The sequence below is a fragment of the Aquarana catesbeiana genome, linkage group LG11, assembly GCF_042186555.1.
Source record: "Aquarana catesbeiana isolate 2022-GZ linkage group LG11, ASM4218655v1, whole genome shotgun sequence".
NCBI classification, from domain to species: Eukaryota; Metazoa; Chordata; class Amphibia; order Anura; family Ranidae; genus Aquarana; species Aquarana catesbeiana.
Window position 1 is genome coordinate 44,481,015 of NC_133334.1, and position 72,089 is coordinate 44,553,103.

A 72,089-nucleotide genomic window follows, 5' to 3' on the forward strand; every position below is an offset into this window, starting at 1 on the left:
CACCTACCAGCAGGACAACGACCCTAAACATACAGCCAGAGCTACAATGGAATGGTTTAGATCAAAGCATAATCATGTGTTAGAGTGGCCCAATCAAAGTCCAGACCTAAATCCAATTGAGAATCTGTGGCAAGACCTGAAAATTGCTGTTCACAGACGCTCTCCATCTAATCTGAAAGAGCTTGAGCTATTTTGCTAAGAAGAATGGGCAAAACTGTCACTCTCTAGATGTGCAAAGCTGGTAGAGACATCCCCAAAAAGACTTGCAGCTGTAATTGCAGTGAAAGGCGGTTCTACAAAGTATTGACTGGGGCTGAATACAAATGCACACCACACTTATCACATATTTATTTGTAAAAATTTTTGAAAACTACCGTATTTATCATTTTCCTTCCACTTCACAATAATGTGCCAATTTGTGTGGGTCTATCACATAAAATCCCAATAAAATACATTTACGTTTTTGGTTGTAACATGACAAAATGTGAATAATTTCAAGGGGTATGAATACTTTTTCAAGGCACTGTATGTAAACCTCAAAGCCTCAGTTTGCTCTACTTGCAGTTGCTGGTAGTAGCTATTACATTTGCTGTTACATTTGTTTGCTTTCAGAACAGGCTTCTTGCTTGATACGGATTTTGGGGCACTCATGCATTTTTTGAGGTGTTTGGCGAGCAAACGTTCTTCTGAAAGGAAGACAGCAGGGAATTCTAAGGGAAGAGGCTGCCGTGAGCTGGATTGGGGGTGCTTTGCATGTTGTGGAGCTGGGTGGTGCTAGAGGTTACTTGTTTTGCTTCCTGGAATTGGGTCCCTGATGTTTTGCTGATACATGTGGGGGTAATTAGGTAATTAATTAATCTCAAATTAGATTTTTTGCGTCTCTGGACATCTTTTCCTGATGTGGTTTTGGTGTGCTCTAATATTGTGGCTAGGACTTCGTGGCAGATGGTGCGATCTGTTGAGAACCTTAACAGGGCTCGAGTCAATGTCAATAGAGAGGTGGCTCGTGTTGTAGTTAGGAATGGGGGGTTGGCAGTTAGACGTGGGTAGTTTGAGCAGGACACATAGCATCATTTGCAAGGGGACAGGGTCCACTTGAATGCTGTGGAGATTGACACATGGTGTCTGGGTTATGCAGATGGTGTCCAGAGTGCCCTGCGGGTGTGAAGGGGTGCACAAACCTAAGAATTCATGTTTGTACTGAGGTGGCAGGGTTCAATGTCCTTGAAGATGGGCAGTAGGTTAAAATGTAAATTGGTAGGGGACCTGTCTTAGGTATGGCTCCCCTTATTTTTGTATGTTCATGGCATTACCTGCATATACTGGTGCTATTGTATCCGAGTCCACTTGGTGCAGCTGGAGTCCTTACCTTACAGGTTGACGCAGGTTGACGCAGGTACTCAGAAATGCCTAAACCCTGGGGCTCCATTCATAGTATATTCTGTTATTTAGATTTGTTAATAAAGAGCTACGTAAACTGTTAGCGCTATATAAATCCTGTATAATAATAATAATAATAATAATAAAGGGATGCTGTGGCCATTGAACTCCAAATTGCTTTGGTGTGATTATTCAGATATGTGCAGGGCTGGACTTACCATTGGGCTTGACTGGGCTCAAGCCCATGGGCCCCGGCCAATAGGGGGCCCCGACCGCTTCGAAAGCCGCCAAGAGCACCCGAAAGCCGCTGAGAGCCGCCGAGAGCTCCCGAAAGCCACCGAGATACACAGGACATCCGGCTCTGTATCTCGGCGGTGCCATTTTTAAACTGAAAGGCTGCAATGACAAGTCTGCAAATGACACTGGGGTAAGGCTACACTGACACTGACAAGGCTACACTGACAAGGCTGCAATGACAAGGCTGCAATGACACTGACAAGGCTACAGATGGACACTGATAAGGTTGCATTGATGAGCATTTAAATATACATTTTTTCCCTTAAACTTCCCTCCTAAAAGTTTTTTTCCTTAAAATTCCCTCCTAAACTTGGGGTGCGTGGTATACGCCGGCGCGTGTTATATGCCGATAAATACGGTAATTATCATTTTATCCATTTTTATTGCTTTTATTAATCGTGGACCCAGGATGAATACCAGTACAGTATCCCCCACTTATACGCTTATATATTATCTACTTTTGTGAGTAGCCATTTGGCTGTTTTGTCTTGTCCAATTAAACAGAAGTTCTTTAATACTGCACTGAGTCTGGCGCACCTTGTCCTTTTTCTATTTCTGTTTTATAGAGCTGTGCATATGTATAGAAGGTAGGGCCCGAAAGTGACTTAAGCCCAGGGGCCCCCACCACCCTAAGTCCTGCCCTGGATATGTGTGTGGTGTAATACCCTAGTAAAAAAAAACTGTTTTATATGCAACACCAGTAACCAAAATTACACTGCTGGTTCACCATAGCACACTGTATAATGGCCCAGCTAGGGCACACTGAGCATGCGTACAGGAATGACATTGCCACAATATTTCCTGAGATAAGGTAAGTGACAAGACAACAGCAATAACAATAGTGAAGCCTAACTACCTAATAGGGATGGGCCGAACGAACCCCTGTTCGGTTCGCACCAGAACTTTTGAACACTACGAAAATTCGGACCCGAATAACGAACCCCATTAAAGTCAATGGACCCAAACATCAAAAAGTGCCCATTTTGAAGGCTTGTATGCAAGTAATTGGGCATACAGTGGTTATAGGGATCCGGGTCCTGCCCTGAGGGAAATGCATCAATAAAAAAAAAGTTTGTTTAAAACATCATTTTTAAATGAGCAGTGATTTTTTTGATTTTTAGTGAAAGTATAAAATGAAAAATTCCTTCTAATATAATGCCTGAGGGATCACCTTAGTCTACCTGTAAAGTAGCAGATCTGTACCATGTCTAGAATCTGCTGCAGCAATAATTGCATTTATAAAGCCAAAAAAAATGAAATTTTCCCTGCAAGCTGCCTTTATTTTGCTCAGCAACAGCTGGGGAGCCAGTGTGTATGATGAAGCCACAATGTAGTACACTGGGAACAAGATTAGAGATTTTTTGGGATACATTCTGGTGTCACTTTGACTTTGGATAGAAGTAACGGGTGCGTAAAAATTGGTCTTTGGGTGTTGGCGGCGCCTTCCTACCGTAACCCTATAGAGGTAATCTTGATGAAAGCAAGAATTGGCCTTGCTGTAAAAAATTGCAATAATATGCACCTGTCAAACAGGTTCAGAAAAATTGGTCTTTGGGTGTCCGTGGCGCCTTCCCACCGTAACCGTATAGAGGTACTCTTAAAGAAATCAAGAATTGGCATTGCTGTAAAAAATTGCATCATCATTACCATTGGACACAACTTGGCAATAAGCTGCGGCTAGTGACAGTGACCCAGGAAACCACAGAGGAACCATGTTCCTCTTGGCTTCCAATTGGGCCTTCCATACCTCCATTACCTGGGCCCAAGTCCTAATCTTTGGGCGCTTTTGGACAGCTTGGGGAACTTTCAGGAGAGGCTGGACTGTGCGTAGTCACTGTACTGGGGCTTCCTGCTTCTAGACCAGGAGAGGCCAGACGCTGGAGCAAGAGAAGAGGCAGGTAACATTCAACAGGGACTTCCAACACAAGTGGAAAATCCACAGGATCAAACATTTCCCTATCTCCTGCTAGTTTGGCGGAACAGTCGCCACTTAGCACACAGGGCCTCAGCAGGTTGCAGTGGCGATGTCTCTTGACAGGATTAGGTCCCTCTGAGGTTACCTCATATACTGGAGTCAGAAGAAAGGGTTGGTGGAGGGAATCACCTTTCTTCTGGAGTAAGTGGGATGGGAACCCCAGCCCCCAAACTACAAGGGCTCACTATCACAGACTCCTGACATTTTGCGTCTTGTGCATCTCAGAAAACATATAGTACCAGAGATTTTATTACTTGTTTTCACCAATGCAGTTGTCTATCTCCTGGCGTGCCTGTCTGCAGTGCTGGATTTAGACCTTGAGGGGCCCTGGGCACGTCAAACATAGAAATTAAATTATATGACAAATAAATAAGTGAACTGAAAAGAATGATAAACTGTATTTGTTCTAAAAAATATATAATTTAGGTTCCGAAGAAGACACTTGTCTGATTTTTTTCTTTCAATTTTGTTGATTGTAAGTGTAGCGCTGACAACTTGTGTTTCTAGTCATATGTGTGTTATACAGTACATAAGTTGTGTTAGTGCCATCTTGTGGACAATTGAGAAAGTACAATATGTTTACGTTTCATGATTAAGTGAAGTGACATGGAAGTGATTTATTGTTTACTTCGGAACTTTAGCTCTGACCCACCCACAATGCTCCTGGACAAGGTGAGAACTGAACTGCATTGTGGGAGGATATAAAAGGTTAAGGAGCGGCCATTTTAGGTCTCTTGTTCCTGGGACACGTGGCCTGCCAGCAGAGCTCTGTGGGTGTGGGTGTCCCACAGGGTTGCGGCCTACTTTGCGGAGGAGCGGAGCAGCTGCAAGGATCCTGCCATCGCATCACAGTGTGCTAGGACAGCAGAAGTGATCGTTCCGGAAACCCGTGGGGAGATAACCGAGGACTCCTGGTCGTTAGTGAACGGAACAGTGTGACGGCAAGGTGGTGGCTCCATACTGACTGAGAACTGCTGAAATGGAGGCATCCACCAGCCCGGATCCCGTGTGGTGAGAGGGTTAACACCCAGAAGTTTATTTCAATACTACACACATACATTTAGAACTGTACAGAGTGTTGCTGGGACTGATAGTCACACGAAACAAGTTAAGTTGGAGGACTTCACATCTGAATAGACTTTAGTATTCAGGAACGGATGCGAGATGTTTGCTTTCTTCATATAAGAACATTTAGTCAATCTGCCGGATTACAATTGTTTTAGTGTGTTACATTACACTGCGCAACACCCAGGAGGAACCCCCTTTTGCGGATTACAATTATAAAAGCTAGCGAAGACTGAAGATGTCAGGACTACCTTTTCATTGCAGGGCCCTGCACTTAGGATAGTGACTTTAAGGTCTAGAGCAGGGGGAGCTCCCGGGTATAGATTTATACAATTATATATATATATATATATATATATATCTGTGTCTCTTATTGATTGTCATAACCAATTTTTATACTATTACACTACGTTGGTTTGATAGTATAGTTGCTGTAATAACTCTTTATATAAATATATTATTTACCCAAAGAAAAAAGCTATTTTTGGTTATTATTGAAATTTGTGTGCAGTGTTATCATTTCTCCTGCAGATGGAGCTACCAGCACCCAGGTAGAGGTAACTATAACCATAAGTGTATATTGTGGGTTAAAGTTGATATTCATATTGTTACAACACTGCATTACAGTTGTGTCAAGGGGATTGAACAATTTAAGAAGGGTGAAGAGCAAAGAGGGCAGGCCCGCTTTAAATCAGCAGCTCCACCGAGAGTTATTGCTACATAAGAATACACATTACACAGGTAATTGGAACTGGGAAGTCATAAGTCATGCTTATGCATCACACTACAGTATTTACAAAAAGTGTTTCTTCCTGCAAAAAACATCTGCAAAATCTTTAGCTAACTCATCAAACTCTATCATCTTGAGGACACTGCTCTAGACAGCCAGTAGGCACAAAGCACTTAGTCTTTCATGGGTCATCGTAGTTCTCAGATAATTCTTTATCAGTGCCAATTTGCTGAATGACCTTTTTTCCTGAACAACTAGTGACCATCATGTTCAAATATATTCTAAGAGCTACATTAATACCTAGAAAGGTATCAGCAAGCCCCCCGTCATGTAATAAAACTGCCTGTTTAGATGGAGTGAGAATGAGACATGAGCTTGGGAAAGGCTGCAAACTGAACAATTTCCTCAATGAGTGAGTTTGTGTCACCGGTGCAAAATTAAATTAACTAATAAATGAGTGTGTTTCTTTAAATTTGTGTGCTGAGTCTGCTGCAATCATAAATTCCCTGCCAATGGTATGGGATGTGCAATACGTTAATTTTGGGGGATGACTGCGCCAACCTTTAACCAGATACCACCCAAAAAAGGCCTATAACAGTGAATATTAATTTACATCCTGTAGTATGAATTCAGTTATAATAAAAAAATAGAAATTTAAGCCATGATAAGAACTGAGAGAGAGAGAGAGAGGGAGAGGGAGAGGGTAAAGAAAGTCCCTGTGCTCTTCAAAAATGGGTGATTAAACCCTCCTGAACAAATCACGATGCCGTGTTTAAACTTCCACCAATCCTTGACGCATGAAGCTTCCTGAAGACGCATGATTGGATGCGTAATGCATAGAGACTTCTGGATAATGCCGACGTCACGTCCTGTCCCGGAAACCGCACGAGTACAATGCACGCCGGAACGGCAAGCACAGGCCCTAAATAGATCGTTGGAAGGACTCAGTGCTGGTCTATAGGCACCATACTTGTGAGTGCAATATTTAATATATATTTTTAACTGAATAAATTACTTACAAGAATGTTGCGCAATGATGTCCCTTTGTTTCCTATGAGTTTTTAAGATACCCACTAAGTGGAAATATCATGGAATGATTACTGAGATACCGGTTGGAAAACCCAGACACACTCTGATACATTCTGATGAGGAGTGGCTGATCCATGCTTCTTTAATTTTGATTTCTGGTGAGTGCCCATTTTGGAAGGTGGTGGTGCATCACGGATTGGTGGGCATTTAAACATGGCATCGTGATTTGTTCAGGAGGGTTTAATCACCCATTTTTGAAAAAGAGCACGGGGACGTTCTTTACTCTCTCTCTCTCTTTATATATATATATATCTAGATATATATAGATATATATATCTAGATATATATATCTATATATATCTAGATATATATATATCTATATATATAGATATATATATACAGTCGTATGCAAAAGTTTAAGAACCCCTGACAATTTCCATGATTGTCATTTATAAATATTTGTGTGTTTGGATTAGCAATTTCATTTTGATCTATCAAATAACTGAAGGACACAATAATATTTCAGTAATGAAATGAGGTTTATTGGATTAACAGAAAATGCACAATATGCATCAAAACGAAATTAGACAGGTGCATAAATTTGGGCACCCCAACAGAAAAATCACATCAATATTTAGTAGAGCCTCCTTTAGCAGAAATAACAGTCTCTAGACGCTTCCTATAGCCTGTAATGAGTGTCTGGATTCTGGATGAATGTATTTTGGACCATTCCTCCTTACAAAACATCTCCAGTTCAGTTAGGTTTGATGGTTGCCGAGCATGGACAGCCGCTTCAAATCACCCCACAGATGTTCAATGATATTCAGGTCTGGTGACTGGGATGGCCATTCCAGAACATTGTACTTGTTCCTCTGCATAAAGGCCCGAGTAGATTTTGAGCAGCCCCGGCGTAACTTCAACTTTGTGACTGATTCCTCAGCATTATTCTCAAGAATCTGCTGATATTGAGTGGAATCCATGGGACCCTCAACTTTAACCAGATTCCAAGTGCTGACACTGGCCACACAGCCCCACAGCATGATGGAACCTCCACCAAATTTTACTGTGGGTAGCAAGTGTTTTTCTTAGAATGTTGTGTTCTTTTGCCGCCATGCATAACGCCCCTTGTTATGACCAAATACCTCAATCTTTGTTTCATCAGTCCACAGCACCTTATTCCAAAGTGAAGCTGGCTTGTCCAAATGTGCATTTGCATACCTCAAGCGACTCCGTTTGTGGCGTGTGTGCAGAAAAGGCTTCTTTCGCATCACTCTCCCATACAGCTTCTCCCTGTGCAAAGTGCACTGAATTGTTGAAGGATGCACAGTGACACCATCTGCAGCAAGTTGGTGTTGTAGGTCTTTGGAGGTGGTCTGTGGGCTGTTTTTGAGCCGTTCTCACCATCCTTCGCCTTTGCCTCTCCAATATTTTATGTGGCCTGCCACTTCTGGCCTTAACAAGAACTGTGCCTGTGGTCTTCCATTTCCTCACTATGTTCCTCACAGTGGACACTGACAGCTTATATCTCTGCGATAACTTTTTGTAGCCTTCCCCTAAACCATAATGTAGAACAATCTTTGTTTTCAGGTCATTTAAGAGTTGTTTTGAGGCCCCCATGTTGCCACTCTTCAGAGGCAAGTCAAAGAGAACAACAACTTGCAATTGGCCACCTTAAATACCTTTTCTCATGATTGGATGCACCTGTCTATGAAGTTCAAGGCTTAATGAGCTCACCAAACCAATTGTGTGTTCCATAGGTGTGTGCAGGGGGTGTGCCAGGTGTGCCTGGGCACACCCTAATCACTATGTGCAGTACCGATTCACCCATTCTGCCCAAACTTCCCCCATGTTGGTCCCCTCTGCTGTGTAATGCTTCTGGCTTTACTCCTCTCCTCGTCCCCCAGCTGCTGCGGGGGATGTTTCAGGTTGGAGAGTGGGGGAAAGGACTAGCAAATACCAGCTCTTTCCTTTTCTAAATGAACACAGTGAACATACTCATACTGTGTTCATTCATAACTGAAGCATAGTAAATTGTTTACTATTCTTCAGTTTGTGAATGAACAGGAAGCCGCTCAGCACAGAGCACTTCTCGTTCATTCACTGCCCCGTGCAGCTAAGGCTGCAGAGAAAGCCATGTGTGTTTGAGCTTTGGGGTGCACACCCTAATGCAATAGGCTGCGCACACCTATGGTGTGTTCCAATTAATCAGTGCTAAGTAGTTACAGGTATTCAATTCAACAAAATGACAGGGGTGCCCAAATTTATGCACCTGTCTAATTTTGTTTTGATGCATATTGCGCATTTTCTGTTAATCCAATAAACCTCATTTCACTACTGAAATATTACTGTGTCCTTCAGTTATTTGATGGATCAAAATGAAATTGCTGATCCAAACACCCAAATATTTATAAATGACAATAATGAAAATTGGCAGGGGTTCCTAAACTTTTGCATATGACTGTATATATATATATATATATATATATATATATATACACATATATTTTCTTTATATACTTTTTGGATGCTGTAGACAGTTGTAGACATTGACAAACACGGGGTAGTATTATTATTTTTATTTCAGGTACTTATATAGCGCCCTCAATTTACGGAGCTCTTTACATATATATTATATATTTTACATCAGTCCCTACCCTCAAGGAGCTTACAATCTAAGGTCCCTAACTCACATTCATACATACTAGGGACAATTTAGACAGGCTCCAATTAACCTACCAACATGTTTTTGGAGTGTGGGAGGAAACCGGAGCACCAGTAAGATTATAAGGGAAATATCCCAGCAAGGAAACCCGCTGGATATATGAATTGAGGTCTTATACTTCACATGGTTTAAATGTGGAGTGGGGCCTCAATTGTTTTAATAATAATAGTTGAGGATTCCCCCCAAAAAATACCTTAAGGTTCCCCCCCATAAAGTACATTAAGGTTCTCTTCATGATTATAGATTTGAAAACAGTAATGTTTTAACATTTTCTATTTTTACTATATTTTTATTGAGTAATAAAGTAGTTGTATTTGTATGTATATTTATTTAGTTAAATATGGTGTTGGTACCTTGGTAAACATTTGGTGCTCTGTGTGGTATTCTGATGTAAGACCACTAGAGGGAGCCCAGATGTAGGTCTTAATTAGGAAACTAAGAAACTAAATAATAAATCTTTAGAGTTTTTAAACTATTTTGTTTTTTAACCACTTGATCTTTGGAAGGTTTTACCCCCTTCAAGGCCGGGCTATTTTTTGCTATACGTCACTGCATTACGTTAACTCAAAATTGTGTGGTCATGCAACGCTGTACACAAATGAAATCTATATAATTTTTTTCCCACAAATAGAGCTTTCTTTTGGGGGTATTTGATCATTACTGGTTTTTTTTTTTTTTTTTTTTGCGCTATAAACAAAAAAAGACCAAAATTTTTGAAAAAAAAGCCCCAATATTTTTAACTTTCTGCTATAAAACATATCCAGTTAAAAAATGTAAAAAATCCAAATTCTTCATAAATTTAGGCCAATGTGTATTCTACATATTTTTAGTAAAACAAAAACCCAATAAGCGAATATTGATTGGTTTGCGCAAAATTTATAGCGTCTACAAACTATGATATATATACTGGAATTTTTATTTATTTATTTTTGTATACTAGTAATGGCAGCCGTCATTGCCTTTTAGCGGGACTGCAATAGTATGGCGGACAATCTGACACTGTATCTCTATATCAACCCAAAAAGGTTATAAGGTATAGAGAACAGGTTTGTACTTTAGCTATAATGTCAGCGTGTTTTAGGTACTATAAAAAAAAAGAAAAAGTTTTATGTTTGGCATAAGTGTCAGTGTTAAAAAAAGAAAGAAAAATGCAAACTTTTTTCTGGGCCCTACTACAAGTAAAAACAACAAATAATGCACACATATAGGTATGTGGTATTCCCATGCCTGCCAGGGGTAGATTAATTTATTTTGCGTTTTTCTTCGGTGGTGGGTCATGATAATGGCAAGCAAAACTACAGCTAAAGTTTAAAAAAATATGTTTTTACTATTCTGTGTTAGTTTTTCTTTAATCATGAAAAAGAGAATCAGGAGACTTTAATTAACATTTGAAGGCACAACTTGTCCTGAATAAAACAAGCAATTCACTTGGGGACACTAAGGGGTCTATTTATACAAAATAGAGGACTCAGGTATCTATAAGGGAGGTGGGGGGTGATACTGCTATCTAAACATTTTTTACCCTAGAACGGAGCTCAGCTTACAGTGCCAGTCTCAGAGTGGCAAGATGTAGGCCGATGTCATCCCCCCACTGGCCAATGAAGAGACCTGAAGACCAGTGCGCAGAAGAAGATGCTGAGGCCATGGCAGGCCCGTTGGACAGGTAGGTATGGAGACTTTAGTTCCGCTTTAATGCAGGGGAAAAAATGTTTACGCTTTATAACCACTTTAAAAATGAGTCTTTTGTATGAAATCAGAATTTTCCGGTGTAAAAAAAGGAACTTTGTATATTTTCACCCTTTATTGTCACAAAATATGTGTTCATGTAAAAATATTTTTATATTATTTTGGGACCTTCTAACACTTCATTGGGGCACTCAACACTCTGCGGCTATTTTTATTCCTCTCTGCAAGCTACCTAATTAACTGCACAGATCTGGTCTTACAGCTCCATCTGCTGGCTGCAAAGATATTAACATGCAGACTGGAAAATTGCTGAGTAACTGCAGCCCAATGCTTTTCATAGTAAAGGCCCTGTTCACACCTAAGCATTGTTTTGGTTTAAAGCTCCGAAGTGCTCAACATTTAAAATCCTATAAAGAAAAAGGGAAAGGTCTGGTGTCCCCAGTAACACACTTCCATCCCTGTAACATATAATAAAACAAAGGATTCGCCCCGGGACTTTAAATGAAGTGGGTACCGTTTCCGCCAGTAAACATAACAGTAGTAAATACAGTATAAGGTTTATTCAAGTAAAATTGTTTACGTGCATAGATAACATCAACAGTTGTAAATCAAAAAAAGATATATGAACAAGAAATATTGGTACATGGATGTAATAGCAGTCATAGTACACGGGCATCATACTACCCGAATAGTTTCGCGAGATCCAGCTCGCTCTTCAGGGGTGGATGTGTGTAACAATGTACCTGGCATGAAAAAAAGTATATATTTGGCAAAATGGCACAGTATTGGTTATAAAGGCACAGGGTAGGAGGGGTTAGGGGTCCCCATACTTACCACTGAGCTTGACCATGGCTACAGGTGTGCGGCTCCAAGACAGCGGCAGCAGGTGCCTCACCAGGGAGCTGAGGGGGCGAAGTCAGATGGCACCCCACCAGGGGCCAAACAGAGAGCAGGCATGGCATGGGTGTAGTGATGTAACCCTAGAGACCTCGTTAGTCCATAAAGAGTGTAGGCTGTAAACATAAGTATGTTTGTCAGGCATCTAAAGTAGTTAAAATCCTATGTACTTAATGGTGGCTATTCACATATGAGCCCTGAGGTGCCAGCAGTTTAACACCTGACATTCCAAAAGCTACATGAGTTATTTTTAAGGGGGCTTGGGCATTTTTGGCCCAAAAGCTTGAATGGAAATGCCTTAAATCAAGTATTTTTCAGCCTGTAAGAACTGGTCTCCTTACCCTACGGATTCAATTGGCTAAAACAAAAATGTCTGAAGCTTGAATACACATATAAAATGCCTAAAATATGCTTCTAGAATGCTCATATACATTAACAAAAAAAAAAAAAAAAAGACTGAATGAGGTCTACACAAGTGTGAATGCGGCCTAAAAGCTTGTAGTTCAAAAGAAGCTCATGTACTTTTTTGAGCTACAAGCATCAAGCAACACTATACTCAGGTGTGAACAAGCACAACTGAAAACCATGGAATTTTGGATGGTGGGCATTTGGGAGCTTCAAGCTACAAAGTGCTCAGGTGTGACAGCAACCTCTTTTACACAGGGCATTTTCATACAGATTACAGATTCTTAACTCGCTTAGAACATTATGACAATATGTGAATAAACCTGTATGACATGACTATGGCTGGGGACAGTGACTAAAGCGTTAGGGAGAGGTTCCGCTCGAGGAGGGATGCGGGGATACCATGCCTGGCTATCTGGGAAATCTAGAGAGTTGGGTTTACAAAAGGTACCTGCACTGCTGTTCTGCCTATCACCCCCTTTATCAGATGCTGCTGTAGTAACGTAAAGAGGTTGTAAAGGTTCAGGGTTTAAAAAAAAAAAAAGTCATACTTACCTCTGCTGTGCAGTTGGTTTTGCACAGAGTGGCCCTGATCCTCCTCTTCTGGGGTCCCTCAGCGCCGCTCCTGGCTCCTCCTCTTATCAAATGCCCCGCCGGAAAAGCGCTCTCCTTCGGGACACCCATGCGACACCCATGCGCGCACCCATTTTCTGCTTCTACGTCTATTGACACAGAAAGCAGGACTCAGCCCCGCCCCCCAGCGCCCACGTCATTGAACTTGATTGACAGCAGCGGGAGCCAATGGCTGTGCTGCTATCAATCGATCCATCGGGGGGGGGGGTGGACTGCTGAGTGACAGATAGTTTTTCACCTTAATGCATAGAATGCATTGAGGTGAAAAACCTTGAGCGTTTACAACCCCTTTAAGTCTTGAGAATGTCCTCTCAAGTGAAGAGACTGTGATAAAGTACCGCCAACTTTGATAAGAGCTATTGTACTTGGGTTGCCTGTGATATTAAGGCTGCATTGCCATAGTGTCTGGAACTGCGTAGTGAGCACCTTGTTATTTGTTACTTCTGTTTAGCCAAATAAAAATTGTCCCACTGTCAGGGCTGGGGTCAGCCCTTCCTTCTCTGAGCTGGCCGCTACGCTGTCGTCTAATTGCCAGCTCCTATCTCTTCACAGTTACTCAGCTGTTGATGATATCCTGCTCATCAGACCTGCCTACTTAAGCCGTCCAGTCGAAAGGAGCTCTGCCTTCACCTTGGTCAACATCACAGAAACTATCTCCTGCGATCCTGTTCAAGACTTGCTTTGCTGACATCCCTTCTGGCTCCAGATCCTGCTTGCTGTTCCACTACATCCCTGACTTCTGGCTTAGTTGACTATCTGTTCCGGTTACTGAACTTTGGCTATGTCTTGACTACATTTGTTCTTTTTACTTTTATTATTAAACAAGTGTTATTTAACTGTACTTCTGTCTCGGCCTGATTTCATGGTTTCTGACACCAACCTTCATTGGTTCCAGTGTAATTATCTTGGGTACCAATCAACTGACCCCACCCACACACGGGACAAGGACTTTTTTTCACCTAGTGACACAAACAACACAGGGACTTTTTGTAATTGAAATGACACCATTGATCCAGGAACATTTCTGCCTTAAACAGATGCAAGGGCATTTGTTTCTTTGCTACTACTGCTAGCAGTATTTTGTGGGTACAAGCACGGTGGCATATATGTGCAGTTTGTACAGTGAATAGGCACAGGTTCTGTTTAATTATCCCCCCTCCATTAGTCACTCCTACTATTGCGCATATTCTTGCCATACCAACCCTTCTCCTGTGGGATGCTAAGCATGCTGCTGAACTTATTTCTAGATTCTATCACAGGGTAACCCAAGTCTTTCACAATTCTAGTCATTATCCCATTTTGCCACTGTTTTCAGTTTTTAACTGTAAAGCCAGGCAGATTGCCATCATAGGCATTATTAACCTTTAGATATTGTTTATACTGTTTAACTACTGATTGAAATGGGGTGTGGGTATTTGTGGCTGTGTTATTGAAAAAGCACCTCTCAGACCGACCCCGTGCTTGGAGAAGGTGTGGCCTCAACGCTGCCAACGCTGCTGAGGCCATACATTCTCTAATCACTGGGTCAGACTGAGCTGCGTTATTTGAATAAAACTCCTACACTCCTGGAAAGGTGAACGTAAAACCTGCTCCTGTCATCTGAGCACTGGCGGGGAGACTCTTGAACTTTGGCTTTGAGAGGCTCTGCAAGCCTTTCCACTATTTGTGGCTGTGGTTAAAAGTGGGCATGGTCAATAGGGTGTGTGGATTTTATTTTGAAAATCTGTTCATCTTACCTTAACTCAGGGCACCCTTAGACACCCCACCTTGCATGAAAAGTTGTTTTTTTTTATATTGCCCTTATTGCTTTTTACCAATGTTCATCTCCTTCTCCTGAATATTGATCAATAAATGATATGCCTGTTGTTTGGCCTACAGCAACAGACTAGAAACCTCTAATGCACTCTATGCTAGCAGAACACATGGATGTCTATGTGTCTGTTAAACAAAAAGACACAAGGAGTTGGCACACTCTGGCCCTCTATAGGAATTATTAGCCGCAGGCCTGAGACCTGGGGCACATGGCTGGAAACCTGGGGCTTGTTGCCCAGGTTCCAGGCTCTAGAAACACACGTGGCATCTTATGCCGTGTACACACGGGTGGACTTTTCGCTATCAAAGGTCCGACGGTCTTTCCGACGGACTTTTGACGGACTTCCGACGGACTTTCGAACGAACAGACTTGCCTACACACAATCACACCAAAGTCTGATGGATTCGTACGTGATGACGTACACCGAACTAAAATAAGGAAGTTAATAGCCAGTAGCCAATAGCTGCCCTAGCGTCAGTTTTCCTAGCATACCGACGAGCGGATTTTTCGACTAGACTCAAGTCCAATGGAAAGATTTGAAACATGTTCCAAATCTAAAGTCCGTCAGATTTGCGACCGAAAAAGTCCGCTGCAGGTCCGATGAAGCCCACACATGGTTGGATTGTCTGATGGATTCGTTCCGTCAGACCAGTCTGGTCGAAAAGTCCACCCGTGTGTACGCGGCATAACACATGTCTGCACAAGTAAATAGCCATGTTCCTTCACATTGACATTATACACACCTAGAAGGCTGAGAGTTGTGTACAATGTAATTCTGGCCATAGAATACTTTTTTGGGGGGGTGGGCAGATGGGGATTCTGTTTTTTTTTTTTATAAACCTTCTGGCTGATCAAAAAAAAAAAAGAAAAGAATCCCCCATCTGCCCCCATGACAGTAGACATCCAATGTTGATTTGGCAGTGGCACACACACCTGCTCAAATATAGGCTGCATAGGGAGAAAAGATATAAAAAGCAAAGGCAAATCCCGCTGTTGCTGCTTATTTCTGGGCAATTACTTATTGATTGGGATAGGCTTTTTTATTTTCCTGTTCAATTGTTCCCACCAAGATCAGGTGTGCCACAGATATAAAGTCACATCTGATTTGACAAAAAAAAAAAAAAAAAAACGAGATTGGGGGACTTTCAAATAATGTATTTGGGTAGCTTAAAGCAGAGTTCCGCCCACTTTTTTTTTTTTGGCATCACCTCTGCATGTACAAATAATATACAGTAAATCATGTTTATAATTAAATCGCGGTTCGAGTACATCTTTTTTACAATTTACTTACCTTCGCTTTCGGCATCCTGAGAGCTTTCATCTTGATTGTGTGCATGTGAAGCCCACTAGGACTGGATACCCAGCATGCACCTCCCGCTCTCGCGCATGCGCATTCTACACATGGCGTAGCGCAGGCAGTGTGTCTGGTTGCCATCACAACGGGCAGCGATGGAGGAAGTGCCCGCCCCGTTGTTATTATGCGGCAATGCTCACTGACTCCTGGGAACGATGACACACATCTCCCAGGAACACAAGCAATTATGTACATGGCCTGTGGCCCGGGAAAAGGCAGATTACAAGGAACACCCTTAGCAACAAGCCAGATACAGTAAGATAAAAAAAAAAAAGCCAAATGTTGTTATCCTAGCAGAAAGGTAATGATTGATTCATATAAAGATCAAATTATGGGTGGAACTCCGCTTTAAGAAAGTAAAAAAATGTAGAAAACATATTTTTGTTGCAAATACATTTATTGAAAACAAATGGTAATGTAGCAACACAATATGGTAATATTGAAGGTCAAATAGGGGTCTAAGGATTTACAGCACATAAGAGCCTGCAGGCAAAGTAGTGCATATTTTATCTGTTATGGAAATCTTTGTTTATCTTTCAGACAAGAATCAAAGGGTAGATTTCACATGGATATAGTAAAGTCTTATATGAAGGCAGTGTTTCAATTCACTTAAAAGTGTAATTAATCAAAGACTATGCAAAACTCTCCTTACATGTTATATAATAGAGTGCTCATACTCACACAACCACTAAAGCATTCAAATTGTGTAGAGTGAAATATACCTGGTTGATCCTGCCTTCATCTGTCCCTCCTATCTTCTCTGTGTCGCCGCTGCAGGCTAAGATTGTGTAGACCAGCTGGTGTCCTCTACTGAGTATGCCCAATTTAATGTCTCTTCTAAGTTCTTCATCGCCAACTTTTTCTTATCTGTACAGCACGCATGAGCATAGAGTCACACATGTGAGCGTATGCACAGTGGTAAATGGCACTACCCTCCCTCCTCCTCCATGTCTTCCTATTGCTAAACACTATGGGGGCAGGATATAGTATGCTGATTGATTACATTCACTAATAAATTCACAAGTAAGCATAGTTTAATATAAATCTGTATTAAATATATCTAATGTAATTGCCAATACTTGCAAAGTAAAAAAAAAATCTTGGATACAGATGCAATCTGAACAAAATGAAAGATAGTGTCAATCATCTTTGACTCTGTCTACACCCTATTAATGCACAAAAAATACACATTTAATGTTCAATAAAGACTTATTGGGAGCTATAAAACAGTTATTCAATATTTAAAATCTATTTGTAATTGCTCTTCTGAAACAGTGTTTTATTAGTCATGTGACTGGCACAGCACCAGTCAGGGCTGGCAAGACACAGACTCACATTGTAGAGAGCGCACATCAGCAGAGTAATAGAAGTCCCTCCCAAAGATCTGTTCCTGCAGATACCAAAGAACAGGGAAATATCATGTGACCACACAACAGCTCTGCAGAAATAAGGTACTTGGATAATTAAAAAAAAAAAATACAGTGGTGTGATATATATGACTGATGTGAATGAATTATGGCAATTAACATTTCTCTGTTTAATATTGTATCACATGTACACAAATGATTTCTTAGCAGCCAAAACAGCATGGTCATGAGCTAAAATATGTAATTGTAAAAGTACCTGCTGTGTCCACCAGACTGATCAGTGTACTGGCCCGCTTTCTGTACCATGTGATCGCTGTGACCAATCACAGCAGATCACATGACAATTGTAAAAAATGCTTGCCTTAGATTCATGCCATTCATTGCATACAATTGTTGCTAGCTGTGACTGGGCACAACGATCAGATGGTACAGACAGAGCCAATAACAGCCCAACTGTACCATGTGATTAGTTGTAGCCATTCATAGCTAATCACGATACACACTGAATTTATTTCATTCAGTAAAAATGCTTGCTTACAGCAGTGAAATTGACTGCTATAAGCAAAGTATGTATAGAGAAAAAAAATCCTGATCACCGCTGTAGAGTAGTACAGTGTTAGTATTGTAAGACAGTATTGCACTGGTTACAGTATGTAAACAAAACAAAAAAAAAACAAAAAAACACACACATATATATATATATATATATATATATATATATATATATATATATTTACACTGGTGACAATATTTAAAAAAAAAAATTATTTCATTTTCCCAGAATAATGTGACAAAAAATTACAACTTCAAAAAACGCACCATGACTCTTACTAAATACCCTGGACTGTCTACTTCACAAAAAGGGGTCATTTGGGGGATATTTGAACTGTTCTGGCATTTTTGGGCCTCAAGAAATTAGATAGGACATCAGTACATCAGGACTGATCAATTTTCAGATATACTGTACAGTTATATACCATAGTTTGTCGACTCTACTGTATAATTTTCCTACAGACCTAACAATGCACACTGATTTGGGTTATTTTCACTGAAGAAATGTAGCAGAATAATTTTTTTTGTTATATTTTATAACAGAAACAAAGAAATGTGTGTTTTCCAAATTTTGGGCTTTTTGTTGTTTATTTAGCAAAAAATTAAAAAACACAGTGGTGATTAAATAACACCAAAGCAAAGCTATATTTGTGTGAAAAAATATATAAAACTGTCATATGGGTACAGCGTTGCATGACCACACTATTAGAATTCAAAATGTGACAATGCTGAAAGCTGAAAATTGGCCTGGGCAGGAAGGGGGTAAAATTGGTATTGAAGTGGTTATGCATTATTTTTTTTTAACGTAAAACTGGATACCATAAAATTGATTTCATGTGAAGTCTCTGAGGAATTGGTGCTGAGTGCGGAAGGCTACTAAGGTGACACCAAAATGTTGGTTTACAAGCATTGTGTATACACAGATTAATCTTGTGTTTTGTTTTTTTAATTTAGTATGTTGCTGTTAACAATGAAAGGGTTACCTGGGTGTGATTTGGGACCAACCTCAGGTAACCTATAAAAAGTGTATATTTTTATACTGGATAATATCTAAGCCTACCTAAAGACATTAGAAATCATCACCCATACTGGTTGATCAAGTAACAATCAATGTCTATTGGCATTATACAACCTCTGTAGACACACCTGACTGTCTTATCTTTGGGGGAAAACTGCTGGTTTTCCAGGACATACCTTTTTGTCCCCCTAAATCAGCCTGTTTCAATCAGGGTGCCTGGACAACCTGGTGTGCCCTAAGGTTTCTTCAGGGGTGCCTTGGCAAAATGCTTAAAAATTAACCAAAAATTGTATACAAGCCAGTGTATGGGTGAAGTCTGCCTTTTAGTTACAGAAAGCCACAGGTTTTTAAAAAAATGTTTTTATGAGGTTTCACTGCTGTTTATTGTTGATCAGTCCAGCCTTTAGGTCATGTTAGATCTTGTTAAATGCTGTTATGTCCATGCTCTGCACATAGTCTTCAAACTTGGTGATCTCCTTCTCCAGGATATTGGTACCTACTTTGTTATCTTCCACCACGCACTGTATCTGCAGCTTCTTGATGCCGTAACCCCCAGGAACCAGCTTGGAGGAGCCCCACAGCAGACCGTCCATCTGAACAGAGCGAACGCATTCCTCCAACTTGGCCTGTCTCGTCATCCCATGGTTTCACGTCCAGCAAGATGGAGGACTTGGCGATGAGTCCCGGCTTCTTGGATTTCTTCTCTGCATACTGCTTTAGTCTCTCTTCTCTGATTCTCTCAGCTTCTGCATCGTCCTCCTCATCATCGCTGCCGAACAAGTCAATATCATCATCGTCCTCTTTCTTGAGTTCAGGAGCGGATCTGGGAGGAAGAGTTCTGCTAGGTTGCGGGGCTGGAAACTTGCACACAGGTGGAGGTTTTAGTTCCACTTTTTCTGAGGTAGCATTTTTCTCCAGCACACCGATCCGACTTTCCAGCTTGGAGATGGCAAGCTGCAGATCCTTCACCACTTTATGTAAATGCTGGTTCTCGTGTTCTAGAGTGGTGACCCGGGCCTGGAGGTCACGGCTGTCTCCATTGTTGTTGGGGCCTGCGGCTGTGCTCTGTGCCTGGATGTGAGCGTTGGTTCCGGCCTTGCTCAGGTCTTCATAATACTGTCTCTCTGCATCGTCATACTTGAATTTGATAGACCAGATCTTCTCTGTGCTCAAGCAAGAAGCTGCCATTTTACCCGGAGACGCGGCTGTGTTAGAAGAGAGAGCGGGAGCCATAGGTTTTAATTGTGCACCATTACAACCTTCTAGCAGCCGGCGTCCTAACCACCAATGGCATCATCAGTTGATAAGGAGAATTTTAGTCTCCTGAATAGCATCCTTGTTTGATCCTCCCCTGCCCCTCTCCCTCAGTGGGTCACATTAGCTGAGCGATGGAGAAAAATGGAGGGAGAAGAGAAACATTGGAATACTAGTCAGTACCAGTTTGCAAAAGTGTATTTGCTTTGGAAGAATAAATCACCTCCAACATCGGGTGTCCTACATGTACTGATGTTGCTGCATTATGTAAAACTATTAGAATCGTTTTAACATTTTAGAATGGGGTCTCAAGGCTGTCTGAGGGGGCTTTGACTGAAAAAAGGCTGAGAAACACTGCTCCAGGCTATGCAGTATTGAAGAGGTGTGTAAGTAAAAAGAGTTGCCCTGTATTTCCATATATGGCTTGTGTATTAGGCACTACAACAATAGACAGCTATTGAATTATTCTTTAATCTAGGTGTAACCATGCCCCTGTAGGGGTTGCTGAATGTAGTGGTACTGCCTCTAACCCTCAGTGACTCAGAGACATAGAACAGTCCAAAGCTTTGTTTTTGTTTTATTGAGGGGATGAACTTGGATGGGAAATTGGGAATTATGGGATGCCCAGAAATATTCAGTGCAAACTGGACTTCTATATACACTCCTGTATATACACTCCAGTCTTCTCTCCAGCACAAACTCTTGCTTCAGACCTCTTATCCTTCCCTCCTCCAGCACTTCACTTGCTGCACACCGTTACTCCACCAACATTTCACTTGCTGCATACTGTTACTCCTCCAGACTAGCTAGCACCGCATAGTTGGGCCTGACAATTAACTCAGCTAGGCCTCAGTGCACTGCTTTTTGGGGGCAGGGACCACAGGCCCCTGTGGTGTAGAAATTGTTCCGTGCTAGCTGTCCTCAGTTCAGCTACCAATCCCAGATAGCTCTTTTCAGGTCCTGCTAGCCAGCCTGGCTGCAATGACCTCTCTCCACTGTTTTCCACAGTCCTCTCTTCTGGTTCTGCACCAATCTCAAACTGCAATCTCTCAGTTCTCTCAGGCGTGCCTCCCCAGTCCTCCCAACTGTGGTCCACTCACCAGCCCTCCTGGCTGCGACCAGTTGTCCTCTTAGCAGTGTTCTCTCCTGCTGTCCTCTCTCTGCTCTCTCATGTGCCTCTCTTTCCAGGATCTCTTCACGCCTCGTGGAGGCACCCCCCCCCCCCAGACTGGCCCCACAGCCACCACACTCTCTCTTTCCAGCTTTTCCACCCAACAACTCCTCCCCAGGTGGGGTGACCCCAGGTATTTAAGATAGCCTGCCCCCTGCCAATCCAAGTTGGGGATTGGTCAAGGCTCCGCAAGATACCCCAGGCAGCTCCACCTCTCCTCCCCTCCTCTCCTTCTAGCACTTTCTAGAAGGAAGAGGGAGATGACAGTGATGCTACCTGTCAGTCACCCAGCCCTGCCCTAGACTACTCCCAGCCCAGAATGAAAACAAACAGGCCTAGCCACCAGCTAGGCCTGCCAAAATGTTCCTACTCTGCTAGAAAATCCTCACTCTAGCACCTACTTAACTAGAGGGTGCTACATAGGTCACTAAACTCACTAGAAGTATTTTTTTTTAAATATATATACAGCTAGTAAATATGTATATATTATTATATATAATAGTCATATTAGCATTCATGTAATCTCTTGTACAGCAGCAGTTAAAGTACTCTGAGCAGGGTTTATACAGTACTGCCTTTCTCACAGAAGAGGAGAATTCACGAGCAATCTTATAAGTCTGATGTTGCTCCTTTATTGTCCAATCAGCAAGGAATAGGAGGAAAGACAACCAAAGAAGCAGACCTTCAGCAGTCATTTTTTCCTAATAGTCATTCATCAGAAGTGAGTTTGCCATTGTTAATATTGGGTTATCAGGTTTATCAGGTTCTTGAGATGTGCACAAGGAGAAGCTTTACCAATAAGGTAAGGCACATGTGGGCCATATCAGATTATGATTTTTTTTTTTGCTTGAAGTCCTTCTGTAAAACAATAATGAATTAAGTACCCCAACACAATGAATTAAAGAATATCAGGACTGTAGGTCTCCACAGGTCATTGAACTACAAGGAACACCACAATTCTGACTAAAGCTTTGGAAATGTAAAACGGTCAATGATCAATGATGCTGCATGAGCACATGAGCAAAGTGTACACAAGCATTAGTTACCTGTGGCTGGTGAGTCAACAGAACGTTTAAACTAGTGGAAATCCACACTTCCTTTTATGCAACTATGCTCACATGACACAAGGCACAAAGATGCTTTGATCATTTAAATGCATCATTCCCCTCCCGGAAGCCCATATCTTTCCTTTGCTATCCTGCCACTCCCTTCAGCTGCCAGAAATGAAAAAAAAATACACAAAACTTCGGGTATAGAGGAGCATGTGACAGCATTGCTTGGTGATTAGTCTTGTACTCACATGGGGACAGGGAGAGAGTCCTTAGCCTTGTGTAAGTTTTGACTAGAAAGAGTTGGAGCTCCATTGTTGGGGAGAGTGGATTTAAAGTGTATCTCTATGCAAAACCTTTTATTTTAGCTGGGGCTGATAACTTCGCACCCAAGATGGAGGCACCCAGCATCAGTTTTAGGGCTTTTTAATATCTACGCAAGAGAGACTTTTACAGGAAAAGAAAATGACTAAAATACCACAAATGCACATATACTGTTATGGGTAGTTTGCTGTTGAAATGAATGGTCTGGATACAGGGTTTCTATAACCACTTCTGGCCCGCCAGCAGTACATTTTCTGTGTGTGTGTGTGGGGGGGGGGGGGGGGGGGTGGCCGCACGGCCAAGCTGGATCCTGTATCTGTACGTCATCCAGCCTGTTTCTGGGTTAGAGGCAAGGTGCATAACCCTGGGGCGCGCTACGTGCTGCTCCAGTGACCGCTGTATCCACAGTTACGAGGTATCATGCGATCGCTATGATTGCTCATAGCGATCACATGATACGAATGTAAACAAACTATCATGAATGGATTTCTATTCATGAACAGCTTGTTTACAGTTGTGACCTGTGATTGACCCACAGCAATCACATAGTACCTGCCTGCCTGTACCATGTGATTAGCTGTAGCCTATCACAGATCACATCCATAAGCAAGCTATTAATAAATGTTAACCCATTCATGACAGCTAATACTATTGCTTATACCGTGATCATCACTGGATAAGCAATAACAGTGTAAAAAGAAATCCCTGATTGCCCCCCCCAGAGTAGTGCAGTGTCACTATGGTGACACTGAATGACTCTGATGACAGGATGTACAAAAAAAAAGTACATACTGTCACCAACCAGTATCCCTGACCACCGCCACAAAGTGTCACATGATGATGCTGTACTGTACTGGTGACAGTATGTAAAAGAAAAAAAATGCAAAAAAATTATTTAATTTCTTACTTTTTCCAAAAAATTGTGATAAAAAATTACAACTTCAAAAAACTCGTCGTGCCTGTTACTAAATAATTCAGATCGTCTACTTTCCGAAAACGGGTCATTTGGGGATATTTTTACTGTTCTGGCATTTTAAGGGCCTCAAGAAAGAAAAAGGGCTGTCTGTACATCAGCACTGATCAATTTTCAAATATATGTAAAGACACTTTGTCCCCGTAGGGCTTGCTGAGTGTTGACCTCTTGTGCCCCGTACATACGGTCGGATTTTCCGACGGAAAATGTGTGATAGGACCTTGTTGTCGGAAATTCCGACCGTGTGTGGGCTCCATCACACATTTTCCATCCGATTTTCCACCACACAAAGTTTGAGAGCAGGCTATAAAATTTTCCGACAACAAAATCCGTTGTCGAAATTTCCGATTGTGTGTACACAAATCCGACGCACAAAGTGCCACGCATGCTCAGAATAAATAAAGAGAATGAAGCTATTGGCTACTGCCCCGTTTATAGTCCCGACGTACGTGTTTTACGTCACCGCGTTCAGAATGATCGGATTTTCCGACAACTTTGTGTGACCGTGTGTATGCAAGACAAGTTTGAACCAACAACCGTCTGAAAAAATCCTAGGATTTTGTTGTCAGAATGTCCGATCAATGTGCGACCGTGTGTACGGGGCATTAGGCCTCTCTCTGGTTACCAGCAGCTGGATGCTAAGTGTTTCCACTTGTCCCACCCTTACTCCCGCTTGCTCGTTACTCAATGACCAGTCCAGGGTATTTGCGTTTTTGTATTTTATTTTGGAACTTGGATGGGAGAAGGGATTAGTGGGATACTCCAACTGGAACTATTCACAATGGATAAGGACAACTCTCACTTGGCCTCACCAGATTATTTGTGGAAGCAGTCACACCGCGTTAACCATACAGCCACCTGTATGGAGGAATTAAGTCTTCTTGCTCTCACTAGCAGCAGATTTGATGCACTACATTATCTTCAGGATACTCTCTAGCATCCCCTTTACTGACACCCATACACTGACTCTTCTAGCTGAAGGGATGGCCCTCACTTGACAGGCCCCAAAGACAAAGATCTGTACTCACAGTAGACAGAATCAGATCCTTGCTGGTGTCTCACTTCCAGTCAGCTCTGCAGGACCTCTGGGTTCAGCTTCTCTCTCTCTCTCTAGGCCCCTGGGTCGACCACCCAGGGCTGCACAACAGCATGAAGGAGAGGGCAGCCGCTCCTCTGCCTCCTGGACTCCGTTCCCTGACTCAACTAACTCAGAGCACATGTGCCCTGGGCTTTTATACAGTATCCCAGCATGCAATGCAGCACTTTTCCTCTGCCAATTGCCAGGACTGTATCGAAGCCTGTGCACTCACTTGTCAGGTCCCCTCCCACTGTCCAATATGCCTCCCTATCGGACCAGTGAGGGACAGTCACACAAGCCGAACTGCACCTGAGCACAATGAGCAGACCTAACTAATAGATCCTGCACCCTGCTAGGCAGAGAGCACTCCAAGTTTTATCTGACCATCTTCCTGGTAAGCAGAAAGATCAAAACTATACTCTCTCTTCTAGCACCTACCTAGGAGGGTGCTACATAGATGCTAGAACTTTCACACTAACCAATTAATATACACTTATTGGGATTTTTTTACTAAAGACATGTAGCAAAATACGTTTTGCATAAATTTATGAAGAAATTTTATTTTATATTTATTTTTCATTTATATAGCAAAAAATAAAAAACCCAGTGGCGATCAAATGGCACCAAAAGAAAGCTGTTTGTGTGAAAATAATTCTATAAATTTAATTTGCGTACATTGTTGCATGACTGAGAGATTACAAGTTAAAGTAGCGCAGTGCTGAGTAGGAAAAAATGGCCTGACCATGAAGGGGGTAAAACCTTCCGGAGGGCAGGTGGTTAAGCATTAGTCTGTTAACACAACACTAATTGATGTTAACACAGTATGAAATTGATGGCCACATGGCAGTGTTCCTGAGGTCATGAAGTCTCTTAGGAAATGGTGCCCGGGTGCATTGAATGGAAGGCTACTGTCTTAATATCAGGTCTCATTTCATTATCAGTCTGATAAGTATTTAAAAGCAAGCAGTGTTTATGCGATGTCTCACAAAGCTGTAAAGTCATCATTGTTTCTGAAGCTTGGCATCCACCATGTAGCAGGCCTGGAATGTCGCCTGGCCTTTATCAATTTGATAGCGGATTATAAAACTACTATTGTACTAGAATTAAGTTGTTGGACAATAATCAGGAGCTCATGATTGTACGAGAAGTACTGCGGCTCCTGACACTGACTCGTGTTACTCACTCATCTTATCAATAATAAACACGCTAAGTGCCATAAACCCATAAAACTGTAACTGGTAGTGAAAGGTCAGAAGCAGGTGAGTCGCAGTAATTAGACTTGATACTGATAGACTTTAAAAAAAAATTCTATTATCTTTCAAAATAAAGACTTCTGAGTCCTTTAGCACTAAGGCCATTGACTGAGATATTAAATTGGCCAAAGCTAATTGTGACGCTTTTATAAGATTGATTGAGCCATGACCAGAAGAGGGCCACCATGATTCAGGAGGGTCTTCCAGGAGAGCCACCATGGTAAAAGGTTCAGTCTGCCATGTAAATATGAGTAATGTTGCATTTAAACATTCAAATCATCGTTGTTCTTTGCGTCATGTTAGCATAGTTGCATAAAAGGAAGGGTGGATTTCCACTGGTCTAACTGTTCTGTACATGACTCATCAACCACTGGTAACTAACGCTTGTGTACACTTTGCTCACGCAACATTGGGTCATTGACCCTATTACCTGTCCAAGTCTTTAGTCAGCATTGTGGTGTTCCCTGTAGTTCCCTGACCTCTGAGGAAGTATAGTCTTGATATTATTTTACTTGTCATATAGCAGTGTGGGATGAATTATTGTTTTAAAGGAGAAGTCCAAGCAAAAAATCTAAATCTGAGGATCTCAATTATATGCCCCATTTATACACTATATACCATACCTATTACAGCAGCTACAAGTATCTGTTAATTGCACCATTCAACACCCTTCACTTAGTATAAGTGTTGCACGCTGTGGTGAAGATGGCTGAAAAAGTGTAAAAACTTTTTGAAGGACTCTCATATATACAGTATATACAGCCTAACTAAAGAATGTTTTAAATATCAATAAATAAGTTCCACTTTAACTGTAATGCCCCGTACACACGGTCGGACATTGATCGGACATTCCGACAACAAAATCCTAGGATTTTTTCCGACGTATGTTGGCTCAAACTTGTCTTGCATACACACGGTCACACAAAGTTGTCGGAAAATCCGATCGTTCTAAATGCGGTGACGTAAAACACGTACGTGTGGACTATAAACGGGGCAGTGGCCAATAGCTTTCATCCCTTTATTTATTCTGAGCATGCATGGCACTTTGTCCGTCGGATTTGTGTACACACGATCGGAATTTCCGACAACGGATTTTGTTGTCGGAAAATTTTATATCCTGCTCTCAAACTTTGTGGGTCGGAAAATCCGATGGAAAATGTGTGATGGAGCCCACACACGGTCGGAATTTCCGACAACAAGGTCCTATCACACATTTTCTGTTGGAAAATCCGACCGTGTGTACAGGGCATAAGTGTTGCACGCTGTGGTAAAGATGGCTGAAAAAGTGTAAAAACTTTTTGAAGGACCCTCGTATATACAGTATATACAGCCTAACTAAAGAATGTTTTAAATATCAATAAATAAGTTCCACTTTAACTGTTACAGTGCCTGCCTCAAACCACAAATATAGGATAAAATGAATGTTTGCTTAACATGGAAGTAAACAGCGAAAAATATACAGATGAAAAACATATCTAATTCAAAGTGGGGTGCCACCCAAAAAAAAAAAACTACATGAAAAATCCTAAAAAAAAATACAAAAAAACATTTGGATATTTTTTTTTTTTACTCACCTCTAAATGCCTGTTGCTAGGTGGTCCCTCGTTGTCTGCCTATTTCAGTGCCTGGGCTGGTGACATCACTTCCGTCTCGGCACAGGAAGGGCTCAGCTCTGCTCCCTCCTGTCAATCATCTGGGACCCATTACCTGAGCGGCCAATCACGGCGCGCGGCGCCGCTTGCGCATGCGCAGTGGGTGCCAGGCTGTGAAGCCACAGCCCAGCGCCCACAGTTGCAATGCCGGCGCCACTGAATGGAGGGGGAGACTAGTGGGGCTTCGATCCCCTGCATCGCTGGACCCTGGGACAGGTAAGTGTCCAATTAAAAGTCAGAAGCTGCAGTATTTGTAGCTGCTGACTTTTAATTTTTTTTTTTTGACTGGCACTCCTCTTTAGGGAAAGGATAAATGATTTAATGTATTCTGAACTATTAAAAGATTTTTAAGATTTGTACTCCCTGCCCCTTTCAGTTCTCTTGCTGAAGTTAAAACGGAACTAAACTCTCCCAATCAACATTAAGCAGCATTCGTTCTTCTAGGTACACTTGCGCACAGTTTTTGTAGGAACTCGGCAGGTAGTTTGTTCCAAACATCTTGGAGACATAACCACAGATCGTATGTGAATGTAGGCTGCCTCAAATCCTTCTGTCTCTTCATGTAATCCCAGACAAACTCATTGATGTTGAGATCAGGGCTCTGTGGGTGCCAAACCATCACATTTGGAAAGCCTTGTTGTTTTTTATGCTGAAAATAGTTCTTAATGATATTGGCTGTATGTTTGGGGTTGCTGTCCTGCTGCAGAATACATTTTCCAATCACACACTTCCCTGATGGTATGGCATGATGGATAAGTATCTGCCTGTATTTCTGCATTGAGGACACCATTAATCCTGACCAAATCTCCAACTCCATTTGCATAAATGCAACCCCAGTTTTGCAAGGAACCTCCACCATGCTTTACTGTTGCCTGCAGACACTCAGCCTTGTTTCCATGTCAGAGGTATGGCTTTTTGTCTGCAATTCTTCCATGAAAACTACTTCTGGCCAGACATCTCTGCACAGGAGGTGAGTGTACCTGGGTTTCACTGGTTTCTGACAGTTCGGAGTTAATGGCACTGCTTGACATCTTCTGAAGTTGAAGGGAAGTTAGAATGATGTATCTTTACTCTGCTGCATTAAGTTTCCTTGGCCGCCCACTGTGTCTATGGTCCTTGATTTTGCCCATATCTTTGTGCTTCTTCAAATGAGCTTGAAAAGCACATCTTGAAACCTCAGACTATATTGAAATCTTTGCGTAGGAGAGACCTTTCTGATGCAATATAACTACCTTATGTCTTGTTCCTTTGCTCAGTCTTGCCATGCTGTATGACCTGTGACATGAAACTGTATTCCACAACCTCACCTTAGCAGCAGAGTTTGGCTGTTCCACACTCAGTTTTAAGCCTCCCACTCAGCAGCTTCTGTTTCCATATTTAGATATTTGGATTTTTTTTTTAGGGTAAGGGGGGCGGGTACCTGATTTTGACATGTTCAGTTCCACTTCAATGTTCGGTCGGATCTCTGCGGCAAACCGAGCGGAAGTTCGGCGCACATCTTTCCCCCATAGCCTCTTGGGACACATCACAGATTCCAAGAGATTGCAGGACCATTCACAGGGCACAGCGCTGCTCACACATGTGCAGTGGGCAGCCGGCTGTGAAGCCGCAAGGAGTCACAGTTGGTTGCCCACAAATGCCGGAAAAGTGCCAATTCGGGTGAGGGCATCACTGGATCCTGGGACAGGTAAGTGTGTGTTTTTTAAAAGTCAGCAGCTACAGTATTTGTAGCAGTTGACTTTCAAATTTTTGTTAACAGGGTGAAGATCCTCTGTAATGGCTGTGTTTAAACCTACATATGAAATTGATCACCATTAGCACCTGCTTGGTATAATTTGTTATTCATACACACGACTCTAATCCTACAAAATCCCTGACTTTGTGCAAGTGTACTAAATGTGCAAGTGTAAAGCTTTGTACACGCGGTTTGATTGTTGGAAGCGGATTGTCTGTTAACAGACTGTTGTCCTTAATTCTAAAGCCGCGTACACATGAGCGGACTTTTCGACCATACTGGTCCGACGGAACGAATCCGACGGACAATTTGACCATGTGTGGGCTTCATCGGACCTTCAGCTGACTTTATCTGTCGAAAATCAGACGGACTTTAGATTTGGAACATGTTTCAAATCTTTCCGACGGACTCGAGTCCGGTCGAAAAATCTGTTCATCTGTATGCTAGTCCGACGGACAAAAAAGGAGCAAAGGCAGCTATTGGCTACTGGCTATGAACCTACTTATTCTAGTCCCTTCGTACGTCATCACGTTCAAATCAACGGACTTTCGAACGGACTTTAGTCCGTTCGTGTGTGGGCAAGTCCGGTCGTTCGAAAGTCCATCGTAACTCTGTTGAAAGTCCGTCGGAAAGACCGTCAGACCTTTGATACTGAAAAGTCCGCTCGTGTGTACGCGGCATTACTGTTAGTACGCTTCTTTAGACAATTGTTTTCCAATTTTCGTCCAACAAATGTTGGATGACAGGCTAGTAAATTTTCAGCGGACACCGGCTCCACGTCTGATTTTTGTATGGACAGTACACAAGTCCGTCATACAAAAGTTGAAAGTACAAACACGCATGGTAGGAATCAATGCTCACCAAACACGAAATTAGCAGAAGGGGCCCAAAGGTTGGAAATTGGAGCTGAAATTGGAGCTGAAATTCCTCGGAGTACGTCACTACATTTGTGTTGTCGAACGACAATTTGCTTACCGTTAGTATGCAAGACAAGATCCTGGCACACGCCCTTTTGACAAAAATTAGATGATCGGTTGGCCAACAATCGTACCGTGTGTGCGAGGCTTAAGAATTGATGCTGGCTTGAAGACAAAGGATAGTCACGCCAAATATTGATTTGATTTAGATTTTTCTTTTGTTTGCTCACTTTGCATTTTGTAAATTGATGAAAATAAACAATTAAAATATATCTTTGAAAGCGTTCTTATTTTACAGCATTTCTTCACAACTGCTTAAAACATTTGCATAGTAATGATTGTATATATATCTTTTTTTCATACAAACACTGTATATACACTATCTCACAAAAGTGAGTACACCCCTCACATTTTTGTAAATATGTTATTATATCTTTTCATGTGACAACACTGAAGAAATGACACTTTGCTACAATGTAAAGTAGTGAGTGTACAGCTTGTATAACAGTGTAAATTTGCTGTCCCCTCAAAATAACTCAACACACAGCCATTAATGTCTAAGCCGCTGGCAACAAAAGTGAGTACACCCCTAAGTGAAAATGTCTAAATTGGGCCCAATTAGCCATTATCCCTCCCCGGTGTCATGTGACTCGTTAGTGTTACAAGGTCTCAGGTGTGAATAGGGGGCAGGTATGGTAAATTTGGTGTTATCGCCCTCACTCTCTCATACTGGTCACTGGAAGTTCAACATGGCACCTCATGGCAAAGAACTCTCTGAGGACGAGAAAAAAAAGAATTGTTGCTCTACATAAAGATGGCCTAGGCTATAAGAAGGTTGCTAAGACCCTGAAACTGAGCAGCAGCACGGTGGCCAAGACCATACAGCAGTTTGGTCACAGAGTCTCTCAGCATTCGACATCACTTCCGGCTCCTTCTCCTCTCCTCGCTGATGACGCCGGCTCACACAGCGTTCCAGTGTCTCATTCTGCTGCTGACGGTGATAGACCCAGTGAAACATACATGCATCACTCTGAAGACTTTCCTCTGCTGTGACCCCTTCCAATGCCGTTTTTATCACTTCCATGATGTGCCCGTTTTATTCCTCCATCTTGTAAGTGGTTTTAAACCCAGTTGGGATATTAAAAAGTTTTTCTTCTACACTTAGAGGCGCCTTTTGTTTGTTTATACAGCCAGAAGAGTGATTACAAAAAAGGAAAAGCAAATTTGGGACTTTAAATGAGGCTGGCACCAAAGGGATGCTCGCCTCCATCCCGGCCATTGGTTAAAAAGAAAAAGAGAGGTGGGACTTTAAATGAAGCACACAGCAGCACAAACGCAGGTCAAGTGACCAAAATTCATTTATTTGATATAATCCATGGTATGTAAAAAACATTATGGGCATCCATCCTCTAAAATGCTGTGGGCATCAAGCCTCTATATAATAAACCATGGATTAATTGTACATAAAATACACATAAATTACACAATAAGTCATGATCCATTGTCACAAAGAAAGCAAAGATAACAATCAATATGCATGTGTACATTTGTCACTGTAATTAGACCCAAAAAGAGCCATGAAAATTAGGACAAAAAATTGAAATAGTAAAAGAGACTTAATGCCATGACAGATACTTATGGAGGTAAGTGGAATCATTGAAATTTTGGTATTCCATGATAAGGGAAGATTGGTAATAATCAAAGCTCTACGCGTTTCGCGGTATAGCAACCGCTCATCAGGCGCATACATCATGGAATGATTCTAAAAAATATTTTTATTAAAAAAAAAAAAAATGATACAGTAAATAAGCAGAAAATGAGAAAAGGTTTTGTATAAGAATGGAATGAGGAGTGATTACAAGACGCCAGAACCGCCAGAGACCCTGAACAACAATGTGGTATATAATATCTTCTATTTCTTTAACAGATACTGAAATACGGGTTCTAAATAAGGGTTTGGGATTTTGTCCTAAAGAAAAAATGAATGATTTCATCTTGGAACAAAGACGTTTGCCGATTTTATAGGCAGTTAAGATTTTAAGCATATTTTGCATTTCAACCTGCTATCTTGAATAGAGAATATTTGCCTTTTTCAATTAAAAATTAAAAATTTAAATTTAAAATCTAAAAGTTCTAAGGTACCCCCCACTTCTTGCTCTGTCGTTGAGGTGTTCATTGACAAAGTTGATAATGATTTGAAGTCTTTTTTAGAAGACAAAAATAATATTGACCATAGACCGAACAATTTGAGTCAGAAAAACATTATGTCGTTAACATCCTTGTCAGCTTGGCGAGATGTTGTTATCAAGCTGGCTGACAGGGGGGGGGGGGGGGGGGGGCTATTGTGATTATGGACACCCCAAAGTACGAAGTAGAAGTGTTGAAGCAATTATCAGATTTTGATACATATAGACAGCTGGATTCCAATCCAGTATCTAAAGTACAAACTAAAATTAAGAAAGCTTTGACAGTAGCATTAAAAGATGGAATTATTGATGATGAAACATACAGATTTTTATTATGTAAACATCCCATTACACCTGTGATGTATATTTTACCTAAGATCCACAAAGACCCCATTAACCCACCTGGACGTCCCATCGTTTCAGGGATGGAATCGGTGACAACATCATTGGCACAATATTTAGACAAATGTGTAACTCCATTATTGGTTAACACCAAATAATTTATACGGGATACCAGTGATTTCCTTAATAAGATTAATGGTATCTAATTGTAACTTGATTCTATCCTTGTTACATAGGACGTATCCAGCCTCTATACCATTATTCCCCATGAACTGGGTATGGAAGCATGTCGACAGCTCTTGGTACAATCACATTGTTACAATGATCGACAAATTGCTTTACTCTTGGAATTACTGAAAATTGTCCTTGAGGAGAATTATTTTCTCTTCAAAGAAACACATTATACAGCTCAAAGGAGCACCCCCAACTCGTTCATGAATATGATTGAAACATCATTTATATATAATACATTTTTTTTTGGAACACTGCCAGGGATGGTACAGATTTATAGACGACGTGTTGGCTGTGTGGGGCGGTGACATTGGAACCCTTTTATTATTTGATCAGGTCGAGAAGAGAGATTAAATGAAATGGAAACTAAACTAATTAGTAGAAATTATCCAGAATCAGCAGTTAAAAGAGAACGTCTAAATCTAAATAATAGTAGGCTAGGCTCATAGACATACTAAAAGAATTCCTTTTGTAACACAATTTCATCCATTTTCTAATGATATTTTTAATATTATTATAAAACATTGGACCTTATTGAGAGAAAGTTATTCCACTATAGATGAATTTTCTTATCCATCCTATAGAAAAGGTAGGGCATTAAGAGACCGTTTAGTAAGATCAGATCAAACTTTCCTTCCACTCCCAAAACAACCTTTTTGGGACCACGAAACATGGAATAATTTCCCTGTTTATCATGTATTCAGTGTAATTCAATGATTAAAGGAAAAAGTATATCACACCCCCACAAAAGTTTTGATATTCCAATTAAAGGCCACTACACATGTCAATCATCAATTATGTGATCTATGCCATAAAATGCCCATGTGGGTTACTTTATACTGGAGAAACAAATCAAAAGGTTAAAGACCGCATAGCTAGGCATAAATACTCGATTAGAGACAAATTAATACAATTACCCCTGGCTAGACACTTTTTAGAGAAGGGACATTCAATTTCCCAGTTAAAATATATGGTGTTGGAAGGCATTAGTAAAAATAGGAGAGGGGGTGATCGGGAGTTGGTTTTAAGAAAATGTGAGGTTTATTGGATACATTTCCTTAATACTATTGTTCCGAAAAGGACTAAACACAGATTTTATTTTTTTTTTTAACTGATTAGGAATATTTATTCCTTCTCACTTTTCCCTTTTTTTATTTTTTATTTTTCTTTTCAGAATTATTTATTCTCATTCTATTTTTTTGTTATACATAATAATATTATTTTTGGATATCTAGATCATGATAATCATATACTTTCTTTGACAGATTAACAATATGATGGTTTCAGATAGAATAGTGATATGAATATCTGCTTTATTAACCATTTCTGTATCAGTGGCTTTGAAAAAATCAACCCATGAAGGAATACAATTATATTAATGAGTAATTAACCATGATTCCATATGTGATTATTTGAAAAATGTTTAAATTCTCATGAATGTGTTAGTGATGTTAGATGTGTTCTGATCTGAGGAAGGGCGTAAGCACGTGAGCCCGAAACAGAAATCTCTTTGAACACTTTACTATGTAACTATTTTTAAAATTATTGAACAAATAAAATTTTAAGTGCAGTAATCCTTCAAACTTTATATATATATATATATATATATATATATATATATATATATATATATACACAGTATCTCACAAAAGTGAATACACTCCTGTAGGCTTCCTGTAGCTGATCTTTTCCCCATTATAGTGTTTCGAGGTTGAGGTGGCTATTTTGGTGGAGGATCAAGATTTTGCTTCCTCATGTCATAGCTGATCCGTTAATGATAGTTGGGGGAATAATTAAGCAACAGTAGGAGAGGTGGAGGAAGCACACATCTACAACAGAATGAATGAAGCAGAAGCAGGGATGATCATGCACGGCAGGTCCTCAGGTACAGCTTCCTCACCAGCAAGGACAACAGTGAGCAGCACAGTAAAAACATCGCTAAATCTCACAAAAAATGTTGTGAGACTAGCCATCAGATGCACAGTGACTTAGATATCAATCTTCAGATGTACAACTATAAGACCTAAAATGTTACTGAACCCACAACAGTAAAATCTGTCTGTATATGCAGAATAGAATGCTTGCTTTACTCATTGTGGAACTTAAGGGGTTGATCCTCTGTAAAAATGCTCTTTGATCCTGTATGGACAGATCCTCCCCCTCCTGTAGGGTCTCTCTTGGCAAGGCCAGATAAGACAGAGTCAGAGTAGTAAGGCTGCACATGCTCAGTTTGGTCTCTATTGCTGGAGAGAACAATTCCTGATTGATCAGAGCTAGCCAGGTCACATGGTATTGACATCACACATTTGGGTGTGTATGCCCAGTAACTAAGAAAGAACACAGTGGGTGGGATGTCACATCTTAATTCATGTATTATCCGCCTCCCATAACAGCATGAGTACACAGACTATAGTAAAAATCTCCTCCTACCTGAACACTCAGCACACAGATTCAGGCAGACCCTGCAGGTTATCATGTGATCGTTGTATAAATATCAGCCAAAAAGGTGTATATAGTGGCAAAATTTTAATGTAAAAAGAAGATTTATAAGCTGTGGGCACTGCGGGGGGAACTATTTTTATATTACTGGGTTTAGTAACACTTTAAGGCACAAGAAGTGCACTGCTATTTTTCACGCGGAATCAAGCAGATGACAAACAACCTTGTCATGGCACAGCCCAGCACCTGGGCACATTTCATTCAGTTTTATTTTTTACTGGCCTTGCCTTGAAATTCAGGGCATTGTCTTTTATGTCCTGACATGAATTCTTTATGAGGTTACCTAAGTTCTGTTCGACAGTAACCTGCCATCATGTCTAGAGCAAATATGTGATGTCTCATTGGTGATAAATACATGGAAGAATTTGATGCAGTAATTGAGAAAATCTTTGTAAATAAATAAACCAGACATCAGGAGCCATGTGACTGGAGAGGCCTGGTGGCACCTGTATGTTCCTGACATTTATGATCAGAGCCCAGTTTACAGCCCGGCACTGGAGGGTGAATGACATCCTTAGATAAGACAGCTGCTCCCGCTACTTTAATAGGAAGGTAAACTGCTTATGTTTTGGCAAATGAAAGTCTGTTATCCATATTTTATGACACCCTGATTTTCCCCAATACGCTCCATTACCATGGTGTTATTAATTTTATATTGCATTATGCAGGATAGCCACTTCCTTGACAGCAACTGAGAAAAGGATAAGCTGTACTTCTCTCTGCACGCTCAAATGTCAGAACAACACCAGCTAACAAATCCAAGCAATAAAAAAAAAATGGATACAGAATGCTATGCTAAAGTCTGTCTTTTTTATGAAAGATTGGAAAGAGCTAAATATATCAGCAATGAATGTCAAAAATGTATACTAAGTACAGTTGTGCTCATAAGTTTACATACCCTGGCAGAATTTAGGATTTCTTGGCCATTTTTCAGAGAATATGAATGATAACACAAATACTTTTCTTTCACTCATGGTTAGTGTTTGACTGAAGCCATTTATTATCAACCAACTGTGTTTACTCTTTTTAAATCATAATCACAACAGAAACTACCCAAATAACCCTGATCAAAAGTTTACATATCCCAGTTGTTAATACCATGTATTGCCCCCTTTAACATCAATGACAGCTTGAAGAACTTTGTGGTATTTGTGGATGAGGCTCTTTATCTTCTCAGATGGTAAAACTGCCCGTTCCTCTTGGCAAAAAGCCTCCAGTTCCTGTAAATTCTTGCATGAACATGAACTGCAATTTTGAGATCTTCCCAGAGTGGCTCAATGATATTGAGGTCAGGAGACTGAGATGGCCACTCCAGAACCTTCACTTTATTCTGCTGTAGCCAATGACAGGTCGACTTTGCCTTGTGTTTTCGATCATTGTCATGTTGGAATGTTCAAGTACGTCCCATGAGCAGCTTCCTGGCTGATGAATGCAAATGTTCCTCCAGTATTTTTTGATAACATACTGCATTCATCTTGCCATCAATTTTGACCAAATTTCCTATGCCTTTGTAGCTCCCACATCCCCAAAACATCAGCGATCCACCTCCATGTTTCACAGTAGGAATGGTGTACCTTTCATCATCATCATCATCATTGTTAACTCCTCTCCAAATGTAGTGTTTATGGCTGTGGCCAAAAAACTCAATTTTGGTCTCATCATTTCAAATGACTTTGTGCCAGAAGGTTTGAGGCTTGTCTCTGTGCTGTTTGGCATATTGTAAGCGGGATACTTTGTGACATTTGCGTAGTAATGGCTTTCTTCTGGCGAATCGACCATGCAGCCCATCTTTCTTCAAGTGCCTCCTTATTGTGCATCTTGAAACCGCCACACCACATTTTTTCAAAGAGTCCTGTATTTTACCTGAAGTTATTTGTGGGTTTTTCTTTGCATCCTGAACAATTTTCCTGGCTGTTGTGGCTGAAATTTTAGGTGGTTTACCTGACTGTGGTTTGGTTTCAACAGAACCCCTCATTTTCCACTTCTTGATTAGAGTTTGAACACTGCTGATTGGCATTCTAAATTTCTTGGATATCTTTTTATATCCCTTTCCTGTCTTATACAGTTCAACTACCTTTTTCCCATAGATCTTTGACAAATCTTTTGCTTTCCCCATCACTCAGAATCCAGAAACGTCAGTGCAGCACTGGATAAAAGATGCAAGGGTATGTCAGGAGTCCAGAAACTTATTGACCTTTTATACACACACACTAATTACTAGCAAACAGATCACAGGTGAGGATAGTTAACTTTAATAGCCATTCAAACCCCTTTGTGTCAACTTGTGTGCATGTCATCAGGCCAAAATCACAAGGATATATCAACTTTTGATCAGGGTCGTTTGGGTAGTTTCTGTTGTCATTATGGTTTAAAAAGAGTAAATACAGTCGATTGATAATAAATGGCTTCAGCCAAATACTAACCATGAGTGAAAGAAAAGTTTTTGTGTTATCATTCATATGCTCTGAAAAATGGCCAAGAAATCATAAATTCTGCCAGGGTATGTAAACATATGAACACAACTGTATATGCATGCTGTACCCTAAAGTACTTACCTTTTGACTTTCTACTGAAATATAGCAATGCACTTCCTGTGCCTAGACATCTGTGTGCCCACATCACCATAGCTGTATACCTGCTGCCACTGACTGCTAGTCTTGTGAGATTTGGTGTTGTCACTACTTGGTTGCTCACTTTTCTTCTTGCTGGAGAGGAAATTGTACCTAAGGACCTGCACTGCATGTATCCCCATGCTTCTGCTTCAGTCATTCTGTGGACCTGTTCTTGAATCCATCTCTCCTGCTGACTATTTAACATTCCCCACTAATCATTAGATCACCAGTAAAAAGTGGGCAGCTCTAATATGAGCAAGCAAAGACCCGTCTCTACCAAAGGGCTGTGCCCACACAGGGACACCATGTAGAACAAGACATGGTAAGTTAGTAATGAGGAAAAAAGTATAGGATCAGCTTCAGAGACCACAGGCTATGCAGATGACTAGTGCTTTGCCCTTGCCTGCATTTTTGGGCACAGCTTTCTTAGTTTAGTTCATGGGTGCTCAACCTGTGGCCCTCCAGCTGTCAGCTTTGCAATGCCTCATGGGACTTGTAGTTGTGCAACAGCTGGGGGGCCACAGGTTGAGCACCCATGGTTTAGTTGCTCTTTAGCAAGAGAAAAATCTCTGTGCAGCAAATTACATAGATAAGAGGAAACATCTACATGAGTTCACCAAGATACAAAAAATATTAAAAGTTTAGGTAACTTATCATCGATTCCCAGCCTGAGAGTTTTAACAAACACTGCAACAGCCAGAAACAGGGCACAATTCAATAGAGGTAACTTATTTTTATTGTGGCCATACTTCGCCTTTCAATATTATTGACTCAGTATAGTGCAGAGCTTTCCACATGCATGTGTAAGATCAGTTTGAGTGTTTTAGGAAACATTGGACATCTTGGGCGTACAGGAGACTGCGAGCTGAAACAAATGTTGCAAGCTAAAACAAAACAAGCATTTAACAAATGCTGCAGCAGCCAGAGGGGCACACCTCATTACAAGTTACTTATTTTTACTGACCAAATGTACAAAAATATTTTTTGGCCATACTTCAGCATTAGACCTCTTTCACACTGGGGCCGCCCATGCGTTAGCGGTAAAGCGCTGCTCGTTTTAGTGGCTGTTTTTCGGCCGCTAGCGTGGTGCTTTTAACCCCAAATGCCTGTGTTGCGGCTCTCCCAAAGTGCTTTTCAGGCACTTCGGAAGCACTGCCCATTTATTGCAATGGGTAGGGGCATTTTGAGAGCGGTGTATACCGCTCCCAAATTGCCATAAAAAGTGTTTGGGGACCCGGTCCTGACCCAGGGGACATGTATCAATGCAAAAAAAAAGTTTTAAAAACTGACATTTTTTCAGGAGCAGTGATTTTAATAATGCTTAAAGTGAAACAATAAAAATTAAATATTCCTTTAAATATCGAGCCTGGGGGTTGTCTATAGTATGTCTGTAAAGTGGTGCATGTTTCGAACAGTACCACAACAAAATTATGTTTCTAAAGGAAAAAAGTCATTTAAAACTCATTGAAAAAAAAAACGTCATGGATTCCCTCCCCCCCGTTCATTACCAGGCCCTTTGGGTCTGGTTTGAATACTAAGGGGAACCCGGAACCAAAATGTAAAAACAAATTGCGCAGGGGTCCCCCCAAAATCCATACCAGGCCCCTCAGGTCTGGTATGGATATTAAGGGGAAACCTGCGGCATTTTTTTTTTTTAAATGGAGTAGGAGTCCCCTTAAAATCCATATTAGACCCTTCAGGTCTGGGATGGATTTTAAGGGGAACCCTGCGCCAAAATAAAAAAATGGCATTGGGGTCCCCCCAAAATCCATACCAGACCCTTATCTGAGCATGCAACCTGGCAGGCCGCAGGAAAAGAGGGGAGGACGAGAGAGAGCGCCCCCCCCTCCTGAACCGTACCAGACCACTTGCCCTGTGGTTGTGGGGGTCTGCAGGTGGGAGGCTTATCGGAATCTGGAATCCCTCCCCCCCTCACTATGTGAATTGGTAACAGGTACATTGTAACCCTACCAATTCACAAAAAAAGTGTCAAAAATAGTAAAAAAGACAGGAGACACTTTGGGACAAGTCCTTTATTAAAAAATTAAAATGTCCTGTGATGTAAATCCATCTCACGCTGCCCGACGAACCGAATCCCCCCCAAAAAACGCAACAGCTCTGCCTCCATGGACCCCGCCCCCACCCCGACCTGGCGCTTTAGCCCTGTTTATGCGGCGCTTCCGCGCCGCTTTTCAGACGCTCTAGCGGGGCGCTTTTAACCCATAAAAAAGGGTTAAAAACTCCAGTTTGCTGCCCTTTCAAAACGCTTTTTAGGCGCTTTGAAAACACTGCCCATTCATTCTAATGTGCAGGGCATTTTGTGAGCACTAAATACAGCACTCCCAACCCACCCCAAGGATGCTGCCTGCAGGACTTTTCAGAACGTCCCTCAAGTACACAGTGTGAAAAGTCACACTTGAATAAATAGGAGGCGGTTTTCAGGCGCTTGGCAGAGGCTATTTCCAGTGCTAAAGCTCCTGAAAACTGCCTCAGTGTGAAAGGGGTCTAAACAGTACTACTTGATACAAAGGAATAATTGCTGCCAAAAATATGTTGGGCATCTCAGGCAAGTTTAGAGACAACCATGTGGCTCTTGTGGTACTCTTAGGAGCCCAAAAGACGGGAAGGCCAATCAAAATAACATTGCAGAGTCTGCAGGGAGATTCAAAAGGCAGCCTTCAACTACTAAACAGACAAACATCTGGACCCTTCTATAAGGGAACTCTTTGCTGCTCAGGACATCTCTCGGGTGGATGGCATACAGGATGTCACCAATTGCACAACTGGTACAATATGACAGTGGGTAGTAATTGTCAGAAAGACTAACCTAGGCACGTAGGAAGAATTAGCAGGTGCGGCACATGACATGATCGAGCTGCAGAAAAGTACACAGGCTTGGCTGCACTATGACAAATTGATGTCTTTCAGAAAAAGGCACTTAAATTGTTCTCTGCACATCAGCCAACTCTAATCTGTATCCATTACTACCCAAGATAAAGTTGTGATGTATCGGTGTTTAGTAGACAACCGGAATAAACACTGACTAGTTGTTGTTGTGTTTTTATATTGATTTACTAGAGTTGGAAATAATAACCTGGATATTTACTTAGGAAGAGCTAAAAAAAAAAAAAAATAGAGAGGCTGAAGTGGATAAGGAGAAAATATGCAGAAATAAGAAAAAGATATTTCTTAAAGTGTGTCTAATCCCAGCAACAAAAATGTAATATATTCAGATGACCAGTTCTTAGATGTAGTGGCTTCATTAGTTTGCCCATCGAAACTGCATGTGAACTCATTCTGTGAGAATGGAGAAAACCGAATGTTCACACATTTTATTCTTTGCAGTTCGAGAACTGAGAATGAGTGAATGTGTGAATACCACATTATAATCATTAGATGGCACTTTCATAAGAAATGAGCATGCTACTTACCTCCATCTAGGGGCAATAATGTGGTATTTCTGCCCCAGATAACATCAGATATGACAAAACGTGTAGGGAGGAGCCTGCTGTGATGTCGCCACGTTGTTGGTGGAAGTTGCCAGGAAACCATTTTGAGTGTACCTGTCGGAGTGTTTATGGAGAAACGTTTTACCTTATTACATATGAATGCAATACCTTTTATAATAAAAGAAACTTTTGTATGGTTTACACTATGAGGGGTTTATTCTTTTATCTCTGACATATTGCTGTTTGGACAGATTTTCGAGTGAGGTTGCACCTTACTTGTATATGCCTGAGATGATCAGAATAGCATACCTAAATTGATGACCACACATATGAAGATGTCACGTGCCATATGCCTTGTTTGACCTATCTGTAATGGATGGTCAAATGTTTCTGGTAAGCCTTGCATGCTGTCACTAGGTGGAAGATTTGATCAACCCTACATCTGTCATCTAGTGATTGGGGTCACTTATTCCCTTGTCTACTGATCACCATTGGACTACACTTTTTTCATGTATATCTTTTTTTTAAGATTCATTTTGACATTATCACTTGTTGTATATTATATAATATTCATATATATATATATATATATATATATATATATATATATATATATATATATATATATATTAATGCAGCATTTTTAAATTTAATGTGGTATTTCTGTATTCACACTTTCAAACTGTAGAGAATATAGCCTTAGACCATATAATTTTGCCCCTTTTGCACAGACCAAATTTACATGCAGTTTCAATGGACAAACATATATACAATTTGTTTTTAATATTATTATAAATACAGTAAAACCTTGGATTGCAAGCAAAATTTGTTCCACAAACGAGCTTTTAATCCAAAGCACTCCAATTTCCCCATAAGAAATAATGGAAACTCAGATAATTCGTTCCACAACCATTTATTCATAAATCCTTCAGTTTATAGTCCATATAAAAAGATTTTAACAATGTGATAGGTTGTGTAACCATAAAATGTCTATCCACAAATGGAAGCCTCCACAAGGGGATTAGAAGCAAAATCCAGCCGGAACTACAGAGTATAAAGAGAAGAAAGGCGCTTCTAAGTGTAGCAATATGGTTACATTTAATGAAGGTACAACATTTAGCAACTCACATGGTTGATGATTAAAAGAGGCACATCTAAGTATTCAGGCATCCGGGGTAAAGCTGTCCACATAGACCATCCTCCTCGCCGCTGGCTCTCACCGCTGTCAGTCTGCAATCGTGACTGGGAAGACTACTCTGCAGTAGAGCAATCTGAAAGCGAGGCTTGAAGAACTTGTGGAGCGCAGCGTGGAAGGGACAGCGTTGATGGCGGTGCGGAGGATGGTCTATGAGGACAGCTTTACCCCGGATGCCTGAATACTTAGATGTGCCTCTTTTAATCATCATTGATTTTTCTCTAAAATATGATCTTGCACTGTGCTTTTGGCTTACTGGTAAAACACACACTATGGTCTACGTTCTGGATATATTGACATAATGACATATCATGCAATGTATAGAATGACCCTTCTCTGTGTACTTATGAAGAATCGTTCTATACAGTATACTATGTCCTTCCTTACTGTATATCTATGTAGCATTTACCCTTGTGTGTGATTATTTTAAAACCAAAAATGGAATTGTGGGAAAAATACTTTCATGGTATATTTAACAGACCACTGTGCCCCCCTGCTCATCTGCCCCACCACTGTAACCCCCTGCACATCTGCGCCACCACTGTACCACCCTGTTCTTCTGTCCCACCACTGTAACCCCCTGCTCTGCCCCACCAATGTTCTTCCTTTCTCATCTGCCCCACCACTGTACCTCCCTGCACATCTGCTCCGCCGCCGTACCCCATGCTCTTCTGTCTCACCGCTGAACTATCTTTTTATCTGTCCTAACACTGAACTTATCTGCTCATCTGCCACACCACTGTACCTCCTGCACATCTGTCCCACCTCTGTACCCCCTTGCTCTTCTGTACCACCACTGTAACCCCCCCTGCCCATCTGCCTCACCACTGTACTTCCCTGCATATCTGCTCCACCGTCGTATCCCCATGCTCTTCTGTCTCACTACTGAATCACATTCTCATCTGTCCTAACACTGAACCCATCTGCTCATTTGCCCCACCACTGTAACGCGATTTCTCATCTTCCCCACTAATGTACCTCCTGCACATCTGTCTCACCTCTGTACCCCCTGCTCTTCTGCCCCACCTCTGTTCCCCCTGCTCTCCTGCTCATCTGTCCCACCAATACACCTCCTTTCACATCTGCCCCACTGCTCAACCCCCCTGCTTTTCTGTCCCACCACTGAACCCCCTTCTCATATGCTCCAACACTGTACCCCCCTACTCATCTGCCCCAACACTGTACCCCCCTGCTCATCTGCCCCAACACTGTACCCCCCATGCACATCTGCCCCACCACTGTACCCTACTGTTCTTCTGTCTTACCTCTGAACCCCTCCTGCTCATTTTCCCTACCGCTGTTCCCTCCTGCTCATCTGCTCCACTGCTGTACCCTCTTCTCATCTGATATGATATGCAGAGTGGTGAAAGGAAGCAGAGATGAGACACATCTACCTGTCCTGGCACACTCATCCTGCTGATCCATCTCTCGCATCTAGCCCACGTGCTTGTATGGGATGTATGGGGATGTATGTGATGTATGGGATGTATGTGATGTTTGTGATGTATATGATTTATGGGATGTATGTGATGTATGGGATGTATGTGATGTATGGGATGTCTGTGATGTATGGGATGTATGTGATGTATGGGATGTCTGTGATGTATGGGATGTATGTGATGTATGGGATGTATGGGATGTATGGGATGTATGTGATGTCACATACAAACATCTGGAATGGATGCGCAATGATGAGCTCAGGTCAGGGGCATTTTCTGAAAGCAGTGGGCCTGTGTGCATGATCATAAGTTGGGCCCCCCACAGCTGAGAAAAAGTGTGGCGCTCTACACCACAGGAAAAGTTGGGTGTGATTTTCATTGCACTGAATACTGGCTCTGGCTTAAAGGGACACAGAGTGCCAGGGTTCAGTAGTAAATGATGCAAAGGTTCAGGAATAATTTCAAGAAAGTTCCCAGAAGCTCAATAATAATTTCACAAACTGTCACCTGATTGTGGTTTTCTCCTTGTCAAAAGAAGTTTATTGAGTATACAATATTATAAAGATACATAAAGTAAGTTTACAAGGATCTATAAAGTAAGCTCATTGTTTTACAGTAGGGATTATATAGGTAAATATCATGAAATTTCAAATATTAAACATTGGGTTCACGTAAACCTAAATTAAAGATATATATAATTTCCTTAGTTACTTTTGTAGGTATTTAAATGATTTATACCTACTATATATATTGTTTACAGGTAGAGTGTATATAGGTCAAATAAATTCTGATAATGAGCTTTAATCGTAAGGTGGAGAAAAGGAAAGAGAAAGAAGAAAAAGGGTAGAAAGGCAGAGGTATGGTCCACAAGGTTGTCCCGCTCGTCAGTTTATTATTCTTTTTAGTTCTCTTTGAAGCCTTAGAATGGGTGTCTCTGTAAGGATTGTGGTTTTCTCAATCACAGTGAAATCCCTTCTTTCTGATATTGGTAGTGACAACCAAGCAAGTCAGATGATGGATGGGGCTAGCAGGACTGATTGGCTTTAGCAGTGGCCAATGACAGTCATCTTCCTCCTGGAAATAGGGACGGCCCCACTAGCAGAACTGCACCCAATCTCTTCCCGATCACAAAAGCTGACAATAGCAGCTACAGCAAAGTTAGAGAACCAAACAATGATTCCCATCTTTTACAATGGGTGGGGGTGCAGTGCCTCCCCCTCAGTGCAGGTGCGGTGTGGGGAACTCTGAAATTGGAATGCATTAGTGTCTCACTGACACTTCCCTGTGCTGCTCTGCTGATGGGGAGGGAGTCGAGTACTGGCAAAAGAGGCTTTGTGTGCCGCTTGTGGCACCCGTGCCGGGGGTTGCCTACCCCTGGCATACACCTTAGGTATAAGTCATTCTTTTTTTCTGCAATCAAAAACAAATAGCCCTGAGAGAAAAAATTAAAAAGTTCAAATAAATTATGTTATCTTGAGCAGTTGATATGTGCCAAAAAACAGATAAGGCAAGAAAATAAATAAATGTGCAAAGACTACTAAAAAAATGCATCCTCCCAAAGAAACATCAAAGCCTGGATCCAGCAATAAAATATTAAATACAACAGTAGAAAAATGAAGTACACGGTTCCCACGGCTGCATGGTATCTTCACATCTATAATTCACACGTCCAAACCCTTTTGAACATCCGGCACTGGAGTCATCTGAACTGTCAACATTGCGCAGTTTAGGCTACAGCCATCAATGTTCAGCACACAACCAAAATAACATCACAGCAGGATAACTCACAACATTGGCAGCCAGGGTTCACGGTGGTTTAAAAAAACTGAGCTAACAGTATGGTGTGGACAGTTTTACTAGTGGTCCTCTTCTTGAAGTTTATGGCATGACAAGGTCATTAACCACTTCACATTGTAACAAACATAGCGGCGGCAAAGAGGACTAGAAAAAAATAAGTGTCAAAACCTTGTTTAACATATGCATGACAATCGCCGGGTTAGTGATATGTGTGATTGAGACAATCTACAATTGTGTCAGCATTCCCGCAAGTAAATGTGATTGAGAACAGGTGTGAGAAACCTGTAGGAAAGGGAGTCCCAGAAAGATTTTTCAGGATCTCACTATTATAAGTGTTGAGAAAAATTAGGAGCTTTCATTTGACCAAAATTAAAATTTTTTGGTGAAAATTGGGAGATTTAGATGACTTTTTGTTATTTTGGAGTCAATGGGGGAGGTGAAAGTATGTTTTTGATGTGTTTTTTTAGGGATGCAATAGGCTTTAAATGGCTCCTTAGATTTACTGAAGATACTTTTTACCTATCCTTGACCTATTTGGGCTCCTTATTAGTCTCCATTCACACTTGTACGACTCCAAAGTTGCGCCGACTTTGGAGTGCAACTTTGATGCAACTTTGGATGGGTGCAACTTGGATACGACTTTGACCAGTGATAATGGACAACTATTGCATTGTATAACATTCAGGTAGGGCTTTCATGCAACTTCTGAGGGTTAACATTGAAGTCTATGGCCCTCAAGTTGCATGAAAGGCAGACCAAAGTAGTGCATGAATTACTTTGAAGTTGCTGCAACTTTAAGTCGCGCATATATGAATGGTTATCATTGGAAAACACGGGGAACGACTTTGATGTCCAAAGTTGCATGACAAGTGTGAATGGAGCCTTAACCTCATTGTTTTACTTTTTCACAAAAAACAGATGACAAGTAAAAAAAAGAAAAGAAATAAAACACAAATACACACATGATGAGCTCTCTAGAACCAGGTTTCAACCACTTGCCGACCCGCCGCAGCGGCAGGCTCAATCACGCGCTTCTCCTTTGACCGCTGTGTCCACCAGACACAGAAGATTACTGCTACTTGTAATCGGTAACCAGGTAACACTTGATCACTATGGTTGGTCATATGATAACAATGCAAACAACCTGTAATGAATGGCTTTCCATTCACAAACAGCTTGCTTACTGTTGTGATCTGTGTTTGACCCACAGCAATCACATGGTACCTGGCTACCCCTTCCATGTGATTAGCTGTCGCCAATCACAGATCACAGCCATTAACAAGCTGTTCACGAATGGTTAACCCATTCATAATAGCTAAAACTATTGCTTATAGAGTGACCATCACTATGAGGGTTATTTACGAAAGGCAAATCCACTTTGCACTACAAGTGCAAAGTGCACTTGAAATTGCACTTAAAGTGCAGTCGCTCTAAATCTGAGGGGTAGATATCAAATGAGTGGAAGCTCTGCTGATTTTATAATCCAATCATGTGCAAGCTAAAATGCTCTTTTTTATTGTCCTTGCATGTCCCCCTCAGATCTACAGCAACTGCACTTCCAGTGCAAAGTGTATTTGCCTTTAGTAAATAACCCCCTATATATTATTATTTTAGGTACTTATATAGCGCTGTCAATTTATGCAGCACTTTACATATACAATGTACATTCACATTAGTCCCTACCCTCAAGGAGCTTACAATCTAAGGTCCCTAACTCACATTCATACATACTAGGGACAATTTAGACAGGATCCAATTAAACTACCAGCATGTCTTTGGAGTTTGGGAGGAATCCCACGCAGGCCCAGGGAGAACATGCAAACTCCAGGCAGGTAGTGTTGTGGTTGGGATTCGAACCAGTGACCCTTTTTACTGCTAGGTGAAAGTGCTAACAACTACACCACTGTAGTGGATATAAGCAATAACAGTACAGTAGAGCACAGTGTAAAAAAAAGTTTAAAAAATGTAATATTGATCACCGCCACACCAGTCAAATGATGACGCTGTACTGCACTGGTGACAGTATGTACAAAATATAATAAAAATGTGGAAAAAAAATGTATTTATTTTTTTCATTTTTCTGAACAATTGTAACAAAAAATGAACTGCCATGCCTCTTACTAAATACCTTGGACTGTCTACTTTCCAAAAATGAGGCATTTGGGGGATATTTGTACTGTACTGTTGCCATTTTCGGGCCTCAAGAAAATAGATAGGCCGTCAGTACATCAGGACAAATCAGTTTTCAAATATATATGCTATGCCAATAGCTTGTAGACTCTATAACGTTAACGCAAACTAATTAATATTACTTACTGGCAGGGCCATCTTTAATATTGATTGGACCCTGGGCAAAAATTTTCTTGGGCCCATCCCCCTCCATGCAGTTTCGCTCTCCGTCTGCTTTGAGGCATACAATAAATAGCAGCTAGACTCAAAATCCCTTTACTGAACCAGATTAGGCAGCGATTGCGATTGGTTCCCAGAGGTTACAGTGTATCGTTACCACTCACTGATTAGTTGCTAGAGGTTACAGCACATGATTTATGCTTGTTGATTGGTTGCTAGAGATTACTGTACATCAATACTGCTCACTGATTGGTTGCTAGAGGTTACTGCACATCATTACTGCTTACTGACTGGTTGCTAGAGGTTACAGCACATCATCTCCTCACTGCCTGCACACCATGGACTGAGGAGGTGAGGGGACCCATTAATAGACAGAAAACTCCTAGGGATCCTAGGACTCCTGGGATCAGTGGCAGTGTTGGGGGGAGGGGTGGGTGTGATCAATTTCCAGCATGCCCCTTTATCTCCCCAGTGGCAGCATTCCGTATAGGTGATGGTGGATATGACCTCAGGGGGGAATGATATACATATGAATACTGCCTCTATTTACATATGAATGCTGCCGATCCGCCGCTATTTACTTATGTATACAGCCGCTATTTACATATCAATGCTGGTATTTACATGTAAACACAGGGTCTGCAGGTGAGTCATCTGTACACAACAATAGGGCAGAACTGGGCAGCATTAGTAGCAGCACTTCACACTGAGATATCAGGACACAGCACGGGACTAAAACCTCTGGGGATGAGGGAATTTAAACTGGGATAGTTGGCAAGTATGGGGCAACTGCTTTGGGCCCCACAATAATGACAGGGCCCAGGGCAGCTGCCCCTTTTGCCCTGCCATAAAGACGGCCCTGCTTACTGGGATTTTTTCCCCAAAGACATACATAGCAGAACACACTTTGGCCTTACACCTTTAAAAAAAAAAAAGAAAAGAATACACTTTGGCCTAAATTTATGAAGAAATTTTATTTGATTGGATATGTTTTATAACAGAAAGTAGAAAATATAATTTTTTTTCCAAATTTGTGGTCTTTTTCATTTGTATAATAATAAAAAAAAAACATCACAGTAGTGATCAAATACCACCAAAAGAAAGCTCTATTTGTGTGAAAAAAATTACATACATTTTTATTTGCGTTCATTGTTACAAGGCTCCTTAAAGTGGTGTTCCACCCTAAAAAAAAAAAAAAATCATGACTGTGCCTAAAAAAAAATTAAAAAAAAAATTTGGAAATTTTTTTTTTTTTTACTTACCTCTAAATGCCTGTTGCTAGGGGGTCCCTCGCAGTCTGCCTCTTCCAGTGCCTGGGCTGGTGACATCACTTCCGTCTTGGCACAGGAAGGGCTCAGCTCTGCTCCCTCCCTCCTGTCAATCATCTGGGACCCATTACAGGTTCCAGGTGACTGAGCGGCCAATCACGGTGCGCGGCGCCGCTCGCGCATGCGCAGTGGGTGCCAGGCTGTGAAGCCACAGCCCGGCGCCCACAGTTGCAATGCCAGCGCCGCTGAACGAAGGGGGAGACGAGCGGGGCTTCGATCCCCCGCATCGCTGGACCCAGGGACAGGTAAGTGTCCAATTAAAAGTCAGCAGCTGCAGTATTTGTAGCTGCTGACTTTTAGTTTTTTTTTTTTTTTTTTTGATGGGCCCTCCTCTTTAATTGCCAGTTAAAGTAGCACAGTGCTGAATAGCAAAAAAATGGCCTTGTCATTAAGGGGGTAAAACCTTCTGGAGTGCAAGTTGTTTATAGAAGAGACTGATCCCATTAGGGGAACCTCAGGATATGGCAGAAACATTACCATAATAGGCTTTTAAAAGCACATTTACCAAGTTGCTGTAGTCAAAAGAAGCAGATAGATCAAGAAAATGTAAGAGATGTGGCCAAAATGTGTGTGATGTATTATAATAATCTTGACAACTATTGTGACGGCTGTATGGAAATTATATCAAACCAGCCACAGTGGGTGAAATAATTATTTTATCCCCTGCAGAATTGAATGAAGGGTCTATAATTTTTTATCATAGGTGTATTTTAAATGATAGAGACAGAATATCAACCAAAAATCCAGAAAAAAATGATACAAATGTTATAAATTAAGTTGCAGTTCAGTGAGTAAAATAAGTATTTGATCCTCAAGCAAAACGTGAAACGAGTAGTTGGTGGAGAAACCCTTGTTGGCAATCACAGAGGTCAGACTTGTTTCCTGTAGTTGGCTAGTGTCTATAATGTTCATTCAAAATTAAATTTAATCCTTTTAGTTTGCAGATTTCATTAAAATGATACCTGTAAATTTTGCTATGAAAGGTTTTTTAAGGCACTCATAGGATGACAACACTCTGTCCCTCTCTCCCAATTGCTAGCTTGTGTTGTCACCTTGCCAAGTGGGCTTCCCCTAGAGACTTCCAGCCCAGTCTCGTTGGCACTGCTCAGGCATTTTCCGCCATTGTCATGCTGCTGGAGCAAATGCGTGTAAAAAAAAAGTGTGTGCAAAAAGGCTGGAGGGGATCAGCAGCACCGAGATCCAACAAAAGGATGCAAAGAGAAAAATAATGGAAATTGCACTTAATACACAGTGACTTTAAAACGAAATGTTATCCCATTAGAGTTTACTTTTTACTTTAAGGTAAGATGTGCCATGTCTCACTGAAATGTTGGTATTTTTATACACTTTTCATTATGCTGCACACATCTGGCCTCTATGCACCTTATATATATTTTGGTGGATTACATATTTTATGGAGCTGCACCAGGTAAACCTATTATTATTTATTCTTATGATCAGTATATAGAAAAAGGATAAACATGTACTACTGCTGAAAGCAAGAAAGAACAAAATATCCACTTAGTGTGGAAACACTCCTTTTTTACAGGAATATGTTATTGTTAAAATTAATAACATACCAGACTCTACAGTGCACTCCTTAAAATTTGCCACAAGGTGGAGCTATTTGTCATCTATAGGATCTCTAAAAGGCTTTGCCTATCACTGTGTGTTTAGTGTACTCCCTGTATGGAAATCAAGGTGTCTTATTATACAGAAAACAAGTTACGATTGGGGTTACAAGAAACTATGGAGTTGATTTACTAAAGGCAAAAAGGCTGTGCACCAGAGCTTGGTAAATGAGGTAAGGCTTCACTTTGCAAAGAATACCCAATCACATGCAAGGGAAATAAATAAAAAATAACACATTTTTTGCTCGCACATGATTGGATGATGGAAGACAGCAGAGATTCCCCTCATTTACTAAGCTCTGGAGCAACTAGATTTACGAAGCGCACAGTCTAATTATCTTTAGTAAATCAACCCCTATGAATATTCAGTCCTAAGGGCTCATGCACACTGGGATTATAAAACACGCATTTATGGGCCATTGATGTTTTTTTGTTTTTGCCTGTAACCGCACCTCTATGTTAGCCGGGTGTCCATGCACACATGCAAAATCAGACTCACCTCTGCATAGAAACCAATCAGCTTCCAGGTTTTATTGCCAAAGCTTATTTGAACAAGCTGAGGTTAGAAGCTGATTGGTTTCTATGCATTAGTGATTTTGCACTCTCCGGCTTTAGTAAATAAACCCCATAGGCTTTTACAGGTGTATTAGAAAAGGAGAGGTTGGGGAAATTGCTGCGCTAGACCACTAGTTGAAGGCCTTTAGGTCGAAACACGTAGGGATTGCTATACATGCTTCCAATTCTATTTTTGTGATCACTTTTCATGCAACCATCTGTCCTGTGATGAGCTGTTTTTTATAAGATTAAAAATCCTTTAATTTTTATGATCTGCACCATATGGAGCCTCTTTTTCTTTTTGTTTGCTACATGGCTCTAATGCGTCAATGTTCCATCTTGTCACTGGTCCTCCACTTGGACCCACCTTGAGGTTTAGTCATTACCTACCTTGAAGACACAAACCGAGCTGTGGAGATTTGGTCTTTATACCTGGATCCATACTTGCGGATTGATCCAATATCTACTTCTGGAGTGATCCCTCTACAGGCTATGACCATCTCCAATCAGGTGTCACCGATGAGCTTCTAGCTTTCGGCTAGTCTAAGCACGATTGACCCACTGTCGTACGGCAGGTGGGTCCACCTTGTCCGGTAAGAAGTATTTAACCACCACCCTCTACCAGATGAATATCCATCTTGCTTTGTATATGCTACGCAGTTGAAAAACTTTTTCGTTTACACTTGTTTCATCACTCACAATGGAAGATTTTACAACAGTCATGTGATTGGGGGCTCTCCCCATCACATATATCACATATATATTTTTCCACTTGCACTAGAATTCCTATCTAGTTTGGGGGTTAGCAGCTTATATTTAATTAGTCACACATATATACAATTTTTTTGGCGCAAGGTTTACATATATTTTTATCACAGTCATGGGATTGGACACTTTTCATGACGTTTACTTCCATTTCTTTGTATTTAGAGTTTGGACTTTATTATGTTTTAGGTATCACACACCACATTGTGTTTTTTTACCTTTAAGAGGTTTTTGAACACTATCATTTTGTGTTATAGTATTTTCACATAATGTACTTTTCTCCCTGGTTCTCCATATCCGTGGTGATCCTTGGCACATTTAGCACTACACTTTTTTTGTAATTTATGTATTAGAAAAGGAGCATTTACCGGCAGAGAAAAAAAAAAAACATCACCGGAGCGTTCAGGAGAGGAGCTTTTGAGTAGAAAAAACTATGGAATGTGCCTAAACATATGTAAACGCATCTAAATGCACATAAAGAGGAGTTCAGGTCTGGGGAAAAAATTACAAATACTGCAGCTGCTGACTTTTAATATAAGGACACTTACCTGTCCTGGAAGTCCGCGATGTCGGCACCCGGAGCTGACCTGTCCAACGGCCCTGGGTGCCGGCACCGTCATCTCCACTAAGGGAAACAGGAAGTTAAGTCTTGTGGCTTCACAGCCTGTTTCCTACTGCGCATGCGCGAGTCACGCTTTCTGAATGATCCTGCTGTCTTTTGGGACCTGTGTGTCTCCCAGAAGGCAGTGGAGGGGGAGGGGCCGTAAGTTTTCTAGATCACCGCAAAACGATTGTGGCGATCTTTACCGGAAGTGGGAGCAGGTACCTGGTTTTGACAGGTACCTATTCCCCGAAAGGTGCCAAATGAGGCATCAGGGGGGGAGGGGGGGAAGCAAACAAGCAGGGCTTCCCCTTTTGAGTGGAGCTCCGCTTTAAACTCTAGGCGCATTTTGTGCTCGATCGTTCTTTCATATCAACTGCCAGAATAAATTATTATGCTAGCCAATGGAATCCATTAACTCTCAAATGCTTGATGCACCTAAACGCGGTTAAAAGCGCGTGCTAAATGTGGATTTAGGCCAGCTTTTCTCTTGGCAGGAGTAAAGGCATTCCGGAGAGCTGAGCAAACACTGCGTGATGCCTTAAATATAACACCGTATGTGAAGTCCCGTCCATGGTGGAGACGCTATAACTTTTGCGCAAACGACTCAATATACGCTTCCCCTGAGGACCCTAGGAGTGACCGGATTGAGGAAGTTGTCTAAGGCGTATTAACCCCCAGGTTCTGGTGAGTTGGAACCCCTTGCGGGGGGGGGTGTGCAGCATGCGGTGACATTACACATGGTGAATGGTGCACTTATCCAATCTGCTACACACACTCTATGTATCCAGCTGGAGACCCTATACCAATTTCCGCCACATTTGTCTTTGCTCAAGTTCTTCTTTTTGTACTTACAACAGAGACATTTCATACTTATCAGTCATAGCTTTTGACTGAGAAAAGCGCCGCTTTGATGTGTTAGTGTTTCTTATTTAGAGTGATTATTTACACATCTGCCTGCATTACACTGTATGTGTTCTGGTTTACCAATGAAAGATGTATATTTCCCCTCATTTACCTTAAAGCAATATTAAACCCAAAAGCAAACATTTATTATATTTCAGCTTTCCAATTCTTAGATGTGGTGGCTGCATTCATTTTCTTTTTTTAGGCTTTCTTTGCTTTATTTTCACCTGGTGATCTGGCCAGTAAATCTGTTGTTTTTCAACAGAACAAGCTGTTCTGAAGCTGTAGCAGTTAGAGGGTTGAGACAAACCATTTACTACTGACAGGAGTGCTTGCAATGATCAGTTTATATTTATTTATGTTTCCTTAAAGGGAAAACAAAAACAGTTGCAGCAACTTCTTGTAAAATGTGAGCAGGAGTTTGGCTTCAGTTTGTTAATCTAAATCTGCTAGTACATCTAGCACTTTCCTCAACCCCCTCCCTCCCCCTTCCGCCCCCAAGATTAACAAAGCTAAAGTCCAAAGGTGGCTCCTCCATCCAGTGCGGGGTCACTCTAATACAGATTATAAGGTGAAAACAGAGGGGGAAAAAAAAAAACGAATGCAGCCACCACATCTAGTGACTAGTAAGCTGCAATATATTACAGTTTTGGTTTTGAGTTTAATACCGCTTTAAAGCCTATCTAACCTTAAAAAGAAATGTAATATATATTTTGGCTTGCCAATCCTTCCATGTAGCTGCAGACTTTTTTCCTTTAACCCCTTTCCATCCGCCGCACGCCGATATACGTTGGCAGAATGGCACGGCTGGGCAAAAGGGTGTGCAGGTATGTCCCCTTTAAGATGCAGCATTGTGGGCAAGCGCGTGCCCGCCGCGTGCTCCGTGACTGCGGGTCCTGCGGACTCGATTGTCCGCCAGGTGCCCGCAATCGTGTCACTGAGCGGAAGAACGAGGAGATGCCCTTGTAAACAAGGCATTTCCCTGTTCTGCCTTGTGACATGACAGAGATCACAGCTCCCTGTCATCGGGAGCAGTGATCGCTGTCATGTTAGTGGTAGCCCCTCCCCCCCACAGTTAGAATCACTCACTAGGACACACTTAACCCGTTGATCGTCCCCTAGTGTTTAACCCCTTCCCTGCCAGTGTCATTTACACAGTAATCAGTACATTGTTATAGCACTGATCGCTGTATAAATGACAATGGTCCCAAAATAGTGTTAAAAGTGTCCAATGTGTCTGCCATAATGTCGCAATCACAATAAAAAAATCGCAGATCGCCACCGTTACTACAAAAAAAAATAATAAAAAGGCCATAAAACCATACCCTATTACCACAACCTCTCTTCCCATCATCTTTTGAATACTGGTGGTTGCATTAATAGGGTGGACAGTGGCATAACATAAGGACAGTGGGGAAATGTAACTTCTGTCAATCGAGCAGAGCAGGACTGAGAGGGTGGTTGCAGCCAAATGGTGGCAGAATGACTACGCCGATAGAGGACGGGCAGTTGCACGCTGTAAGGGCAGTGGGCTATTACGTTCCCCTTCGGGTGTTTACTCGCCAAAATGTGGTCATTTTGTGGTTGTTTCTACTGTCCTGGTGCTCCAGGACCTCAAAAAATGTGATAGGAATTTAGATGCATAATTTATGCCCCTAGAAGACCTGAAGGTGCTTCTTTGGATTTTGGGCCCCTCCATATGGCTAGGCTGTTTTGTGGTGTAATTCTAAGTATGCCTAAGATGTGTGTTAGAAATGTCTTATTAACAACTGACAACAACGTCTTGACAACTTTGTGTAAAAAATACATTTTAAATTTTCTTTCCTGCATTTTCCAAAAACTTGTGGCAAAAAATGACATTTTCCAAAAACCTCACTATGCCTTTCAGAAAAAACCTTGGAGTGTTTGCTTTCCAATATGGGGTCATTTTGTGAGTGTTTCCACTGTCCTGGTGCTCCAGGGCATCCAAAAATGTGATAGGTAGTCAGGAAATTATATGTGTAATTTATGCTAGTTGAAAGCTCAAAAGTGCTCCTTGGATTTTGGGCCCCTCTATGCATCTAGGCTGCGAAAAAGTCTCACACAAGTGGTGTCCCCATACTCAGGAGGCATAGCAAAATATGTTTTGGGGTGTAATTCTAAGTATGCCTTTGCTGTGTGTGATAAATAACTTGTTAAAATGGAAAACTTGTGAAAAAAAAAAACTATTTAATTTCTTAATTTTCCAAAAAATGTGACAAAACTTCAAAAAAATCACCATGCCTCTTATGAAAAACTTTGGACTGTGAGGGTATTTGCACTGTCCTGGCATTTTTGAGTTTCAAGAAATTAGATAGGCAGTTAGTATGAGGAAAGGTTGCGAGCACTGAACTTATTCTCTCTGGAGAAGAGACGCTTGAGAGGGGATATGATTTCAATTTACAAATACCATTCTGGTGACCCCACAATAGGGATAAAACTTTTTCACAGAAGGGTGTTTAACAAGACTCGAGGCCACTCATTAAAATTAGAAGAAAAGAGGTTTAACCTTAAACTACATAGAGGGTTCTTTACTGTAGAAGCGGCAAGGATGTGGAACTCCCTTCCACAGGCGGTGGTCTCAGCGGGGGGCATTGATAGTTTTAGAAACTATTAGATAAGCACCTGAACTACCGCAACATACAGGGATATATAATGTAATACTGACATATAATCACACAGATAGGTTGGACTTTTTTCAACCTCACCTACTAGGTAACTATGTAAGTACATCAAGATTGATCAGTTTTGAAATATATAATCCATTTCACATAGACTAAATAATTTATACTGATTTGGGTTATATTTACCAAAGAAATATAGCAGACTATATTCTGGCCTAGATTTATGAAGAAAGATTTTTTATTTGCAACATTTTATAACAGAAACTAAGATTTTTATTTTAATTTTCATATTTTTTTTTTCGATTATAAAGGAAAATAAAAATTAAAAAAAAACAGGGATAATTACATACTACCAAAAAGAAGGCCCTATCTGTCTCAAAAATTATACAAATTTCATCTGGGTATAGTGTTGCATGACTGAGTAATTGTCATTCAAAATGACAGCACTAAAATCTGAAAATTGGCCTGGGCAGGAAGGGGATGAAAATGTCCTGTATTGAGGTGGTTAACTAGACTGTGAATTAGTATCAGGAAATTTTAGTATATATATCTATCTATCAGTTTAGTGGTACATGAACTAATGTATTGGTACGGGTTCGAGTAAATGGTAGTGTGAGCATTAATGAGCATACAGAAGTAGGTTCAGACACAGTCCGCTAAACAGCATGATCTCTATGTCAAAGTATGTTAGAGAAGAGTTCTGTACCACTAGATTGGAATTAACTCATGAATCAGTAAAGTCAGCAATAAAGGTACATATAAGCATTAACTGTCATGTTATTGATAATACGATAACTTGTCTGTAGGAGGATGGCTAGCATATGGTGCAATGTCCCCTGAGAGGTACCTCTTTCCATAAGCAATAGGTAAAGGTCTCTGTGTAGCAGCAGTAAATGGGCAGTCTTTAGTCCTACCTCCTCAGCCAGCTAGTGTTGGGGTCCAGTTGTACTGTCTGTGCACATAGGAATAGTTGCAGTCAAGCCTTCAGGCAGCAATAGGTCTTCTAGGTGACTGTATGGTCAGTTTCTAAAGGGCTGAGTTTCTCCAGCAGCAGATAGTAAATTCCCACAGCAGCAGCTTACCAGTCCCAGAAATATTGCAGCTCACCATCCGATCACACAGAGCGATTAGTCCAGTCTCTGCTCTGCACCCAGGTAACTATGACTGTCGGCACCCCTAATTCAGCACCCTGGATCCCGCTTTGGACACCGATATGCAGCAGCGATGGTACACATCGGATAGCGTTGTGCACTCTCCTCGCGACAAGAGGAAGCTAAGTCCTGCACGGCCCGGGAAAATGCAGCTCTTTCCCCTCTTCCTACCAATCTCCTCTCCAGGAAATGTAGTTAAAGAGGAACTGCAGTCTGTTCACATAATTTGTAATAAAAACATCTTTGCCATTCCAAAGCTTTGCTCCAACCACTTTGCATATTATTTTATATATACCATGATTCTGTACTCGCCAAATATGCTGCAGAAATCTCCCTCCACTGAGACTGGCTGACACCATTTTAACTGTGGGCAACTGAAGCTTCTGCCTGTTCACTTCCTGGATTTACACAGACACACAGAGGCACACCTTCAGCTCTGCAGCTCTCATCGGCCCTCTTATGACTCACCCCCCCTCTTCCTGGCAAACTCTCACAAGAGTGAGAGAGAGAGAGCTGTGCATGATGTCATAAGCCTGGGCTTTTTACCAGACAAGAAACAGGAAGTGGGCTGTATAAGGTATTTGCTGTCTGAAAAAAAATGTTTTACTATCCTAAGTTAAAACAACAAGGGCAGAAGATTTAATAGATGGAAAGATTACAAAATTACTGAAGGTCCGCTTTAAGAATCTTTCGATCACTACATCATAGTCTCACCTCCGGACTACAGTTCCCACAATGCATTGATGCCTGATTCAGTCTATTGAACTCTTCCTGCCCAGCAGCTCCCCCTCTGGCTGAAACAGCTGCTAACCAGTTCAGCACCTCAGAGCAGCAGCTACGGAGAGCAGTTGCAGCCAGTGTTTCTCTCACTCTTCATTTTTTAGCCATGCTCCAGTCTATATAAGTATTCCTACTATGTGTTCTACTGCTGACTCTTGCGTGGAGCTCCTCCTAACCAATCAGCGCAGTGCTGGGAGGGTGGCATCAGCCAGACTGATTACAGAAGTGAAGGCATAAACAAGGCAAATTAGAAGCTAAGGGGCACACACTGACCGCTCCAGCAAGGATCAACTTCCTTGCTTAGTATGGTCAGAATGCTTCAGGAAAGGAATGGGGCTGGCAGGATCACCAGCTATTTGCTGCTGAAAATGATTTTTTTTTCTGTAAAAGAAGGCAGATGTACAAGATTCATTATTGAGAAAGGGATAGATTAATAATATATCAGTAATAAGAGATTCATACACTTCCAGAACACTTATGCCCCGTACACACGGTCGGACATTGATCGGATATTCCGACAACAAAATCCATGGATTTTTTTCGACAGATGTTGGCTCAAACTTGTCTTATATACACACGGTCACACAAAGTTGCCGGAAAATCCGATCGTTCTGAACGCGGTGACGTAAAACACGTACGTCGGGACTATAAACGGGGCAGTAGCCAATAGCTTTCGTCTCTTAATTTATTCTGAGCATGCGTGGCACTTTGTGCGTCGGATTTGTGTACACACGATCGGAATTTCCGACAACGGATTTTGTTGTCGGAAAATTTTATAGCCTGCTCTCAAACTTTGTGTGTCGGAAAATCCGATGGAAAATGTGTGATGGAGCCTACACACGGTCGGAATTTCCGACAACAAGGTCCTATCACACATTTTCCGTCGGAAAATCCGACCGTGTGTACAGGGCATAATACAGCCAAAATTCCTTCTGAAGGGAAATAGCAACATGGTTGGAAAATAAATACAGTTACAGATGTAGCCTAATACCAAAGACATATTGCTAACACAGTAATCATAAATATTAACTTAGACATCCTCCATAAATATAAGAAAATACCAATAGTAGTTTGGATAACTCCTGGTACTCCTGGTGGACTGTAGCTGCAGTCATGATCCCAGTATGACCACTTCAACCTGCCAACGTTTATAAACAGCGAAGGGGCAGGAAGTGGCTAAAAAAAAATGAATTAAAAAAAATTGACATGAATGACTCAAAGGTGGACCAACTCTCTCCATCTCTCCTAGCAAAGATGGCAACTTTGGCTGGATGCTTTGCAGAGTGGGCGCATCCTGTACAATAAATATTGTTAAAATAAAAAAAATTCCAACAAATCATTTTTAATATTGTAAAACATATTTATAAACTGTTTGTAAAAAAAAAAAGATAAACTGTTATAGCTTTTATTGATGTGTCTACTTTCAAAGAATAAAGCTATTAAGAGTTATTTAGTTAAAATTTGTTAGTATACAAAAATTTGAAAACATGTTCCTGATATAGGCAATAAAGGAAAGCCATGAACATTTGCTATCTTTCCTGATCTTCGACATAATATTATATTACCATATGGAAAGTAACGATATAATGTTTGGTCTGTTTTATGTTTCTTTTTTTCTTTTCTTGTCCTGTGTTTTTTTTTTTTTTTATATACTATTTCAGAATTTTTGATATTTAGTAATTTAGTTGACATAGTTTTTGTTTGTATAACTATAAAAAATAAAAATAAAACCTATTTGATTAAAAAAAAAAAAAAAAACAATATAATGTATAGTATATGTCTAGTATAGCTTATATCAAAGAAAAACAAATACAAATATGTACATATATATTAGGATAAAAAAAAGACATTTACATGCTTTGATGCTTTACATGGTATGAAAAACGACTCCAAATCTAAATGAAAAATTTGCTTCTTACACATGAACGCATACACTATTTATATACATGCATTGCAAAGAAACGATTACAGAAACAAAAAAAAAAGATACATTCAATGCCGTTTTCAAGCCCATCAAGGGAAGAATAATGGCTGTCCTGCTTTCTTTGTAAAACCTTTGTGCCCTCCTTGGGTGCCAACTTGCTACACAACCACCGACTATAAACACACTTGTGTGCCGAACCTTTATTAGAAGGCTTCGGTCTTTCTCCACTGTCAATCTTTGATCATGATGGTGGGAAAATATCTAACAAAGTGCACATGAATCAGACAGTTCAAAAATGAAGCCTTGTTAGTGTAACATTTGAGTATTCAAGCTTTCTAGAGCCTGCATTATAGCTCCACAAAAGGTATCACACAAATGTAGCATTCCCCAGGATCAACATGGCTTTTATTACAATGCATATCCCACCAAAAGCTTTTGTAAATTCTTTTTAAAAAAAAATCTAACTTCGGGGGAGGTCATCTTTATGCTGTAGCTTGAGGAGTAAAGCAGAGCTTGTTTCAAATCCTTAACCAGCTGGAGGATCTAACCCTTTTTTATTGCCAGACCTTTTTGTTTTTCTACAATTCAGGTGGCCTAATACTTTTTTTTTTAACTTTCTGATGAGTCACTGCCTAACTTACTGCTCGGAGCTGTGCCCTCTAGTGGCTACGATCTAACATACGATCATTAAAATAATGGCATAACAAGTAAGTAAAACCGTGAATAACCACAATTATAATTTCGTTTAAGCCTTCTTGCTATGAATCGTTGTTTATGTAATGTTCTGATCCCAGTGGAAAATTATTGTTAATGTGTAAAATGGCTGATTTATGCATACCGTGTATGTTAATATTTCAAATAAAATCAGCGTGGCGCAACACCTGAGCACATAATAAATAGTCCCATAACATTGTGTGTTACCACACACATCCAATAATCTCTATAAATTACGTGATAAACCAATGTATAGATAAATAATACAAACATTTAAATTGATAGAAAATTTTTGGGGGAAAAATGTATATATGAAAATATTCCTATGGCTCCAAACACCCCGTGTCTCCACTCTTCATGCAAAGTGCAAATCCATCACCAAGTGAAGGGCCTGCTCATCTCCATACAATAATAATATATCCCAGGCAGACCTCTCCAGTCCTCCGTAGTCAGCAAAAGGCTTCTGTCCACTCGGCTCAGCTCCTAGACCTACTGAGGAAGCCCAATCACGAGGCGTAACACGTTTAGGAGGGAGGAGCTGAGCTTGTGACATCACACAGGAGTCACGCCAGAGTCACGCTGCTAGAGATGGTGAGCCAGATGGTGATATAGCTGTCATAAGCACTTTATATTTTATATTTTTGTAAGTGTATTTTAATGCAGGGTTTTAATAAAGAGTTATACGGAGTACACTATGTCTGCTCCTCTTTATCTTGTTTAATATAGGAGCTGAGTCCTTTATGAGCCCTGGTGAGCCGAGGGGACGGAAGCCTTTTGCTGACTATGGAGGACTGGAGAGATCTGCCTGGGGTATAAAGTGATGAGCGTGTTGAATTACTGTATGGAGGTGAGCAGGCCCTTCACCTGGTGATGGATTTGCACTTTGTATGAAGAGTGGAGACACGGGGTGTTTGGAGCCAAAGGAATATTTTTCACATATACATTTTCAATGAAAATTTCTATCAATTAAATGTTTTTTAGTATTTATCTATACATTACATAGTTACATAGTTATATAGTTAGTCAGGTTGAAAAAGACACAAGTCCATCAAGTTCAACCCCAAAAAAAAAAAATACAATCCCAGTTACACAAACCTACAGTTGATCCAGAGGAAGGCAAAAAACCCCAGTAAAGCATGATCCAATTTGCTACAGCAGGGAAAAAATTCCTTCCTGATCCCCCGAGAGGCAATCGGATTTTCCCTGGATCAACTTTCACCTGTAAATGTTAGTACCCAGTTATATTGTGTACATTTAGGAAAGAATCCAGGCCTTTTTTAAAGCAATCGACTGAGCTTGCCAGAACCACCTCTGGCGGGAGTCTATTCCACATTTTCACAGCTCTTACTGTGAAGAAACCTTTCCGTATTTGAAGATGAAATCTTTTTTCCTCTAGACCAGGGATATGCAATTAGCAGACCTCCAGCTGTTGCAGAACTACAAGTTCCATGAGGCATATCAAGACTCTGACAGCCACAAGCATGACACCAAGAGGCAGAGGCATGATGGGACGTGTAGTTTTGCAACAGCTGGAGGTCCGCTAATTGCATATCCCTGCTCTAGACGTAAAGAGTGCCCCCTTGTCCTCTGTGATGACTTTAAGGTGAATAACTCAACACCAAGTTCACGATATGGACCCCTTATATATTTGTACATGGTGATCATATCCCCCCCAATCTCCTCTTCTCAAGAGGTAATAGATTCAGTTCCTCTAATTTTTCCTCATAGCTGAGCTCCTCCATGCCTCTAATCAGTTTGGTTGCCCTTCTCTGCACTTTCTCCAGTTCCCCGATATCCTTTTTGAAAACTGGTGCCCAAAACTGAACTGCATATTCCAGATGAGGTCTTACTAATGACTTGTACAAGGGCAAATTAACTCTCTCTCTCTCTCTCTCTATCTCTAGAGTCCATACCTCTTAATACAAGAAAGGACTTTACTCGCTTTGGAAACCGCAGCTTGGCATTGCATGTCATTATTAAGCTTATGATCTACCAAAACCCCCAGACCCTTCTCCAGTATGGATTCCCCCAATTGTACTCCTAGTATGTATGATGCATGCATATTCTTAGCCCCCAAGTGCATAATTTTACATTTATCAACATTAAACCTCATCTGCCACATAGTCGTCCAATTAGAAAGTGCATTGAGGTCAGCTTGTAAATTGGAGACATCCTGTAAGGACGTTATTCCACTGCATAGCTTGGTGTCACCTGCAAAGACTGAAATGTTACTTTTAATCCCAGACCCAATATCATTTATAAATATATTAAAAAGTTAGGGTCCCAGCACTGAACCTTGGGGTACACTGTTGATAACCTTAGACCATTCAGAGTAAGAATCATTAACCTCTACTCTCTGAATTCTGTCTTTTAGCCAGTTTTCTATCCATTTACAAACTGATCTTTCCAAGCCTGTAGACTTTACCTTACACATGGGCCGTGTCTGGGGAACTGTGCCAAACGCTTTTGCAAAATCCAGGTACTTACCTTCTCATAAAAAGAAATCAGATTTGTTTGACAACTTCTGTCTTTCATGAATCCATGCTGTCTGGTGCTTAAAATATTTTTTTCCAACAAGAACTCGTCTGTGTGGTCTTTTAGTAAACTCTCCAGTATCTTCCCGACTATAGAAGTTAAACTAACAGGTCTATAGTTACTTAGTAAAGACTTTGATTCCTTTTTAAATATGGGCACCACATTGGCCCTGCGCCAATCCAGTGGTACCATTCCAGTTAATAACGAGTCCCTAGAAATTAGAAACAATGGCCTTGAAATGACAGAGCTCAATTCTTTTAGGATCTGTGGTTGGATGCCATCTGGTCCAGGGGCTTTATCCACCTTTATTCTGTCTAAATATTTCTTGACCATATCCCTTTTGAGCCATTGTGAATCAATTGGGTCTGTGTAAATACCACCCCCATTATGGACATTGGTTTATCACGTAATTTTTCGAGATTAGTGGATGTGTGTGGTAACATGCTCTGTTATGGGACTTTGGACTATTTCTTAATTATGTGCTCAGGTGTAGCTCCACACTGATTTTATTTTGGAATGTAGTACTTGGTGTTGTGGAATCACTTTTACTGTGTATGGCTGTGCATAACTTATTTTGTTCTATTTAGCTTTATTTTGAGTGTGTATTAATTCCAAGTACTTGTCAGTTATAACATTTCATATGCCTTGTGTTACATCTTTAAAAGTTGTCTATTTGTGTAATATACTGTTCTGAAGCCCTTTATATTCTGGTGTAGGTAGGGTCCTAGGCAGAATGTGGTTGGGAGCTGGTTACCCCTGATCTACAGCATGTAGGTTTGTAGCCTGGAGAGTAGTTGGCCTTCTGAACCTAGGCACAGAGTGAGACTCCATGTGAGGACCCACTGCTGGAGGGCTCATGAAAGAGCATTTGGGAAGATGGAGTTCATGTTGGTGGTACTGTAAATGCCGAAGGGTGAAGGTGTGAAGCTGTTTATGTCGTTCTTAATAGATTTATAGGTTCACAGCTAACATGTAAATGCTTGATAAACCTAGGTAAACTACATCTAAAACCTAGACTTTTTTAAGCTGCACTCTATGCAGATATAACAGACACAATTTGATGCAGCTCTGACAAGCCACTGGTCAAAGCTATTCATTAAAGAGTAACCCTTCCCCCTCCCCGAATTTGCGCGTCATTCGGCAGCACATATACTAAAATTTGAACGATGCAGAGAAGATTAGCATGGCCCCTGCGCAAGGATGACACGCAAATTCGTGAAGCATTCCATATTTTTTTTCTTTACTATCCAGTCCACCCTCTCTTTTCATTATTAATTCACTCACATAGCCTCAATATTGGTTTACTTGATTGACTCACTCATCACTGATGCTTCCCATGTTTACACCAGGAGTGCTCGGTGTGCCCGGATCCACCTGGAGCGCTGTCTGTGATGGGTGCTGCTGCTGAACATGCCCCCTCAACTCCCGATACTGATGCCCTCAGGTAGCTCACGGTCCCTGACATTGCGCCATTGGTGCAGATATGTAAGTGATCTTGTTTAAAATAGAGGGGGGGTGTTTTCTATCTATCCACCCCTATATTGATACGAGCTAGTTTACTTAGTTAATTTATTCTCCTATTGCAGATACATCACATGTCTGCCCCTGAAGAGCGGCTTAAAGATGCGAAACGCGTCAAGATACCAGATGTCGTGTACTGCAATTACACGCCCATTAGGATATGTGCTCATATATACAATTCTTATTGTGACAGGGATCAGAAAGACCATAGACCGTGCAGGTGCTATCTTGCAATATGTGTATATCCAATCATGAATGTTGGTGGATTCCTTAATCTTATCATGTGATTAATGCTTATAAATATGTTATCACTAGATATTACTGTTTCAGAAATCGGCACTATGGAAGTGTGCATTTCTATGTATATGAAATTTAATGTATGTAAACATGTAACTATGTATTATTAAATACTTTACTATCCACCATTTTATTTATTTTGTTACAATGAGCTTCCTATAAAGTCCCACCCTTTTTGTTGCATTTTTGCTGTTTTTTTTCTGCTGCATTTTTGCTCCTTTTCCTCTTAATGATAGGGATGGAGGCACATGACCATACCCGGCCATGGCTTCATTCAAAGTCCCAAATTCCCCAATTCCCCCCTTTTTATGACCTGCATCATCTTATCACAATGCACCCCAATGCAGTGCACACATGGCATTCTGGATCAGGCGTTACCACAACACATAGGTGTGATGCCAACCTTCAGGTCTTTAGTGTAAGTTGCTTATTTACATTTTTGAGTACCTGCGATTTTCACTGTTTCTCAAAAAAGCACAATTTAAAATTTGAAAATATTGTATTAAAGTGTTTGTTACCCTTAACAAAAAAAAAAAAAGTTCCTACTCCCTTAAAGCATGTTATGCAGCACAGTGCCTGTGTAATTTGGCCACCTGTATCATATAAAATACCTGGCTGATTGTGCCTGGTTCTGCCCTCCCCCCTGTAAACTGACCACAGTTTACCATGGCTGCTGAGCCCTGACACCGTGGTCAGTTTAGGTGCCTCCGTCATCCGCAGCTCTCCTCTGTCCCCCCCCCCCCATGCCTGTCTGCTCGTATCAGTGCCCGCCCAGTCCCCTCCTGCTGCTAGAAAAAACTATGACATGATTATACCATACCCTCTGTTAACTGAGGACATGTGCTCCACTGCATGTGTTTTATAAAAACAATGTCGATTTCTACTCTTATTTCAGAGCACCTCCCGGCGCTCACGTGACTGCTCGCTGCTCTCCTCCTCTCCTCCTTGCTGACGTCAGTGGGCATTCTCAGCCCCTCTTGCTGTAGTTGTCAGCCCGGGAGAGGAGAGAGGCAAGGAGTCACGTGAGCACCAAGAGGCACTGTGAAATAAGGTAGAAATTGGCATCCTTTTTATAAAATGCATGCAGTGGGGCACATGTCCTTATTTAACAGAGGGTATGGTATAATCATATCATAGTGGCTTTAAAACGACTTTAACTCAATACAGTTTTAGATTTTTGGATTTAGTAGGAATTTAGTAGGACATTTATAAGTTGTGTTGTGTTTCTAAGCAATAATAATGATTTTAGTGTATTTTTAGCAAAAAAAAAAATTTTTCGTTAAACAGTTGGGCAAACAATACCGGAAAATCTGTCGCACCATCTTTTTATTCAACCTGTCATGTTTTAGAACATTTATGGTTTAGGGGAATCTTTTAGAGACTCTGAAAGCTGTAAGTGAAATAATAAAATAAAGTGGGAAATTGAAAAAATGGTCTAGCTACCTGAGGGTAAACCTGAGACCGCAGGTGAGACCTTGGAGAAGACAAAGGGTAAAACAAAAAACAAAAAAACAAAAAAACCCAGAGTGCAGGGCCTGCCAGCGAAAGGGTTTAACCACGCTACATTCCTTAAGTATTTCTACTCAGAACACTGTACCTGCATGGTGTATTTTAGAGTTTCTCAAGTGGTAAATCTACAATTTAAACAATTGTAAAGCAATCAAAGGACTGCTGTCATAACTGATCACATGTGCAGCACCATGGCAACTGCAGATCAAACAGAGGCTAAGATGGCAGCTTCCTTGGTAGTAAAAGATAGGAGGGTTACTAGTGATTTTGTTGCTGGTCACAGGATCACTTTAAAATACAGAGGAAATACTCACCAGTTGCTCCTATTGGCCAGATGAGCAGGACTTCGCTCCTTTGCTGATGGAATTGCTGTGGAATGTCATTCACCAGGAACAATGCAACACCTTCATATATCTGGCCAGTAAGAAAGTAATGCATAGAAATGTGAGTATTTCTTTGCCCTGTATAGCGATCCTGTCAAGGCTGAATGTGCCCTGACCTTAAGGCCCCTTTCACACTGGGGCGGTGGGGGTGTCGGCGGTAAAACAGCGCTATTTTTAGCGCTGTTTTACCGTCGTTTTTGCGGCTGTATTCGGCCGCTAGCGGTGCGTTTTTAACCCCCGCTGGCGGCCGAAAAAGGGTTAAGTCTGCTCGTACAGCGTGGCTATAGCCACGGTATAGCCGCGCTGTCCCATTGATTTTAATGGGCAGGAGCGGTGAAGGAGCGGTGAACACACCGCTCCTTCACCGCTCCTTCACCGCTCCAAAGATGCGGCTCGCAGGACTTTTTTTACCGTCCTGCCAGCGCACCTCTTCAGTGTGAAAGCCCTCGGGCGGAGGCTGTTTAGGGGCGGTTTGCAGGCGGTATTTTTAGCGCAATAACGCCTGCAAACCGCCCCAGTGTGAAAGGGGCCTAAGTCTTGGTTTATATATATATGCACTTTTGCGGGCCTTGTTCGCTTGGGCACGGCAGCCCATTCATTTGAATGGTCTGACATGCCTGCGTTTCCCACAGAAAAAAGGTTCATACACCTTTTTCAAAGTGTGGCCCGCAGGGAAATCGCATAGTAATTTTGACCATGCAGTTTCCCTGCGGTCCCGGCATCTGCAAATGCGCTGCATTTTTACATGCGTGGGGATGCCATTCAAAATGCGTTTTCTCACAGCAGTGCGTTTTCACTGAGGATGGTTGTGGGTGTGGGAATTGCAGCAATTCCTGCACCTACAGCCACTCACAAAGATGTGAACCGTGCCTAATGTCGTGTACATACGGGCAGACTTTTCGGCCTCAAAGCTCTACTGTCTTTCCGACGGACTTTTGAACGAACGGACTTGCCTACACACGATCATACCAAAGTTCGACGGATTCGTACGTGATGACGTACACCGGACTAAAATAAGGAAGTTGATAGCCAGTAGCCAATAGCTGCCCTAGTGTCGGTTTTCGTCCGTCGGACTAGCATACATACGAACGGATTTTTCAACCAGACTCGAATCCATCGGAAAGATTTGAAACATGTTCCAAATCTAAAGTCTGACTAAAGTTCGACTGAAAAAGTCCGCTGCAGGTCCGATGAAGCCCCCACACGGTCGGACTGTCCGACAGATTCGTTCCGTCGGACCAGTCTGGTCGAAAAGTCCGGTCGAAAGGTCCGCCCGTGTGTACACGGCATAAGAGTACTTACCTACTATGGGGTAGTTTTGCCTATTCAATGAATACCGTATTTGCACAAAATATATACACTGTGGGGGGAGATTTACTAAAACTGGTGCACATAGAACCTGGTGTAGCTGTGCATAGTAACCAATTAGTGTCTAGGTTTCAGTTCAGCTGAACTTACCGTACACGATTTCAAACTCGCACGTCAGTCTGACTTCAGGGGCGATTGCAGAGACATCTGTGCGGTTCCTGCACAGATGTCTATTGAAATTGCACCCGAAGTTGCCAAAAGTACTGCAGGAGCTACCTTTGGGAATCAGTGCGGCGCCGCAAAGTCGGACGGTGTCATTGCCGGAAATAGCAGCCGATTTTATCATCCGATTTGATATGTCAAATCGCATGCCAAATCGAATCAAACCTAGGCTCATTGGCAAAGCTTAATGGAACAAGCTGAAGTTAAAAGCTGATTGATTACTATGCACAGCTGCACCAGATTCTATGTGCACCGGTTTTAGAAAATCTCTCCCAGTGTCACAACATATGCACCATAAGTAGCAGTTTTGTAAGTTTGGAAATGACCACAATTGCCCTAAGATTTATGAGCAGCATACCTCAGTCTTTCCCTGTATGACTGATAAAACTGAAAACATCATTTTCTGATAAGCTTAGTACAGAATTTCTTCCAATAAAGGTCAAATGGGGCTTCTAGACAATAAGGAAACCTTGGATTGTGAGCATAATTTGTTCCAGTTAAGAATAAAGGGAAGTTGGGACTTTAGATGAAGCAATTAGATAGTGGAGGTAAAAATCAATATAAAATTGTTTTATTGGTAACATGGATATGAAGACAATAAAAAATGATTAATTTCATATATATACATAAAGCGTGCACAAGGCATAAACATGATGGATAAATGAGTACATACATAACAACACATAATCATAATGTAAATATACAGGGGGTCCCCTACTTACAAACATCCGACTTACAAACGACTCCTACTTACAAACGGAGGGAGACAACGGGAAGTGAGAGGAAATCTACCCCTAGGAAGGGAAATTCACTCCTGTAAGAGTTAATATGGGAAAAAGGTGTCTCCACTGATGCTTTATCACCTATCCTTATTTCCCTAATAACCCCAAATTTTCAAAATCCAATTGTCATTGGGACAGAAAGTGAGGTGAAATCTTCTGAACAGGGGCACAGACAGCAAAACAAATGTTACAGGGGTGATAACCCTTCCCTATGCTATCTACAAAACTTAAAAATAGATTTTTTGGCTGGAGCTACACTTAAAAAATTTACCTGTTCCGACTTACAAACAGATTCAACTTAAGAACAAACCTAAAGTCCCTATCTTGTTTGTAACCCGGGGACCCCCTGTATACAGTGGTGTGGCATAAACATGCCGACGGCAACATACTGACATCTGTGCTCACATGGTATGTGTACATCTACTGAATGGTATGTTAGCAGCATCATCGAGCACAGTAGGTAGTAGGTAAGTATCATTCCATATGAGGTGTTTTTTTTCTTATTGTCTTCATATCCATGTTACCAAAACAATTTTATATTGATTTTTACCTCCACTATCCAATTGCTTCATCTAAAGTCCCAACTTCCCTTTATTCTTAACCCAAACCAGGGATGGAGGCACTTTATTGTGCTTCATTTAAAGTCCCATCCCCCCCTTCATTTCTACATGCACAGGGATGGAAGCAATTGAATATTGGGATTGGCAGTTTTCCCCTGTCATCCTTGTGTGAGGTTTGCCCTCATTTATAGGGTGCCTTTTGTAAGGTTCATATATTGGTGATATTCATATATATAGAAAATAGATGTAAAAATGTAAAACTCTAAAGAGTGACAAATAAAACATCAAAGTGGAGCTCCCATCAGTTAACATGAAATAAAACTGACTGGCTAGTATATGGTCACTACCATGTATGGAAAAAAGTTTAAAAAAAAGACAAAAAATAATGTAAATAAGTGAAGTGTCTCTAGTGGACGTAGATGGTATAAACAGCAAAAAGTTGATGAGTGCACCATTCACCAAACGCTTTTCCACCTCGTGCTCCACACACCCACAAGGGGTTCCAACTCACCAGAACCCAGAGGTTATCAGGCCTCAATCAGCATCCTACAGTCTTTTCACTCTGGATATCCTCATAAGGTATCTTTATAAACATCTCCGAGATCCACGTGCATGGAAAAGAGACTCCACATAGTCTAATTCCGTTTTACCATTTATTCGAAAACTCAGTAAATAAAATCCAATATTCAGTGACGCGGTGACAGTCTAACAGTGGTCGTGTAGCTCAAGGTCGGTTTATAAATGAGCTTACACTATCTGCTTTTCCAGAGGTTGAGGGGACAGAGTGTACTCCGGTGGAGATCGTAATGATCTCAACATCCAGCACTTCCTCCTTCCGGTTATTCATATATACTTCCCGATATTTATATATACTGTTCCTTTATACTTATACTTATTAGCCGTGTACATGGTATTTTTTACAGGCAACATTCCGGGCACAAGTCTAATGTTTCCACATGATTGTTCATGTCCAGGTGTCCAATGCATACTTGCTACTTGGTCAGTGTTGTGTTTTGTGTGGTTGATTGGGCGCCTGGATGGCACTGTGGTCTCTCTTTGTTGCGATGCACTTAGTGGGTCCTCCCCCTCCTCCCCTTGCACTTTTAGTGTTCGGGCGGACGCCTCTTCGCGCATCGGCACCACGCTCTTCACACCGTGCGTGTGACCACAGTCATGACGTCATTACGCCGACGTCCATTGTAACACCCTTGTGTTCCATTATGAGGGAGCTTCCGCGCCGGTAACTGAGTGTTTACTCTGCTCCGGTGCCGTTTCCTTCCTACCATTGGTTCACTCACGTGGCGTTGGTGGCATATATTTACATCCCCCATTTGAAGCAAGCTGTTTACACGGCCAGTCTCCTCCTGGGGTTATCGCACACTAGCTACATTGATCTGCTGGTGTTGCTTTGATGCGGCATTGGGGTAAGTTTCTCTTGGTTTAGAATCTCATTTTTGGTGGTTTCGTTTTTTCAGTCCAACATTTTTCTTTTTCTTCTTTTTTCTCCTCCCCCCACTTGGAGTCTCTTTTTCATGATTCCCTATACA

The 72,089-nt window shown here is 41.2% G+C and overlaps 1 non-coding gene and 1 pseudogene across 1 annotated transcript; one reads left to right on the forward strand and one right to left on the reverse strand.

The window, feature by feature from the left end:
* Window positions 1-19,321: 19,321 nt before the first annotated feature.
* On the reverse strand, window positions 19,322-20,128 carry LOC141112947 (elongation factor 1-delta-like; annotated as a pseudogene).
* Window positions 20,129-65,090: 44,962 nt separating this feature from the next.
* Window positions 65,091-65,195, forward strand: LOC141113077 (U6 spliceosomal RNA). The gene has a single exon (XR_012236709.1). It is a non-coding gene; the product is annotated as a U6 spliceosomal RNA (small nuclear RNA).
* The last annotated feature ends 6,894 nt before the right edge of the window (window positions 65,196-72,089 follow it).